Below are 72,089 nucleotides of genomic sequence, written 5' to 3' on the forward strand. Positions count from 1 at the left end.
GTTTAGTAATTAAATAAATTACGAAGGGTTTATGGTGTGGGAAAAAAGGCCTAAGAGTAAATTTAATTCAAGGCAATTCCTGAATTTTAATTTTGGGAGAGAGGGTTCTGGCGATATGGGCTTTTAAAGTTGAGGTGGTAAAATAGGACACAAAAAGATCTGTGGTAAAGTGGCATGTGACGCCACCTAGGTGTTTGGGGAGTGCCGTGTGGATGTTTAGGGGGAGCCAGAGTTCAAGTCACAAGGTAAGCGTATTGTTACTTTTATTTTTTTGTGTGCATGTGCCGGGCATGTGATAGAGCGTAAGTGGAAATTCAGTTAAGGCTTTAGGAAGATTGGGCCGTGGGTCTGAATGGCCATTAGGGCAAGCTTTATTTTCTTTTTGTTTTGCCAAATTAGGGTTAGCCACCTAGAGCCTTCCCTTTCATTCTATTCTCTTCTCAGTATCTCAAAAAGCTGAAAAATACAAAGTTAGATCTCCTGAGTGCCGAATTCTTCCTTCTCTTCTCCTCTCTTCTTCTATTTTCTTTTTCTCCTTCTTTCCTTCTCTAGCCAAAACATTCCTACCATTCTACTCATCTCCTCTTTCATTCCTATTCTTTTCTAAACCTCTATAGTCGATTGCCATAAAAGCTGAAATCCCAAAAGTTGTTTCTTGTGCCGATTTCTTCTAGCCAAAATCCTCCTATTTTCTTCATCTCTTTTGGTTGATTTTCACATCCTCTAAACCTCAACCCCTATCAGAAATACCAGGGCAAAAACCACCATACCAAATCATCTTCTTCTTCACAGTTCTAAAAGCCGAAAACACCATAGTTTTTAGGGACATATAGCTGAATCTTTAGATCTCTAAGATTCAATTTCTGCAAGTGTTTAAGAATTTGGATCTCAGATCGATCCGAGTAGAAACTGAAGTGGAATCGTTTTGGTTGAAAGAACCTGTGGTAAGTATTCAGATCTATTCTTTATTTCGAGTTTTAGAAAAGCCGAAATCCCTAAAGGCATAGGGAGGCTGTCGAATGGAGCTTAAGGCTCTAAGGGTTGTAACAATTGATCTGTTTTGGTTTTAGTGTGATCTAGAGGCTGCTGATCGAAGGCTTGGACAAGTGGAACGACTAGATTGAGATCTAGTCACTAGTTTTGGCAAAGGTAGGATCTCAAGGGCCATATGTATTGATGGCCGATTATGGTAAGTAAGTTTATGATGTTTGCCATTATACTTTGGATCTGATATGTCTAGTGACCGATTGTAGGATATTGTGGGAGATTTCGATAGCAGTTTTTGCAAATCAGGTGTGTAAATGATACCCACTAGTAGACTAGATTGGCAAAAGCTGAAAAGCTGAAATACCGAAAAGCTGGCATTTCGAGAACTTGCAAGCGTGTGAGCGCTCGTGGGATTGTTTGTATTGATAATTTTGGTAACTTCAACAGTAAGATTGCAGAATGTGCAATTTCATGCACTTCAGTATATTTGGACTTAATGGGCCAAAATCAGGTTAATGGGCCAACGGGCCCAATTCGGTAAAAACGCTCGGTAAGTGTTTCTGTTAATACATTAATAACTATAATAAGCATGAAACCCTAAAAAGAATGATAAAATTACTGAAATACCTCTGTAAGGTAGAATTACCGTAATAACCCTAAAGGGGTAAGTTTACGATTACGCCCCTTGAGGGTAAATAACTGTTCTTACGCTATAATCTGACTTTCTTTCTGAAGCATGCCTTGTTAATTATAAATATTCTACATACATATCATACTGCATGGGGTTGGGTTTTGTTATGGAGGAAGAACCCGTTCTGGTGGATGTGCCACATATTCTGATATAAGCAGCTTTGCTGTGGATTATAGTTAGTGCCGCAACAGGTGCTAACACTGTAAGTGTAGGGATGGTGTGGGTGATTTATTACCTACAAGAAGTGTAGGGATGGATGGAGGCAAGTGCAAGGTTGGATGGGGTTATCATGCATTAATCGTATAAGACTGTTTTGTTATGGGCCAACTGTATTGAAATGGGCCCAACTGTGTTAATATAGGCATGGCCCAATATATCTCGACTTGTAAGGGGCTATGGCCCAGATTAATATTGATATGGACTAAGGCCCAGTTAACTCTGATTTCTGAATAGAGCTTAGGCCCAGTAAAGCTTGAACTGATTTGGGCTCTGGTTGGGGTACTTTACACACTGAGTTTTCCAAACTCACCTCTTTTTTCCCATCTTTACAGGTGAGCCTTAGATCGGTGGACTTGGAGCTGGAGGGATTCAGAGTGGCCATGTGGACTGTTTAAAATAAGTGTTTATGCCTTCACTTTTATTCTAGATTATTTCCTTTATGTTTTCGGGTTTTAATTTGTAATAAGGCCGCTTTAATTATTTTTAATTGTTTTTAGTATGTTTTGTTAGCTTAGATATGATATTGTTTTAATTGTTTGAAATTGAATAGCTCTAGGGCGCGTTTTAAAAAGGTTACTTGATTTCAAAATATCGCGATAACAAAGCAAAGATTCCGCAACGAAAATGTTTTCAAAATTAATAACCTTTCCAAATGGTTTTAAACGAAATGGTTTTCCCTGAACAATCACTCAGTTAAAGTGTGGCAATGGTTGTGTGTATGTCTAGGAGTGGATCCGTGGAGATCTTGGTACTTAAGAAGTCTAATAGACTCACCTCTTCTTTTTTGGCATCCTACCTAGTGCACAGCTTCCATTCACTTTAATCTATAACGAGGATATTCTTTAAACACTAAGAAAGACTTTAGATAAAACATGACTTTTCTAGTAACACTTCAATGTGATATGCCGGATTCGGTCGTAACGTCTGGGCCGAGTTTGGGGTGTTACACTAAATTTATCATTTCTATCCATTTCTATTCATTTGGTTTTATATGCAACTCATTTTTGGTTTTATATGCAACTCATTTTTGGTTTCAACTAGCTAGCGGAGGGACCAATTGGACATATGTAATTAGGGCTCACATGATTTATAATTAAGTTTAAGTTTTTTTCCTATTAAATATAAACTCATTTAGTCATGAAATCAATCCACTATAGTATTATGACCAAGCTCTTCCTAACATTACAAAAGCTAATCGATCAGTGCTCGTCCAATGACCTTGTCATAAATTTGTTATTCTCATAGGATATCCTTAATCTCTTTGGGATAAATCTATTCCCTCAGTATGATCGTATTTTATCTCATAGTAACCATTACTTCTTCCTTCATGAGAAGTCAGTCACTATTAAAATAAAGTCATTTATCATACAGACAAACAACTCATAGCTGCATTTACTTTTCATCTATCATGTAATGCAAATGAGAGGATATCATTTACCCATTTCTTGGGTTATGAACTCCAATGTTGTGAATAATGCTACATATTACAAAATTTGTATACCTAACACACCAAATTTTGGTTCCTTATATATTTGAACTCAGGTTTTTACTGACATCAAAGTATATGAGTCACGCATACATAGTCCGCCATCCACTCAGTATTAAGGTATGCCCCACTGTGAACATCACAAGTGAATAAACCCATAAACATATTCAACATTTATTCAACTTGTCTCATGTTCGATGTACTCTCAATCTAGTTAGTCACATCTATATCTCTATCTTTTGGGAGTCATCCGCTTCAATGTTTAAGACAAAGAATCTCCTCAATTGGACTTGATAGATGACATATTAGTCTTTTAATTAATGTGTTAATTTCTGATTAGACTAAGTACATGTTTAGGTCATATACTTGTATAAGTTGTCTTTCTATATTATGATCTGACCACGTAATATTGCTTAGTATTATTTAAACATTAGATAACTTCTGAGTCAATATTTGACTCTTTTTTTCTTTGTTTGAAAAAACCATTGAGGACAATATGAAAGGATAACTTTATTAGACCAATCTATTCTGAAAAATATACAAGTACACAAACGAATATACTACACTTAGGACACCAAACCCAACAGTCTCCCACTTGCCCTAGTGAAGTAGATGATTCATATTTTGCATTCTCTTGCTCTCTACATGTTTCTCAAAACTCCTAGCTATTAGAGTCTTGGTGAACGTGTCCGCAAGTTTTTCCTCTAATGCACTTTGATTACATCTACTATTTCTTCTGTTATTGCCTCCATTATAATGTGATACTTTCTATTCATGTGTTTTGTCCTCTTGTGGTTTATAGTTTTCTTAATGTTAGCTATTACTATTGTCACAAAATAGTGTCATAGCTTTTTCTATACGAAGGATGACTTCAAGATCCGTAAGGTACTTTCAAAGTCATATTGCTTCTTTTGTAGCTTCAGAAGCATCCACATATTCGGCCTCCATTGTGGAGTCAGCAGTACATATTTAGTTGACACCTCTCCACATTATGGACCTACCACTTAGGAAAAAGATATAGCCTGATGTCCATTTCCTCGAATCTTAACACTTTTGGAAGTCTGAATTGGTATAGTTGATAGTAGTAAGATCTCCTCTAGAATACACAAGTTTATAATTCCTCATTATTCATAAATACTTGATGATATGTTTAATAGCTTGTCAAAGTCTTGGAGCTAGATTCGCTTGATATAAACTATAGAGCCAAGGCAGCTTGGCCTCCGAACATGTCTTCTAGTTTGTCAAGAATCGCTTTGGCAGTCTTATAGCTCTCCAGTTGCTTATAAAGGGTCCTAGTCACACTTGCCAGCATACAGGAACGAGCTATCTCATCAAACTCCTCCTAGCATTTTTTATCCTTAGCTTGAGTGGCTAAAAGGCATTTATTAACAAGGATTGTCTTTGGTTTCTTACAGCTTAAGACAGTCATTAGGTTACTTTCCATTCATTATAGTTATTTTCGTTCAGTTTGTTCTCAGTGAGTATATTTAATAAATGAGTAGGTGTTATTTTTGAATTGAAAATAAAATATTCATTCATTAATACCTTTGTATTAAGAAAATATTTGAAATTATTTTGCAACTTACGATATGCATTAAGACGATGCATGCGTCTTACATTAAACCTTTAAAACATTTGTAAACCCTTGCAATAATAATTCCTACACCCATTAAATCAAGTCATCTTGTGGAAATCTTGACCAACTAGTAAGAACATTGATTTCCATCCAATTAGTACATGAACTAAATTCCTTAGGCATTCACACATATTAATAATCGTTTAATGTTTAGCCATCATTCTAACTTAAGCATAGCTTCTTGGGAAGTTATTTAACTAGAAGATCTTGAGTGTATAACCATCAAATCACCACCCATCACATCATGTACCAAAAATGAGTCATCTTGGGAAAATCTCACCGTGGGTTAGTTAAATTTTCATGTCATCACAATAGACCATTGTTAAAGGTCGTAAGTCTTATTTAGGGACCTTCTTCCACTCAATATTTTAAAAGCATACAAGGTTTTTAATGTCTGATTTCAATCATGCATGATTGATATATATATGACAAGTACATGTGCCATTCTTCCCTATGCATGAATATATATTCACAATCAAATAAATATCATCACATTATCACATATAAAAGCATAAAAATTAAATGACCTTGAACAGCCAAAGTATCCATGATTCCATCCTAGAAAAAAATAAAATTACAAAATTCAACCGAAAGTATACTTTGGGTCTTCTATTTTGCCACCACAAACTTCCATTGTGATTCTGGTTCACGTCACTATCATCATCGCTGGGCTACTGTCAGCCGTCGAACCATCTTGGGTCATTACCAGACCATCGCCGACCACCACTGACCACCGTCATCGACCACCGCCATCGACTGTAGCCAATGATCATCACTATCGAACCATCGACAACCTCCTGTTGTTGAAAAACTGTTGATCTTTTGTCGATTTGGTTGGGTTAGATTTGCGTAGTCTTGATCAGCCTAGATGCTTCTCGATTCCTCGAGTTCCACCAAAAATATAGGTTACATAGGTCATATGCCCTTTTTTTTCTCACATAATTTATTCTAAAATAATAATTTTAAATCATCCGTAAAGATGATTGTCCACGATCTAATTTATACATACCTGAGAAATTAATAATAATTACATTGAATTTTATAGGAATCACAACTTTGACAAAATTACTTTATCATATATAATAATAAAAATAATAACATAAATTCATTTGCATACATTCCCCTAAACATACAGATAATTACAAGAATGTCACATCTTATCAAAATTAATCACACATGAATAAGAGAGAAAAATTTCGGTATCAGTTTGTACTATAGACATAGCACAACTTGGCTTTGATACCAATTATTGGAAAAAATATGGTTTGAAAATAGTTTTCTTACATAGCGAAAAATTAAAATTTTGAAAACGAAGCCGGTTTTTATATTTATAGCAATAAAATTTACCCGAAACTGCACCTATGTTTTCAGCTAAACGGATCCTTATTGTTCTTGACTTTCAACTGAATGACCTTCTCTGCTATTCTCGGTGCCATGAACTACTTCGAGTGTGGGCTCGAACGAATTCGAATCAAACACAGAACAAAAAATTATTTACTTTACTTTTAGTAGGAAAACAAAAATATCTCTTTAATAAAAGCTAGTAGAATTATTATTGTAGAAAGTATAATTTATACTTAGAAAATAAATTCTCACTATTTTCGAGTAGAATAACAATATCTCAAAGTTGTGTAAAACTTCTTCTGTATTTAGCCCTACCAGTGTCATCTATTTATAAAGAGGAGAAGTGAGACCCTCGTTGGATTAGGAGAAATATATTTCAATAGAAAAATAAAATTTTAGTCCAACTAGGAGAGAGGGGTGGTAACCCTAGTTCAATATGCTAGGGTTTGTCATCCCATGTATTACCATGATGGGCTTTTGGACCTCTCCCGTATCACATCTAATTATAAGTACTTCTTGAAATTTTAACCCAGTACTTTATAATTCAATATAATCCAATACATTTTTTCTATTTTCCAAAATAAACTTTATAAATTATTTTAAATTAATTAATTAACTTCCTAATTAAATAATTTTCACAACTTTGATTCTGTTTCCGTTAAAATCATGACAACTCTACCATAAAAGAATCTATGAGAAAATATATTTAATATTTCTACATTCAACTAATTCACTATGACCAATTAATTTAATTTAATTTTTAATTTTAATTAAATAAATAATGATTCGAAAAACCATAGATTAATTTTCCATGTCATTTCCATAAAGTGAGAAAACCACATTCATTTCCAAATATTTCTCATTTCTCCAAATTTATCATCTTTATCCATTTATGTTCATTTGATTCAACATGCAATTCATAGTTGATTTCAACGAGCTAGCAGAAGGACCAATTAGACATATGCAATTAGGGCTCACACGATTTATAACTAAATTCTAGCTTTTCTCCTATTAGTTATAAACATATTTAGTCATGAAGTCATTCCACTATAGTATTCTGACTAAGCTCTCCCTAATGGCATACTGTTACGAAATCAACTCAACTAGTGCTCGTCCAATGACATTGTCATAATTGCGTTACCCTCATAGGATATACTTAATCTTTTTTGGATAAATCGACTCCCCTAATATAATCCTATTTTATCTCATGGTAATTATTACATCTTCCTCTATGAAAAGTCAATTACTATCAACTAGTAATCAAGTCATTCATCATAAAAATGAACGACATGCAACACCTCTTATCTGACCCGATTGTCGATTCCGAGCAACAAGGTGTCACATTTGTTGCTAAATAAAATAATAAAAAAATCACAATAAAATCATCATTCCACATCACCAATAATGTAATCAACAATAATACAACATAAATTGAACTAGAATGCTGTAAACTCAACTCAGGATCAAATAAAGACCTTTTTGTAACATTTTTAAAATTTCTAATCAAGTATACCATAAACAAATCATTCAAATGTTCAATCATGTCATAAATACCTAGATATTAAGATACACAATTAAATTCTAGCCTTGATTGAGCTTACAAAAGCTCTTTTGTAGACCCAAGCATGAGTTAGGACCAAATTGCAATGTTCTCAAAATATCCAGATCAGTTATCAGTACCCCATATAAGTACCAATATCAATCTGAGCTTCAATGTTTTAGAAAAATCGATTTAAATCATAAGGAATCAATACTCAACTCATGGTACCGGTACTTCTTTCTAGGTACTTATACTTTACCATAGTATTGATATTGTTTTAGCATTTTGTTTTACAAAAGTTTAAAACAATATTTCAATTGTATCAATACCCTTGTAAAGTATTGGAACTCTGATATTAAGTATCGATACTTTAGTCTGGTATGAATAACATTTTGGCATTCAATGTTTGAAAATTGATTGAAAAACATAATGTACCGCTACCTTATTTAAGGTACCAATACCTTATTGCCAAATATGTCAAAATCTTGAATTTTTTTTTCCTCTTTCATGCCTAAAATCCATTCAACCACAATTGGCGCTTAAAAGCACCCTACAAAGCTACACAAATTATGCCAAAACACGCCGAACATCTCACCATATCATCACCATTCAACTAATTCAAGATATCATCAATTGAACATCAAAACATACCAATTTACTTTATTCAATTCAACTTCATCTCTCATACCTCAAATTTTGCACCAAAATATATCAATTCAATCTATTGAATCATAATTCATTCAAATATGCATATAAACCTTTAGTATAATCACTTTAACCATGTCAATCCATACTCAATTATGCCATTTTTAATGTCAGACATATAACATAACATATTACCAAAATATACACACATAAATAAGAACATAGCCTTTTCCAAAATCAAATCTTAGCTAAGATTCAACCAAATCTATTAATACCAAATTAATATAACAACACATATATAACATTCCAAATCACTTATAAACAACATTTATTCAATTCAATATCATTTTCATATCATTTTCCATCTACTATTAACAATACATCCAATTTCAATATTATGTCATTCACTATTTCGTTTCATTATTCAAATTCTGAATCGAATTTATAGATTCACCATATTTCCATATCTGTCCTCCAGGCTCGTATATTTGGTTTGCATCATCTTTCATAAATCACAATATGTATTTGGATCATCAAATCATATTATCAACTTAATTCCTATATCATTTATCCCATTTACATTTTATACCCCTATTAACCTGACTCAGATTGGAACGAATACACGGATCCAACCAACACACTAATATAAACCAATACACCAAATTTCGCACCCAATGCCTCACCGAACAGGTCTGAAGTAAAAAAGTTGCAACCTGTTCTCATCAGTACAACCAAAGTACAAATGTGTCTTGCACTCATAGACCTGTAGTCAAAATAACCCATTCTTGATCTATCCTATGACATGCCTATTATATCTAACTTTTCCCGAACAGTTAATAGGTTAATAACCATTAAATTTTCAATTATATTTCATCATATTCAATTCATCAATCAAATAATCATTTCATTCATATAATAGCATGAATCATTTTAATTTCAAGCCAATTTCACAATTTCATTAAGTTACATTATTTTCAATTTTATTCAATTTAATCCTTTATCTAAAAAAAAAAGCCAAATCCATACCAATATGATTCAATCAATCATAATCAACTATCAATTCATCTAATATCTCAAAATTACAGTTCATCACATTCAGTTTATCAGTACTGTACGATTTAGTCCATATCTCACCTTTTGTACCAAATTGTAAACATTTCAAACTACTACTAAACACATACAAATTCATAAATCAAATTTACAAAAAATTAAATAAAATCATACTTAGTCTAAATAGAAAACAACCAAATCTTCAAGGACTAATCAGTAATTTCACCTTTTTCCCAATTATCCCCGGTTTGGTTTAATTTTCGATCTATACAATAATTTAGTTCAATTTATCAATTCCAACCCTCTTATTTCATTCTATTATAACCATATACCAATTAAATTTAAATATTCAAATTCCCCCTATTTTTTTATTTTATTTAATTTAGTCCCTAAAATCGAAATTACCATAGCTTTCAAATTTGAGCTTCAATTTCAAAATGGATCTATACTAGATCCTTATAAGACCCTATACTATCCATAGTTATAGAAATTTCATACCAATTTGAAATTATTTACATTTTAGTCTATATGTTCAAAACTAACAATTTTACTTTACAAATTAATCATTTTTCATATCTAAGCTTAAAATATAACAAATTAATACTAATTTCTTCAAGCATTAATCAATGGAAAATTTTAGAGACTTTAATAGTTTTACAAACTGGTACTTAGGCTAGCTAAATCAAGCTTCTAGGACCTCAAAAACATAAAAATTAAGCTTAACATGCAAGGGTCATATGGTTGAAGCTTCAAAAATGGCTTTCTTAAGTTTTTTTTAATGGTTTTGGGGGAGAGGATAAGAGAAACAAAAGATGATGGCTTTTAATTTTTGGTTTATATAGTATAATTAGTTTATTAATTAACTAACATTAACTTAATTGACCTTAATCAATTAACACTAAACATAATTAGCTAATTTGGTGGATGGAAACTAGTCTTCACCACGGGTCCAGTTTGATGTATTGTTACTCTAGTCAGTCACATATATGTCTCTATCTTCTGGGAATCATCCGCTTCAATGCCCAAGATAAGGCATCTCCCCAATTGGACTTGATAAATGACATATTAGTCTTTCAATCAATTTGCTCATTTTCGATTAGGCTAAGGATATGTTAGGTTCATCTATTAATATAATATGTCTTTCCATGTTATGATCTAACCACATAATACCACTTAGCAATAGTTAAACATTAGAAAATTAGTGAGCTAATATTTGCTTCTATTTTTCTTTGCATGCAAAAAACCACATAAGGACATTATGCAAAGTATATTAATGTAATCCATGAATTATTTTATTAACCAATCTGTTCAAAAAATTACAAGTTTACAAATGAATATACTAAACTTAGGGCATAAAATCCAACAGTTTCTCACTTGCCTTAATGAAGTAGATGAGTCATTTATCATATTCTCGTACTTTCCATGTGTTTTTCAAAACTCCTAGATAGTAGAGTCTTGGTAAACATGTCCAAAATTTTTTCCTCAAACACAAATTTAATTACATCTACGATTCTTTCTACAACTGCCTCCCTTATATTGTGATACTTTCTATCAATGTGTTTCCTCCTTTTATGGTTTCTGATCTCTATAATGCCCTTAACTCAACTCGATTCACCTAGTCCAGATCTCGGGTTTCACTTCACAAATACTTGGCAAAATTTTCAAAAAAAAATAGTCAATGTGTTATCTTAACTTAAGACATATTTCTTATTAACTTATCTAAGGTCCCATTATTAAAAAAACAAAGAAAAGTGTTTAAAAATAATGTAATACATTAGACTTTTCATAACTTATTACAACACATAAGTTTACTAAATACAAGCTCTTTAAGGCATAATACCATTATACGCCACTTTTCCAAATAGTTTACTATATGAGTAAAAAACCGGATAGCCACTTCCTTGGCGTATTCTCAGTGTCATCCATCTTAGTGTACTCACTTTTCAACAATACCTAAAATATAAACATAACACCTATAAATTACATGAACTTAGTGAGCTTTAATACATAATACCTTGGCGAATATGCGATGATATTGTTTATGTGCTTGTACACCAATTTCCATACTTAATTGATCATTTCTGTTTTGGGCAGATAATTTCATAATATGTGGACTTGCACTTATACGCCACCAATCAAACTTAACATATTAGCTTCCACTTCACTACCTGGCTGGTTTAAGATCTTACTAGACAATGTTCCTCTATCTTTTCCTCAATAACCCCGAAGATACTTATCAAATGAAATACCTCTACAAGGTCCATTTCTTCTGGTTTTTCTCTTTAACCAACACTTAAGATTTTCCTAGAATGGTTGTTCATAGATATTGTTCAAAGATCGATACTTACAATATAGATTCACATTTGATGGATTCCCATACTGAGTTTGATAGTATCAGTGTACCAAATAGGTCTTATCCTAGTTCAAAGCCCAACATATGTTTAAACTGATTCTTAACTATTCAAATAATTTAAAAAGGATTCCAAAAACCTCTATTACAAAACATAAGAACACACCAGATGACACATAACTTAGGTTCCATAAAATCCCATAACAAGACATGATTCATAGCAAATAACTTAGATTTCAACTTTACATAGCATAATGAACTCAGACCAACATACACTTATATTTTTCATAACCATGAATATGCTCATATTCTAAACTGATAGAGTAGCATGGCGGATACCTTCTTTTAACATATAGATACACACTTCTTTTCAGGAAACTTCCTTTAAGACTTATTCAATTACATCACAAAACTAATCCAATCAAGTCAATTTCAGATGTATCATACCCTTATCAAGGACTTATCTATCAAAAAAATCCCAGAACTTATCCAGAACTTACCATGAGGGAGGATAACAAGATTCTACAACACAAACATCACCGAATAGGCCAATGAGATGAAACAGAATTTGCCACAAAGGCCAAACATAAAATGCCACAAAGGCTTAGTAGATCACACTACATAGGCAAAATACAAATTCATGTATTTACTATCTCGATGGACTTTCATAAAAGGTACCATGGGTTCTGCAAGTCTAGTTTACATATTACCGTAGGCATCACCATGAATATTCATTTGGTTAAATATTTCCATGGGTCTCAGCCACATGGACTTGCAAATTTTCATGTCTTGATCTTCTATTCCAGCCTTCATCTTACTGGAGGCATCACCATGAGTGTTTTCACATCATACATTGCCATAAGTCTTAACCACTTGGTCTTGCACTTATTTTTATATCATGATCTACCAGTCAGGTTAGCAATATAACTGCGCTACTAGAGGCATCACAAAGAGACGTTTTACTTAGAATTCACTTACCAGGATTCATTCACACTTTCTTAATTTGTACTCTTCCATATCATTCTTTACCTACATACTTACCACTAAACTCTCTATCCAGTCAGTACTTTATACATATCTCCGTCACACATATAGCATATTTTCTTTACTTCATACACTTACCATTTATACGAGATATCATTAGCATTTATATAATTCTACTTGAACAGTTTACATGCAAGAGTTAGTATAGAGACTTACCTGATACTCACTTAAACTATAGCTTGCAGCTCTAAATCCGAACATCCATCTCGAACCAACAGAAACAACTACTTACATAACATGTAACCATCATTACAAGCCTATTTAAAGGTAAATTTTTAACATTCCATTTATAAATGACCTCCATGCTAGGTCTCTTATTTAAAACCTATTGTTCATAAACTTCTTAACAGCCTTATTCTTTTAAAATCTTAACATCCAAGGTTATTAGACTTGCCAAGATGTAACACCCCTAACCCGTGTCCGTCGCCGGAGTAGGGTTACGAGGTATTGCTGATCAATACACATCACTTAACATATATAACTCATACATTTATGCATGCATAATCAAATACCATTCAACATAATCATGTTGTCCCTTATAAGGATTTATGAGCCCTTAAACATGCTTTAAAAATGATTCGGGACTAAACCGATAACATATGAAAATTTTGGAAACTTAGAAAAATTTCAAACATATAAAGACCACACGCCCGTGTGAACAGGCCGTGTGCCTCACACAGCTAGTAGACACGCCCGTGTCTTAGGCCGTGTGGAAATAGGGCATACATACTGACTTGCATCACATGGCCGAAGACATGCCCGTGTGCCAGACCGTGTGAAAACTGAAGAGTATACTGACTTATGCAACACGATTAAGTCACACGCCCGTGTGCTAGGCTTTGTGCCAATTAAAGGACATATTGACTTGTACCACACGGCCAGTCACACGCCCGTGTGTGAGACCGTGTGGAGTATACTGACGTTAATTCAATTTCAATACTAGGGGACACACGGCCATGAAACAAAATCGTGTGTCACACCCGGCTGAGACATACGCTCGTGTCTCTGCCCGTGTGGACAAAATAGGCTATTTGCAAAGTCATTATGCCACCCTATTTTCACATGTATGCACAAGCATAAATTGCAACATTTTTACAACCCAGAAAGGCAGCCATTCCATAACATTTCATACACATATGATACCAATTCTATAACAACCCAGTTTTAGCTGAACTAGAATAGTGATTTTAGAACCACAAATCCAATGTTAAAAAATTATTTTAATACTATTTTTAGTGTTTAAAGCATGATAGTATATATGTATGAAAATTTCGTGAGTTAATTTTATCGTTTAATAGCTTAATTTAAGAAAAAGGACTAAATCGCGTAAAATGCAAAAGTTGCATTCTACTTGTTAAACTTGTCTAATTATTATGATTTATTAAATGAAAGGTCCTTATGATGTTATTAGACCATTTATAGTGGAATTTGACATAGATGGCCTTATATTAGATGATTTAAATGTTTTATTATTATGGGTTAATATGGAAATTTGGTTATTAAGTAAAATAAATGAAACAAACACCATTTTCATCTTTATTTTCTTCATCTATAATCAAAAATCAAAATAAAAGAATCCAAAGGTGTTGTTTTAGGATTCGGCCCTTATTGTTCTTGATTAAGGTATGTTCTTTGCTCGGTTTTTGATTATTTCTACGTTTTTGAAATTGTTGCTTCGTATTCTAGCTAGCCCATGCCTTAATTCTTGAATTTTTTAATGATTTTATGAAGTGCCATTGTTGAATTCTTGAGATTTTAAATTTTTGATAATGGAAAATGATTAATTGTTGATAGACTTAAATGTTTTGTAAAGTGATTTTATGTAAAAATGCAATTTAGGGATTAATTTATGAAAGGTGTAATATATGTGGTTAAATGTGTGAATAAATGAAAAGAATAGGATGTTAAGGACTTATAGAGAATTCATCTAGGTTTGGGTTTAATGAAATTTCATGAATTTTGTGTATTTTTGAATTAGGGACTGAATTGTAAAAATATGGAACTTTAGGGGCTAAAGTGTAAAAATTTATAAATATGTGTTTGTGGACTGAATTGAATGAATTTTTGAATAAATGAGTTAATTTTGAATGTATATAGATCAAGAAAGAAAGAAATAAGATTTAGATCGGGGAAAATAAAAGGTTATCGAATAGCCGATCCGGTCCGTCTATCTTGAATACGAGGTAAGTTCATATACAAATAAATGTCTTTAAATTGAGTTATATATGTTTATTTGTCATTGAACTGCATTGAATATTGAATGATCAAATACGAGCAAGAATCGACAAGGTTACAATATCTGAAAGTCCCGTACAAACCTCAGGAATAGTATAAGATACAAATGTCGTGACATTAGGATTATCATTATGTGATTACGTATAAGACCATAGCTAGGCTATTGGCATCGATATTGATAACATGTAAGACCATATCCAGAATATGGCATTGTATGAGCTATATGTGATTTTCGAGTATCCTTAACGATTCTAAAAGGTTCGACGAGCAATCTCAAGACGAGAAAGAATGTGTGATTGAATTAAGTGATACAGGTACGTATGAGATTCATATGAGTATTGAAAAGAGAAGTATTTATTGAATTTACATGTGTTTCTTGAATAGATATACAATGAGAAAGGTTTGTGAATTTATTTGTGCTTATTCATAATTTGTCTATATGATAGGAATGATGATGTTTCATAAGATAATTTATTTTTTTATGGCTTACTAAGCTTTTTAAGCTTACTTTGTGTGCTCCTTCCCTGTTTTATAGATAATCGAAGCTAGCTCAGACTCGGGGATCATTAGGAAACATCATCACAGTATCGATCAACTTGTTGGTACTTTTGATGCTTTGTAATTATGGTATATGACATGTATAGGCTAGTGTTGTGATGATATGTTTTGAGTTATGATATTAGCCATGAGAGTTGGCTTGTAAATGATGTAAATGTTGGTGTGTATTTTGCCAATAGGTTGACTTAATTTATGAGTTTGGTAACTGATAGGTGATGTATAAATTGCCTTGTGTTTTGGCATGATTGGTATGGTTGTTGTGATGGTTATATAATTGCTCAATTAGCTAGTTGTCAATTAGTGTATTATTTTTTGAAAAATGGCATGTTGTGGCTTGGTTTTAAGATGATGATTTGGCAAGTTTTTGGTTATGAATTGGTTGTTGAATGGATAGATTATAAATGACATGAAATGTATATGAAATAGCATGCTTTGGCTGCCTATAAATGTATTGAATTGGTACAAAATGATGTGATTTAGGTATGCTTGAGAAAGGGTGAGAAATGTAGTTTAAACCAAGCCTAATTTCACCCCACATGGTTGAACACACGGACATGTGACTCGACCATGTGCCTACTATAACTTAGTTAAAATAGGTCAGTGAGTTACATGAATTAGACACACGGGCGTGTCTACTAGCCGTGTGTGGCACACAGGCTGGCACATGGGCTTGTGGTCAGCTGTGTGACCTAAGTCAGCAAACCCTCCTGATTTCACACAACCATGGCACATGGGATTGTCTTCAGACGTGTGATACAAGTTAGTATGTATGCCCTATTTCCACACGGCCTGTGACATGCGCGTGTCCGTGGTCGTGTGAGGCACATGGCCTGTTCACACGAGCGTGTGATCCCTGTATGCATGAAAGTTTTTTAAGTCTTTCCAAAGTTTACAAATGTTATCAATTTAGTCTCAAACCTCTTCCAAGCATGCTTTAAGGTCTCGTAAAGCCTTATAAGGGACAATGTAATTATGTTTGAACGATGTTTATGTGATAATGGATTCATGTATGAGAAACGTATGTTGTGTGCTGTAAGTTGTTCGATAATTCCTCATAACCTTATTCCTATGATGGATACTGTGAGGGGTGTTACAAGTTCCACATAGTATTCAAATACTTAACTAAGATCATACATTTTCCAATCATATTCCAACCACATATCAAGATAACATTTGCATAATTCCATTCCATCTATTACTTCAAAGATACCATAATTGAACATTATACCAAATTTAGCCAAATCACATGGCTTAAACTTATCACAAAATGTATCAAAAATTCATTTTCTCAAGTAACCATACTTATCATCTTTAATACTAGCCTACACATGCCATATTTACTTATATCTATAAGTTCAAAAGTACTAATCAACAACTGGATAGTGTGATGTGTAACTCTGACTTGTCCGAAACAAGCGAGCTATCGAACCTCTATAAAACATGAAAAAAGGAAATAGAGTAAGCTTTATAGCTTAGTAAGTCCGTATAATTTAGAATTAAACTTACCATTTATACATAATCAATGCAATTAATCAATGTGTAATCAATTCAACTACCAAATGCCTAACACAAACATTAATCACAAGTTAGTCACCTAAATTCACGAAACCATCCATTAACTTAATGTAATTACTCAATACATTGTATCATATTAAACTCACATACATCATATACATCATTTATAACATTTTACCTTCAATCTTATAAACAGTAATTCGTTCGTATACACTGTACTTTACCATATCACAGAATTTATGCCCTTTGAACCTATTAGAATCTCAAGGGATACTCAGGTGATATACTGTACATATAAATCGATAATCCGTCAATTCCTTATCATTTTCAGCTCTTTCGAGCTATTAACAGTAAGATCCTCCTGAACTGATGGACAGTAAGCTCTATTGAGTTGAAACGGTAAGCTCTGACGAACTAAATCAGTAAGCTCATACGAGTTGAGAATAGTAAGCTTTTACGAGCTGATATATCAGTAAGCTCTTACAAGCTGCAGTGAGTCCACAACACATGCAGGATCTCAACCAAACCCTAGTGACATGTCACTCATGTCCTACGACTTCATATGGTTCAAACGGGGCTCGATAATAAATAAACTATATCGATAAGGCATCCACAATCCAATTATATCAACTACTCAATTATTCATATTCATTACAATTATTTCAAGTATGTAAGAGTTCGATTCTAATTATATGAACTTACCTCGTATCGCTCAGATAACAACTAACGGCTATTCGTCAATCTTTCCTTTTTCCCGCTCTAAACTCGATCTTAACTTATCTTGATCTATATATTATCAAAATTAGCTTATTTAATCAACTATTTATGCAATTTAGTCCAAAACACATTTTAGGGCTATTTTATACATTTACCCCTAAACTTTCACATTTTTACAATTTAGTCCTTTTCACATAAAATTGCAAATTCATGCAATTTAATACAATTATAAGCTAGCCAACTTTCATAAGGACTCCTAACTGCCCATAAATTTCATTATTTCTTGCTTTTAACCACCACATTTTACAATTTCACAATTTAATCCCTATTTTGCATTTTCGTCAAAAATCAATTTACAAAACTAGTTTAACTATTAACACATATTCAAAATCCATCATCAAACATCCAATTACTCAAACATTCAACAATGGCAACATGACAAATCTTTAAAAATTTCAAAATCTAAGGTACAGGCTAGCTAGAATACGAAGTAACGATCTTAAAAACGTAGAAATCATTAAAAATGAATTAAAAACCGTACCTTTATGAGCAATTTAACCAAGGCCGAATAGGAAACCTAGAATTTCTTCTTTTCTTCTTGTCCAATTTGGCTAAAGAAGATGATGATAATATAAAATGAATTTTGATTTTGTTTATTATATCATTTATTAACCATTTACCATTTTAACCTTAAAATAAATTCAGATTTTCATTTATGCCAAACCATTAACATCCACTAACATAGAAATGGTATGTTTATCACTTAAGGACCTTTACTCTAATTTCCTATAGCTATTTGACACTTTTAGCTAATAGAACAACACTTTTACGCTTTACGCGATTTAGTCCTTTTTACCGAATTAAACATTCAAACAGTAAAATTTCTTTAGGAAACTTTCACACAATAATTCTATCATGCTTTAAAATTTAATAAAATAATAAAATAAATATTTTGACCTCAGATTTGTGGTCCTGAAATCACTATTCTGATTTGACTCAAAAACGGGCTGTTACACAAAAGTTGGGACATCTATTGATTAACTCAAAAACCTTAACTTTTAGCTTAATGAAGAAGACATAATATTTAAACTTAAGAAAAAGAACCAGAAATCAATATTGAAGGAAGAAGAAACTTCCTAACGAACCCTTCTAACATATATATACTCTCAAACCCCTTTATTGTAACTTGACATGTGTAATTATTATATGGAATTTTTCATTCTTGATGGCCTACAAATTCTGAGGGAAATATAAATGAGAATCTTGTAAAACTAATATTTGACTAGTCAATCTAGTTGGCTCCTAGCTAGATCACTTTACAGAACCCATTCAGCACAGTGCTCTAATAACTGGGCGAACCCTACTTTTGGCGGTAACTTCCACCCGACTTATACTTCACTTGATATATCTTTAACTTAGATAATAGAATAACCTCAAACCTTTATTTAACTCTGCAATAGTTACTATATGCCACATTCTAACTCTCCAAAAGACTACACATGGTGAATTACAATACGCTAAATAGGTAACTTCACAACTCTATGCCTAAATCTAGGATCCACCTGACTTGGGATGTGACAACTCTCCCCCCTTAAAAACATTTTGTCCTCAAAATTTTTACAATTTATAAATTCCACTACAACAACTGCAAACTAACTGTTCACGCCAAGCACATATCATTAATTGGAAAACTATCCTTCTTACACATAACAACTTCTTTTCAAAGGCATATATCTTAGAGATCCCCTGCTGGTGAGAATGTCAATAGTTTCATCTAATTGGAGACTTCAGAAGTTGGCGATTACTCACGTGATTTCAATCATTACTTAACTTACTCGTTGACTGATGTCAAATTTATATTAGAGAACCTAAATAGTTACCACAAATTAAACTTCTTGCACATGTTTGTTTCTCTATAAAACAGATACTCAAACACCCCTTCAAAAACTTTGCTGAAACAACTGGAACCCTAATTTCTTTTCTGTTTAATTCTTCTACTCTCTTCATTTTCATCCTCATCTTTCTCAGAGGTAACATTTGCTTTCCTTCTTTTTCTTTTCCTTTCACTTTCTTTCAGACAAAATGGTTAGAATAATTACAAGAGGGAGGGGTCGAGACCAAGTTAACTGAAGCGTCAACCTAGAAGTCCAAACTCATTCAGACCCCAAGGTCCCAATGATACTCCGCAGCGTGTGGTGACTCCTATGTATGAATTTAGTACCACCAAAGACAAAATACATTGATACTTAGTATCCCAAGGTATTCTCCACCCAAAATTTGCTTACAATTTCAGATGGCCACAAAAGTATTACCTAAGTGATAATACCCTAGACTTTATCCTTGAAACACCCCGCCCGACGAAGCCTTAGTGCCTAGATGCTATTCAGGGAAATAAGACAGATGAGATAAGTTTCAAATGTAACACCCTTTACCCGGTCCGGTCGCCAGACCCGAGTAATAAAATGTTACAGCAAAAATTCAACAATTGATAAATACTTTACTAACCAAAAGGTCAATTATTTATCATCAAATCATATACAATCAAACATAATAAAAATTTGAAATATATATGGACTTAACTAAGAAATTCAAACTTGAAAAAGAATTGAAATGAAAAGTTTCAAATTTTAAAAGTTAATTTCGAAAATCCATAGTTAGTATCGATACCAAATCAATACCTTCTTGAAAATCGATACCAAAATTTAATTATGTTTTCTTTGCAAAATAAGGGTTTCGATATTTATTTCATGGTATCGATATTTTATGAAAAAGTATTGATACTCAAATAAAAATCGATACCATTTCTATCTATTTGTTTTAAAATTGTTCATATGGTTAAGTATCGATATAAGAAACAAAAATATCGATACTTAAGTTCAAAAATGTTAATAGCCTTTCTTAAAATGGTCCACTTATACCCAAAACTTACCTAAACTCAAATGATAAACCTACACATAAATAAAGGTATGCAAATCATCATCTAAACACACCTGTTCTTGTACAACTCAAGTCACCATACCTATATACCACATCACAACCATTGAAAAAACATCAAAATCTAAACCAATTGCATCCCTTAAGTCAACCAACTAATTACTCAACCATTATGTCATCAACTACTTCAATATGAACAACTAAACACTTAACTTCATTTATAAACATATACCAAGGCATTATCATCCACTGCAAAATTCAAATCATCTATCATCCATCATTCTCATAATTACGCATTAATCAAAAGCTCACCTAGCATATTAACTTTTCAACCATTTGATCAATATGCATATAATCCAACTACTTGAACAAGACATTTTCAATATGACCAATCCTACCAACCACACACATACATATACGTAATACTTATAACATAGGAACCCAAATACCAACAAGATGCAAAATGACCATTAACATACAAAATGAACTTTATAACTCAAAACACTTCCTAGGTACATGCCAAAACCAAAATAAGAACATAACCAACACTTGAGTTTGGGATTGCCTCTAGATACTAAGTCAACTTATGAATTGAATAATACCTAACCTGTGAACAAAAAATGATAACGTTTGCTGAGTATAACTCAGTGGTATTTCTATATCCAATATAAATTATGTAATGCATAACTTAACAAAAATATCTAAGACAAATTATTATTGGAAAGCTACATGTCATAATGTATCATTTAACATTACAATTTTGTTTATTTATAATAATTCAATCCAACATAATTGTAACACATATATATATATATATTTCTCCTATAACAATCAAAATAATTTTATCACATCAATATTATATACACATTTAGGACTTAACTTGGTACCCTCTATTCAATTTCATTATAATCAATGTCCAAATCCATATCATTATTTCATCCATCATACTTATATACATATAGGAAATTATATTTATATATATCACATCTCAAAACAGATTCAATTTCATATTTATATTATTATACGATATTTCCAAAACTATTCACTTTAATCCTTATCACAAATAATAAATTTGAATTGGATCAATTCAGCTCTTTTTATCATTTATAGCATATCTTATGATCTTCTCATGCAATACAGTTCATAAATGCAACAATTGAAGTTGTTCGGTTTATAGAAACACAAATCGTAAACTCCGAGCTATTTGTCAGACCTTGTCTTTTCCTTTCTTTCTAAAGGATTTCGGGTCAACATTAGCTATGTATTAAAATATATATAATAAATTAACATTACACATCCCAATTTGAATTCAATTGTTAAAATATACAAATTTGGCATATTATTCAATTTAGTCCCCAAAATTGGGACTATAAAAATTTTCACATTTAATCCCCAAACCTAATGCCAAAATTTTTAGAGTCCCTATAGGACTTCCTATTTCTCAATTACAACCCTAATTTCAAAATTTTACACAATTTAGTCTTTATTGTAAAAATTCATCAATTGACTTTATAAATTAGTCCTATTTCACATCTAACCTTAAAATCTATCAAAATAACACCTTAAACTTCAACCATTCAACTAAGGTAACATACTCCAATTTTAACAATAACAAAAATTACAACATAGGTCGACTAGCTTGTAGTACTGGGATTCCAAAAACATGAAAATTACAAGAAAATGGACTAAATTGACTAGCCAATTAAAACTTGAAACCTTAAAACCCCTATCGTCTTTCATCCTTCTCCCCTCTTCTTTGTTTTGAAAATAAAAATGGCTTTTCTTTCTATCCACTAACTAATATTTGTTCTTTATTTTATTAATATGATATTATTTAACATGTATTAGTACTAATATAACTTATATAAAAATTATATATGTCTTGACCGTCCAATACAATTAAAAACAAAGGTATAATTGCCTTTTAGGCCCCTTAGCTATATTTTACCTTATGATTAAATAATAAATCTCACTTTTATACTAACGCAATTTAATCCTTATACTTCAATTATATACTAATTTGACGAAATTACCTAACCGAAATTCAATTCGCTAATAAAATAACCAAAATTAATAAATATTTACGAGTCCAATGCACAAAAGCGGGGTCGTGAAACCACACTTCCCAACAACACTAACTTCTGGTACCTTATCTAACTTTTCAAATAACCAAAATTATTAGACCAAACTTCAATATAGTACTGTAATACCCTCGTAAATATTAATAAATAATATTCATTGAATCTATTGTCGGAAAACAACATTCTGAAACCACCATTTTTGACTCCACTGACTTTCAGGTCATTACATCGAATCTGTATAGTGTCAGAAGTAGACTAAGTATAAGAACCCTTTAAGTACACTTGTGATGCCTTGATGTTGGCAAACACTAGGTTGGCACATAGTGATCAAAAAGTGTGTCTGGTAAGGAAGAATTTGCCCAAAAGCTTTGACAGCACGTAGAGTGAGCGGGCTCCCTTATGGATAAGGGAAACGATCTTTATGATGCGTGTTTAGGTCAACAATGTAGAGTATTTGTAAACTGAAAAATATATAGGATTTTTCCTATATAATTCGTCACCTTTTTACTTAAATTTGTTGTTAAAACCAAGTAATTGCTTAATAAATTAATGAAGTATATGAAAATATGAAATTGGGACATAGAAATTATTAAAATGTGATTTTATGCTTTATTATATAGTTTTCATGCAGAAAATGGCTTTTTATATTAATTTGAGCATATTATATTTTCAGGCTATAAAGTGGGCCAATTAAATAATAAAATATAAATTTATATTTAATAATTTATTTTAATATGTTTCATTAATAAATTGGGTTTAATTAATTAAGTAAATTGATTAATTAAAGTGGTTAAATTTCATTCTTTTGTCCTCTAAATTATCTACTATTTTTGGATAGGTCTGAGAGTTTTATTTTGGTTACAAAACCATCCAAATGGAGGACTAAGTCAACCAAAAATTCGTCTGCATGTGGATGTTCATAAATCAAATTTTGGTTTAATTAGTAAGCTCCAAAACCAGCCCAAGTTGAAACATTAAATAGTTTGGAGAACTTGTTGAAACCATACATAGCAAAGAATGACCCTTTGATCCAGAGCCAAGCAACAACACTAAAAAATTTGGAAAACCAAATGGGTCAGTTAGCTACTGAGCTTCGTCATAGACCACAAGGAACATTGCCGAGCAATACTGAGAATTCAAGAAATTTTGGTAAAGAACATATCAAGGCAATGGCATTGCAAAGTGGTAAAATTCTGGAACCCTGGTTGATTGATGTCGAGGACGAGCCTGTTGAAAAGGACGAAAGTCAACCAGATGTTGAAATTCCTACACCAAAGGAATCAGAATCTGCAAAGACTAGCAAGGTAAATCCTAACTTAGTGAATTCAGATACTTTAACATCTTCTGTTGATGCAGATCTACCTACTCAGAAGAGTTTTCTGGTTCAACCGAAAGTTCCATCACCTCTATATCCGCAAGGATTGTAGCAACACAAGCAGAAACAGGAGGTACAATTCAAGAAGTGTTTGGATGTTCTAAAGCAATTACACATTAATATTTCATTGGTGGAGCCTTTAGAACAAATGCCGAATTATGTGAAGTTTATGAAGGATGTACTATCCAAGAAGAAATGACTGAGTGAGTATGAGATTGTGGCCTTGACAAAGGAGTGCAGTGCGTTCCTGCAGAACAAGCTGCCACCGAAATTGAAGGATCCAGGAAGCTTTATGATACCCTGTAACATTGGTGAATCTTACTGTGGTAAAGCTTTGTGTGACTTAGAAGCAAGTATCAACTTGATGCCTAAGTCTATTTTCAAGATGCTAGGGATAGGAGAAGTAAGACCTACAACTGTGACGCTCTAACTAGCGGATCGATCTTTAGCATACCCCGAAGGAAAGATCGAGGATGTTTTTGTAAGAGTCGATAAATTTATTTTTCCTGCTGATTTCATTATTCTAGATTTTGAAGCAGATAAAGAAGTGACAATTATCCTTGGGAGACCTTTCCTAGCCACGGGAAGAACGTTAATTGATGTACAGAAAGGAAAACTCACCATGAGAGTTCAAGATGATCAGGTAACTTTTAACATTCTTAAAGCGATGAAATTTCTCGATCTGACAGAAGAATGTTCAATTATGGAAGAGTTAGAAACCTTGATTTCTATGGAAAGCAATTTTGAAGAAGATCCATTGGAGAAAGTCTTAGGGTTTGACCTGTTGGAGGATGAAGAAAGTGAAGAAAACATGGTTCTAATGGAAGCCAATCCGAGAAATTTTATTCAATCTACACAGTTTGAACCATTGGAGTTGGAAGTCAGAAAATTTGTACAACCCAAATTGTCAATCAAAGAACCACCTACACTCGAACTAAAGGTACTTCCTTCCCATTTGAAATATGTTTATTTAAGTGACTGTTCCACTTTTCCTGTGATTATTTCAGTAGAACTGAAAAAAGATTAAGAGAAGCAACTAATTTCTGTTCTAAAGAAATTTAAGAAAGCAATTGGTTGGACCATAACTAATATTCGAGGTATAAGCCCTTTATTTTGGTTACACAAAATTATTCTAGAGGAAGGTGAAAAAGCAAGAATTGATAGGAAAAGGAGGCTCATTCCTGTTATGAAAAAAGTTGTGAGAAAGGAAGTGATCAAATGGTTAGATGCAGGAATCATCTATCCTATTTTAGATAGTTCGTGGGTAAGTTCGATGCAGTGTGTACCGAAGAAAGGTGGAATTATGATTGTTGAGAATGAGCGTAACGAATTGATCCCAATAAGAACTGTTACTGGTTGGAGAATTTGTGTTGACTACAAAAAGCTAAATAAAGCCACACGGAATGATCATTTTCCATTTCCTTTTATGGATCAGATGTTAGATTGACTGGTAGGTAATGAATTCTATTATTTTTTAGATGGTTATTCGGGATATAACCAAATAGTTGTAGCCCCAGAAGACCAACATAAAATAACCTTTACTTGTTTGTACGATACGTTTGCTTTTAGGCGAATACCTTTTGGTTTATGCAATGTACCTGCAACATTCCAACGATGCATGATGGCAATATTCACTAATATGGTTGAAAGTTTTGTTGAAGTTTTCATTAATGATTTTTCTATTTTTGGTAACACTTATGATTTTTTTTTAGTAATTTGGATAAGGTACTGAAAAGATGTGAGGAGACGAATCCTATCCTTAACTGGAAGAATTGACATTTTATGGTTAAAGAAGGGATTGTCTTAGGGCATAGAATTTCAAAGAAAGGAATTGAAGTCAATAAAGCAAAGGTGGATGTAATTGGAAGATTATCAACCCCAATGAATGTGAAAGGAGTCAGAAGTTTCTTAAGCCATGCTAGTGTTTACTGAAGGTTTATCAAAGATATTTCAAAAATTTCTAAACCATTGTGTTTGTTGTTAGAGAAAGATGTAGTGTTTGATTTTAGCAAAGCATGTTTAGAAGCTTTTGAAGAGTTGAAAAATGGTTAATCTCAACTCCAATAATCATTACACCCGATTGGAGCACACCTTTTGAGTTGATGTACGATGCAAGTGATTATGTTGTTGGAGCTGTGATGGGTCAAAGAAAAAATAAAGTGTTCCACCCCATTTACTATGCAAATAGAACCTTGACGGGAGCCCAACTCAATTATACGGTAATTGAAAAGGAACTATTTGCTATAGTCTTTACTTTTGACAAATTCCACTCATATCTTATAGGTACCAAAGTTATAGTGTTTACTAACCATGCGGCCATTCAATACTTGCTCATGAAGAAAGATGCAAAATCGAGGCTAATTCGTTGGATACTTTTACTCTAAAAATTTGACCTTGAGATCTAAAACAGAAAAGGTGTTGAAAATCAAGTAACCGATCATCTGTCGAGGTTGGAGCAAGAAAAGGTAACTCGATCACATGTGCCTATCAATGAGAATTTCCCAGATGAACACTTATTTAAGGTGATCCGAATTCATGAAACACCTTGGTTTGCTGATTTTGCTAATTATCTTTCATGTGGAATAATTCCTCAAGAAATGACATACCAACAAAGGAAGAAATTCCTTCATGATAGTCGGTATTAATTCTGGGAAGACCCGTTCTTATTTAAACAATGTGCAGATAATATAATCTGAAAGTGTGTAGCTGAAAGTGAGATTGCTAAAATCTTATATCATTGCTATTCATCTCCAAATGGGGGACACTTTGGTGGTGCATGTACTGCAGCTAAGGTTTTGCAAGCAAGTTTCTTTTGGCCTACACTATTTAAAAATGCTTATGTTTATGTGAAGAACGGTGATAGATGCCAAAGGAGCGGAAACATATCAAGGAGGAATGAAATGCCCTTAACAAATATTTGGAGATTGAATTATTCAATGTATGGGCCATTGACTTTTTAAGCCCGTTTCCTTCTTCGTATGGGAACAAATACATCTCAGTTACTGTGGACTATGTATCCAAGTGGGTTGAAGCTGAAGCTTACCCTACAAATGATGCTAAGGTAGTCATGCTATTCCTACATAAGCATGTGTTTACAAAATTTGGGACACCAAGAGCTATTATTAGTGATGAAGGTTCTCATTTTGTGAACAAGTTGCTTAAGTGGTTGCTTGACAAATATGATGTGAAGCACAATATTGCTACTGCTTATCACCTCCAGTCCAATGGGCAAGTTGAAAGAGTGAACCATGAAATCAAAGGTATCCTTAAAAAGGTAGTACGCCCCAGCAAAAACGATTGGTCTCGAAGGCTCGATGATGCATTATGGGCCTATCGAACAACATTTAAGACACCGTTAGGAATGACTCCCTTTCGATTGGTTTTTGGGAAGGCGTGTCATTTTCCATTAACATTGGAGAATAGATCTCATTAGGCTTTGAAGAAGTTGAATTTTGATCTTAAGCAAGCCGGTGAGAGTAGGGGTGAGCGTTCGATCGAATCGAATATAATCGAAAGAAAAAATTTTGAGTTAATCGAGTTGACGAATCATATTTTATCATCCTAATTTGATTTGAAATTTTCTCGAATCAAGTCGAGTGAGATGGAATTCGAATCGAATCGAATCGAATATATTTCTTCGAGTTAAATTTTAAAAAATAATTTTGGGTCCTTGTAACCACTATCACCTATCATAATAAAATTTGTCCACCTTAATCAAATTTTTTTATTAACGTTCATCACCTCATAATTTATTTATTAATCTTTTATATACGGCTTAGCTTCTTTGCTTGCTTAGTTGTTTCAATTATCTTCAAATTCTTGTCACTATGTATTTTGGAATTGAAAAATATATTAAATGTAAAATGTGATTTTTAATAAAAGTTATTTTAAATATAAAATGTGAAATTGATACCAATATAAAATTTTATACGAATATTTTATGGCATAATTAATAAATCAATTTTAATATAAATATTCAATATGACTAAACAATTCAATAATATAAATAATATAAAATGTGAAATTTAATTTAATTATATAAATAGTATTTATAAATAAAATTATTACTATTTATGTTTAGTGATATTTTTTGGATAATGTTGATTTTTATTTGAGAGTAAAGGGTGAGAAGTAAAAGTTTAGGAGGAAAATAAAAAGTTTTGGGGAATAAAACTTTGAGGGAAAGTAAATGGGGGAGTAAAATTTTGGAGGAAAAATATTAAAAAAAATTTGGGGAGGGGAGATGGGTTTGGGGTAGATGGGAGGTGGGATGGGAAGGGAGTAAAAGTTTTAGGGGGAAAGTGGGAGGGAGTAAACATTTTGGGGAAAAATAAAAAGTCTTAAGGGTTTTTAGGAGTAAAATTTTGAGAAAAAGTAAATGGGAGAGTAAGATTTTGGTAGGAAATGAATTTTGGGTAGATTTGGGGGTTGGGATGGGAGGGGAGGAGAGTAAAAGTTTTGGGGAAAAAGTTGGAAGGAGTAAAAGTTTTGAAAGAAAAGTAAAAAGGTTTGAGAGTTTGGAGTAAAAATGTAAAATATTATAGTTTGATATTCAAATTATTCGAGTTATTCAAATTCGAAAACTCAACTCGATTCAAACTCGAAATTCGAAAAAAAATTGAGTTGACTCGAAATAACTCTATTCGTTTAACTCGAAATTCGAGTTTTTTTTCAATTTTTTCGAGTCGAATCAAATTTTGCTCACCCCTAGGTGAGAGAAGGATGTTACAATTGGATGAATTGGAAGAGCTGAGGTTGTTTTCCTATGAGAATGCCAAAATGTATAAAGAAAGATAAAAAAGATGGCATGATAGTCATATACGACCTCACGAGTTTAAAGGAGGTCAGAAGGTTTTGTTGTTTAATTCAAGGCTAAAGTTATTTCCTGGGAAGCTGAAATCCCGATGGAAAGGACCCTATACCATCTATCGAGTTTATCCTTATGAAGCTGTTGAATTATATGACAATTATGGAGGTGCGTTTAAAGTCAATGGTCAACGTCTCAAACATTATTGGGATGGTAACGTTGAGCGAGTTGAATCCTCGTTCAAATTAATAGACCCTTAATTTTTCATAAACTTGTTTTATAAAAAAATAAATAATTAGGATTTATTTTCTTAATTTTGGACATTTAATTAATTCTGTCTAAGGAGATTGGAACTTAAGCGGGACCACTGGGACCCCTCCAACCTTTCCTGGGAATTAATTTAATGTAATTTTTTGAGAAGAAATTTTCCTTTCCTGGGAATTAATTTAATGTAATTTATTGAGAACAAATTTTCTAATTAAGATTTAAATTTTAATTTAGTTTCATTTGTTTTGTTTAAATTTTAAATTTTTATGTTAATAAAGGGGGTCAAATTTGGCCCAAGTACTAATCAGCTTTTTTTAGTAAGATACAGTCTGAATATGAGGCCCAAGGCAGCAAAAAGAGGGAAAACTCCATACCTATTGCCGCCACTTCCATTGCTTGCCACCCAAGTAACCCTAATATAGCTAAGTTTTTGCTACATGTTGCCCTAATTGTTCCCTATATTAACTCCTCTTCATTTTACTATTTTTCATATCCCTCAAAGCTATTTGCTTAAATCCCAAAAATCCTTAAACTTTTCTCTTGTGCTGTCAACCTCAAATCTCGAAAGAAACCCTAGTTCTCCTGCCCTTTTGTCGAAATCTCCTATAACCGTCACAGAGAGATCGCCGGAGCATCAACATCGCTACCACACATAGCCGCTATCGCTACTGCACACCACCATTGCTGCCTCACACTGCCTTTGCTGCTGCAATCTCTTCGCCGTCGCAAGGTTCGCCGAAGCAGATTCTACCCACCTTGCCAATTTCTCTTTTTCCCCTATAAGCAGAACTTTGCCTAATTTTCGAGAAAATACAATGTCTCGCAAAAGAACTAGATCGTCGAAGACTACTCCTGAAAACCCGATTGTGATTGATAAAGAAGTGAAAGAGAGATTTGATTCAATTTTCAAGCATCAACCTATGATGCCGGAAAAAGGTTTTAACTTGAAGAACAATGATTTGATGGTTGTCCCTGTGCCAATTAGAAAGACAATCAATGCTCTCAAGTGGAAAAGATTTTGTGATGCTCGTTCACTTCCCGATGATGAACTAGTTTGAGAGTTCTATGCAAGTTTGACCACACAAGATACTACTGAGGTCATCGTTTGGAAGAAAAAGGTACCTCTTACTTCTAAGTCCATCAATGATTTGTTTAGCTTACCTGATGTTGAAGAAGATGAGTACTACCCTATGATGAACAACATAAATTGGGATTTTCTTCAACAAGTACTTAATGTTGTGACAAACCTGGGATCCCAATGGATTAAAAGAAAGTATGGAAGCCATTCTTGTCGAAGGGAATACCTAAAACCAGTAGCGAAGGTATGGTTTTATTTTGTTCGCTATAGTTTTATGCCTATTTCACATAGTTCCACCATCTTGATGGAACGAATGCTCTTGTTATATGCAATCTTGACAGAAAAGTCCATTAATGTTGGGAAAATTATTCTCAAGGAGATTTATGACTATGCTAAAAAGAAGACAGGAAGTGCTTATTCCCCATCATGAATCACTTCACTTTGCTTAAGGGCCTGTGTTAAAACATAAGCGAATTTGAAGGGGCAATATGTCCAAGGGTGTATTACAAGTCATGATCTTGAAAGGTTAGTAAAGAAGGTGAATGAGTTGAATCAAGGTGAGCAAGAAAAACCAACTGAGCCAGATACTGAAGAGTCAAAAATGAAACTGAAATTGAATTAGTTATAGCCACTAAAGAAGAAGAATTTAATAAGAAACCAAACAGTCCAAAACCAGTTGAAAGATCTGAAAACCCTGAACCAAGGGCTGAGCCAGAAGAAGAACCAGTCAAGCTAAGTGTTGAACCTAGATATACAACTCCCATGCCAACTTTTGCAAATACTTCAAGAAAATTAGAGTTGTTAATATTGATGGATATGTGCAAGTTCATGCACAATCAACAACAAACCTACTGGAAATATGAAAAAATTAGAGATGATTCGATTCGAAGTACTTTTAAGAATATCTCTAACTCTTTTGTTCCTGAGTTCCCAAATGCCATCTTTGAGACATGGTCAGAAGATACTGATTATACAAGCGGAGATGGAGTTGAAAAAGACAAGGGGAATGAGTTAGAAGAATAAAATGGCGGAGTCTTGTCTTTTTATTTATTTATTTTAGGCCTTTAGGAATTTATTTCTTTAGTAATTAGGATTTAATTTCTGCATAATAAAACATAGCAAGCATGAATAAATGCTTCTTTAAAAAGAAAAATACTAAGTGATGTGGTAATAGGAATGAACATGTCTAGGATTGGATTATGAGGAAAAACTTGGTATTTAAGAAGTCTTAATGACTCACCTCTCTTTCTTTTTAACGCTACCTGGTGTTTAGTTTTCATTCATTACTTTGTTCTTGCAATGAGGACATTGCTTCTTTTTAAAGGGAGGGAAAGGCAAATAATTGCTCAAAATTTCTAAATTTTTCAAGTATGTTTCAATCATTTCTTCCATGAGTATGTTTTAATAAATGAATGTTTAGAGAAATTCTTTGTTAATGAGATAGCTTGTATGCAAGCATGAATGATAATTTTATCTGAGTGATTGTATGTTATCATGAAGAATGGAATGATTGTATGATCTTAGTCTGAGGTAATATTTTCCATGAAAACTTAGTTTCTTTAGAGATTAGACATGCATGAAGGTTTATATCTTTAGAATTGACTTAGTCACTTTCTTGAGGTGAAATCCTAGGAGACATAAAAATTTGAAATGATATAGGCACCATTTCTTTGGATCATTTGAGCCTTTTCAAGCCAACCCTATGATATTAGACCCTTGAAACTATAATTTTGAGCTTAAAAGCTTGTTTATCGCAATAAACCTATATTATAAGCCACATTACCATATTTTAAAGCAATCCTAATTTTTTGCACCTATCTTAACTAAAGTTGTCTTGGTAATCAACATTTAAGGAAATTTTCATGTATGTGCTCCTTTGAGTAAATTTTCATAAAGATGAATGTGCTCATGCTTAAAAAAAAAAAAAGAGCAAAGAAAAGTTTGCTCAAGCGAAGAAAAGTTTGCTCAGTTCCACAAAGAAAAAAAATGTATGAGCATGAGTTCAAAATAAGTTCGGGGGTATTCCAAAGGATCACTTAAAGAAAAAGGTTGAATTTCGAGCAATCCAAGACAAAATTAAAGGTTAAGATTTTGAAACCGAAATGTCTCATTTCTTAAAATCCCTACCTTTAACCGAGCCCCATTACAACCTTATAAAAGACCTATTAATTTGATGATTATTGTAGACACTCAATTTTGCCCGGGCCTAGAAATAAGTTCAAAAAAAAAAGTCCAAGTCCAGTACAAAATTACAAACATATAATTTGGCCCAATCAAAATGGCCCATTACTTGAAAAGATTTAAGGTCCATCTATAAGCTTGACTCATATGGAAATATAATCTTTAAGGATATGCAATCTTAGATATGATATGCAATCTTGAAGATATGATCTTGTAATCTTGGAGATTTAATTTGTAGATATCCTTTAATCTTAACCGTTGATGTATTTGATCTGTACCGTTGGATTTGGAGAGGCTCAGCTATAAATAGAGGCCTCTCCCTTCATTGTAAATCACTTGAGTTTTGGGAAGCAATAAGAATTCTTGAGAGCATTCACTCAAATTTCTCTCCCTCTTACGTTCTTACTCTCTGTGGTTTGTTCTTATTTTATTCTTCGTCTATCTTAGTTTTTCAACCCTTTTTTATTTTAATTTCTTTATTTTTCAAATATGTATATTTATTCCTATCTTTTATACATTTTATTATGTATTTTATATATTATAATATTTAACCTTTTATATAGTTTATTTTCAAATATATATTTTCTATGCATGTATATATATTATATTATCATTTCATGTATTTTGAACTATTGCATTATATTTTTATAATTTGTAAATGTTCTATTTATTCATTTTTAGTGTATGTCATTTATCTTATTTGTGCATAGTTTCATTTTTTTTTATATGCTATGTTTAATTATTTCTTTTATGTGCTATTTTATGATATATATTGTTGTATAATTTTTGTATGTATTATGTTTTTCTTTTAGTTTACTCATGTTTTTATTTGTTTATTATCTTATATTTACCCTAGTATGATTTTTTCATTAAACGTATGTTCATGTTATTTAGTTTTGTCTTAATGATATTATTTATGTTTGTATGGAAATGTTAGAATATTTTGTACATCTATGCTTCATGATGCGATAATATGTCATCCTAAACGTCATTTAAAATAATAGTCCAAAGTTTTTTTTTTAAAAAAAATAAAAGGCAATGCTTGATGTTTGGAAACTTCGAGAAAGGTAGTGCCCTAACTTACTAGGTTGCGACTTTTCTCGTTGAATTCGAATAGTCAAGCACCCTTCTAAGCGATTTTGAGTTTTCAAAACTTAAACAATTATTTCGAGATTTCAAAACATAGTGTTCTAACTTACTAGATATGGCGTTTTGTTGTTTTGAGATAGAAACTTTCGAAAGACGAGCTTAATTTCGAAGGTTTTAAAATGTTGCGTCCTAACTTACTGGATGTGATGTTTTGACTCGTTTAAAATAAGTGAGCCTTAATTTTCAAAATTGAGACATTCTAATTAAAAGAGGTTTGCATCTTAAAACTTTCAAATTTCCGACATTAAAGACACTTGATAATCAATTAGGTACCAATTTTTGGGCGTTACGAGGGTGCTAACCCTTCCTCGTACGTAACCGACTCCCGAATCCGTTTTCTCGACTTTCGTAGACCAAAATTAATGTTTTAAAACAAAACATTTTATAAGGTGATCCAATCACACCTAAAAAGATTGGTGGCGACTCCCATTTTCATTTTTCTTAAAGTCGATTCCCATTTTCCAAAACTCGATTTAAAAATGGTTTCGACAATTATGTCGCCTACATTAGTGGAGAGGGAGTTCTAAGTTCAACATATGAAGTTATAAATAAGCCTTATGATTGTTTTGCTTGATTGATGAGAAATTATGTTGCATGAAAGAATATTATCTATGGCTGTGACATATATACATACTATGATTCATGTTAGCATATCTTGAAACTTAGTATAAAATTTTCAAAATGTTTGCGTATGATTTACTTGTTCATAAAGAAGATATATGAGCATGAATTTATTAATACATGATTATGGGGCAAGGATTGATGCTGCTTACACTTTTAGCAATTTTGCTTTAGCAAGACCTTGTGTTGTGCATGAACATTACTCGGGACGAGCAATGATTTAAGTTTGGGGGTGTGTAAACTGAAAAATATATAGGATTTTTCTATATAATTAGTCACATTTTTACTTAAATTTTTGTTAAAACCAAGTAATTGCTTAATAAATTAATGAAATATATGAAAATATGAAATTGGAACATAGAAATTATTAAAATGTGATTTTATGCTTTATTATATAGTTTTCATGCGAAAATGTCTTCTTTTATATTTAATTTGAGGTTATTATATTTTCAAGCTATAAAGTAGGCCATGCATGATTAAATTAAATAATAAATATAAATTTATATTTAATAATTTATTTTAATATGTTTCATTAATATATTGGGTTTTAATTAATTAAGTAAATTGATTAATTAAAATGGTTAAATTATATTCTTTTGTCCTCTAAATTATCTACTATTTTTGGACAGGTCTGAGAACTTTGGAGGACTAAGTCAACCCAAAATTTGGCTGCATGTGGATGTTCATAAATCAAATTTTAGTTTAATTACATAAGGTCCTTGAAGAGTTGAAGAAATCGGAGATTTACCCGGAGATTTGCAATTGACGGAGTCTTGATCCTCATGATGTTGTGGCACTTAAATCAAGCAAAAATTAGCCACATTTCCACAAATCATGGCCGGCCATCCTTGGATGAATTTGCAAAAGATGGACACTCCTATTTTTAGCAGACTAGCTCCCTTGCCTCACCTATAAATAAGACCCCATTTCTCACTTTTCTAATCATCCCTCACTCATTCATCACTCTCTTCTCTCTCAACTCTCTTAGCTCTCACACCTATCATCATCTTTGCATAAAGATTTTTATCAAGTTAGCCTCTTAAAGAGCCCTTGGTCGGCCACCTCGAAGAGCCATCAGCAAAGGAGCAAAGCAAAGGAACAAAGGTGTGACAGCCCTAATTTGGCCCTAGTCGGAAAGTGGTTTCGGGATCACAAAACCGAGTCACAGAAATAATTAGATGTTATATTTTGTGTTTAATATATGTGAAAGTGCATGCGTGAAAATTTCATGCTTTGATTTTTTCAATTATATGTGAAAGTTATTAGAAAGGACTTATGTGTGAAATTTTGGAAATGTGATAGATTAAATTGTAGTGGGCAAATAATGCATGGTGGAAAAAAATGTGGACTTGCATGTCAAATTCCCCACTTTAGAGGAAGTGGCCGGCCATGATGGTATGGGATACAAAACATATGCATTTTGTATTAATATTATAATGACTACATGGTTTTATAATAGGAAATAAGTATTAAAAAAAAAAGAAGAAGAAAAGGGTGAAAAGAACAAGGTTGTCCATCCTTGTTCTTGATAACCGAAAGTTAGAAAAAAAAAAAAAGGGAGGAGAGAATTTTTCAGATGGAATTTCTTTGTTCATTGGAAGGGTGAGGTGAGGGGATAGCTTATTGCATGTTTGCTTTAGGGGCTGATTTCCTCAAGAAACTTGCTAAGGGAAAGGGAGAATGTAGTAGGAAGAAAGGGAAGGAGCTTGCACAAGGCTAGGCTCGGAATGGGATTCGACTGGTACGTTGCTATTCTTTTGGCTGGTAAGTGAAATGAAATAAATTTTGACGATTTTGGATTATTGAGTAAGTTGTTATAGCATGCAAACCCCATGCATGATTCTCGGTTTTCGGCTTGAGTTTATGAGATGAATAGTTGGGTTGTTGATGACCAAAATCATGTGTTTTGTGGTGAGCAAATATGAATTTTTGTTGCTGCCTTAATGTCCAAAATTCTGGGTTTTTATATTGTTCAAACAAGAATTATAGCTGCTGATTTATTGTTCCAATGTAAGCAAATTTATGCTGTTCAAATATGAATTTCTATTGTTGTTTTACGACCTAAATTGATTATTTCCATGCTGTTGTCGTAAGGTACTTAAACCTTTACACTTTCGGTTTTATCTTTAAATTTACTAGCAAACATAATAAATTTCTGCATGAAGGAAATGGTTGTTGTTTCATGTTCTTTTGATGAAAAATGGAAGATAGATAAAGTTATAGGTATGTGATGATTGATTTGTGATATGCATGTTTAAATAACATGCATGCAAGGTATGTGTGAAAGAGTGATTTGGAAATAAATCTGCTTGGGACAGTAGCAGTAACGTGATTTTGGAAAATCACCATAAATTGTGGGAGATGAGTTATAAGCATAATAAATTATGTAATTAAATCTTAATGAGTCTAGTTTCTTATAAAAGAAACTATGTAAGCAAAAGAATTGCCGATAATGAGATATTTGAAGTGATGTGGGACAGGGTCAGAATGACTTCTAGATCCTCTGTTCTGTCTTTATAAAATCATTATAAATTGTACAAAAATGTTCATAAGATGAAATTTATATTCTTAGACTCCTTAATGAGTCTAGTTTAAAATGAAATAAACGAGAACATATTTTAAATTCTGTACAATGAGAAATTTGATTCGTAGTGAGGAGTAGTCAGATTAGTCAAACAATGAAATAGGGAAATTTTAAGAAAAATCTGGTATTGATTGACCAAACCAAAAATTATGAAAATTTTATGAATGGAAGATATATGAGTCTATTTTCAAGGAAAATTAACGGAACTTGATTTGGAGTTTCATAGCTCCAGTTATAAATGATTTAGTGACTGTTGCTCAGGAAGACAGCTTGCAGTGAAATTTTGATTATGTGGTAGACATTGACAAAAAATTGTTAATGAGTTGCTTATTGATTTCTTATAAGCTTACTATGATTAGTAGGTGTGAAATTCGAATATTATATATATATATATATATATATTGAAAGTGATGCTCGAATAGTCGAATAATGACTAGTTTAAAATCTTTGAATTGAAGCTCAAGGGCATAGAGGGGCAAAATTCGGATAAGGGAAAAGAGAAAGTAATCGAATAGCCGTTGTAATCGTTTGGCAACATTGAAGGTAAGTTCTTAAGTGTTTAAGCTTGATTCCTTTTTATATGCCTAAGAGTTAAATTAATATGGTAAAGGGAATGTAAATTTTATTTAGTTAATGTGCCGAATATGTAATGATTTAAGGCTATAAGCCGATTATGGCTATTATGCCTAAGTTGAATTGGATTTGGAAATTTGATGCACTAAATGAGTGTTACAATGAATAAACTATGCCGTATATGTGCTGGTGGAGATATCATGATTTGTGATTATTGAATATCTAAAGGAAACCATGATGTGTATAAAATTATTATATTTAGTCCGTTGTGGTAGCCGAAGGTGGCTTGGTACTAAAGTGATTAAATGTGAACTTCGATGAGGTAAACTATTAAAAGTGTAGTGCTATAAGACTATGGGCTAATACGATATGTGGATTTCTTCCGTATAGTAAATTATTCAGGTACGAACAACCTAATAAATTACATGTGAATTAAATGAATTTGATGATTGATGTGAATCGAACGTATAAGAAATGGTTTCATGTTTATGTTCAACTATGAGACCTTGTGTTAAATCGACAATCGAATTTGTTCAAATACATTAAGTTGGTCAGGTATGCAATAGGTACTTATGCATGTTAAATCGATTGGAATTGAATTACGAATGTGAATTGAGAAGCATAGGTAAAAATGCCTATATGTGAGTAAGGGTAAAACCATCGTAAATTATCGATAAGGACGGACTATGTGTGGAACCATCTTATAATTGCTAATTTGAAAGGTTGTGTACAAATCAGTGAGCAATATGAACATATTAGATGAATTGTGACCTTTTGGTTCTACTGGAATTAAGTTGTGCGATAAATAATTTATGTATATGACTTATAGTCGAATGGTCACTATGGGTTAAGTTTGAATGGTGAAATGGATGTGTGATATTTATGTATGACTTTTGAACCGAAATGTAAATGATGGTGTTCATATGGAGCTTATATCCGAATGTAGCAAATGACTACTAATGTGATATATTGAATGAGATGTGTTAATATATGATTTAATATGCATGATATTTGATGTGTATCCGGGCTTAAAGACCCGCAGGCTATATGCTGGAATTATATCCGAGATAAATCCCACAGGCCTAGTGCTGGAATTATATTCGGGCCTTCGTGCCTAGCATGCTTTGTGCCGGTGATGTGTATTCGGGCCTTCGTGCCCAGCAGGCTTCGTGCCGGTGATGTGTATTTGGGCCTTTGAGCCTAGCATCCTATAATGCTGGTGAGATACTATTCGGGCTTTCGATATCGGGCCTCGAGCCTAACAGGCGAAATGCCAGTTAATGAATAAAAGTCTAAGGTTAAGGCACCTCGTATTAGATTGACAAATGAATACATTCAATACATTATGTGAGCTAGGCACGCACTATGTACTCATATGTGAGTTCGATTTGAATGAAATCACAAGTGTATAATGTGATACATATGTGAATAAATGTTATAATTATATCTATGACCATGATACATTCGGTCAAGGTGTGAAAGTAAGTGAGAGCATTTGATTTATTTATGTTATATGAATTCAGATTAAATTTAATAAGAATGCTGAATGTGCAGTATGTGCTTGTGTATATTCGGCCAAATGGTAATATATCTAGAAAATGGCCTTTTGAGAAATTGAATAATCGAAGTATAATTACGTTTGTTTGTTCGCATTGCTTAAAACTTACTAAGCTTATGAAAGCTTACTCCGTTGTTACAGTCCTCTGTTTTATAGATTGTTGGCTCCAATTACTTGCTCGGGTTGGAGTTCGCCGGAGATATTATCACGCTGTCGAGCTCACGCTAATGGTGTAAGTAAATCCTAGTATTTCAAGTCTATGGCATGTATAGGGTTTTAATATTTTGGACCTCGTAAGCCCATATATGGGACAGATTACATGTGAAAAGAAAAATTTTAAATTGATTGAAATTTTTCAACACGGTTTTTGTGTGATTGACTGAGTTTAAGTCGGGTAACACCTCGAACCCTGTTCCGGCGAGGGATATGGGCGAGGGGTGTTACAGAAGGAGCCTTCATCAGTCAGAGTCTTGGGTGACAGCCACTTTGATTTAGGTTTAATCTTTCTTTTCTTTAACTTAATTTGAGAATGTTTGCTATGTGTTTACTATTCTTGTTTACAAAAATCATTACTTAATTTTATTTAAGCTAAGATGATTATTTTGATTGAATAATATTTATTTGATTCATGCTTATAATGTTTGTTCCTCAATCGATCATGTTTTCAATTAAAATCAAGTCTGTATTTCGTTCATACGTGATTGAAATGCACCTGAATTAGCTGAGCGATCCTAACCAGACGACAGCTAATGGACACATAATTGAAATGTGCATGCTCAAATTAGATCCTAACCTGATTAAATTGCAGGTTGCATAACAACCCTAACCAGGCTCTGTTATCTGCATAGTTTTTAGATTTGAGTGATTAAACTATTTCAAACCTAACATGTCCCTGTTACCTCGCACAAATACTAAGAAACCCTTAGTAAATAAGGATCAGTAAAATGCATATTTACTAAGTAAAGGATTCCGAAAGGACCTAATGTGGTTTCCAAACTCATCAAAGATTGAGTTGCCATGGAATGTTTTTCCAAATATTAATAAGCATGTTGATAATAATTTGAGTTTAATTAAAGTAATTGTCCTAGCATATTTATGTTATAATTTTTGCTTATTGTGTTAATTTTGCTAAAACCTATTTCATTCATATAGTTTGCATACTTAGGATAAATTTCATTAGAGATCATTGCATTTAGTTTCATATACTTAATTTTTCATCACTTCTCAATTATATTGTTTTTATTTATCAAATTGTTAATATAATTTTACAAATTAATTGACTTAGCACAAATACAATCCTTGTGGAGACGATAAATCGATACTTACTTATTACATGATAACGACTATGTACACTTACACAAACCCGAGCGTTACAGTATCCTATAAGGTTGGCTTTGAGCTACTCAAGATGGAAGGAACAATAGTCAAGGACCAATCAAACGAGAACCAAGATGGTTAAGGACCAAACATAAGTACTCGATTAGTTTTCTTGGCAATTGTATATTTGGATAAGACCACCCAATGATAGATGTGATGTTTAGAAAGTTTCAATAAAGACTTGGGTTGAGTTACGTACTTAAGATAGGTTAAGAAGAAAATATCATCTCTTTTTTTTCTGAAGATAATAGGACTAGAAGAAAGGTGAGGTACTCCTCTAAGCTAATTCTAAGACCACAATGCTTGAACAAGATTTCCTTAAAAGTAGGGTAATGCCCTGTATTTGGGCGAGCTCTGAACTTAATAAGTAAACTAAGTGTTACTTCAAATGGTGAAGTGTTGTCTGTCCCCACTAATGCTCTTAGCGTGTTAAGTGGGTGCGTAAACAATATTGGACTATGCTAAGAAACTGTTTAGAAAGAAATAAATTATTAGGAAATATAATTCTAGTAAGGTGTTAAGGAAACTTAGATAATAGGGTCGTCACCAAAAAGGCATGACGCGCCAAGTGTGATTAGTTAAGATACTAACTAGTCTTAACATAATGACTAAGGACAAAGATGGATTAAGGCCTAAGGGTATGTTATGTAAATATTTGTATTCTGGTACACGTCTCTTTAGAACTGTTAAGCATTTATTTGGTGGATTGTAAGTAATGAGACTCATGTCAAATATCAATAGGGACAAAGGTAAAATATCAAGGTAACTCAGGTAAGAAATGGGGGACCTTTCTCCTTCTTCTTCAAGAAGTGATCTCTGTTTATAAAAGAAAGAGAAATAGAGAGAATTCCTTTAATCCTTCAATCTGAGTTGAAAATATGGATCTAGGCTCTGAGATGCCTCTAGTTAAGATAAGATCTATAGCCTTACATACTAAGTTGTTAAGGAGTAGCTTAGTTTAACTTGGTAAAGTAAGTATGGTAAAGTCTTATTTAGAGATTTCTGATGTTCAAAGTGAAAAAAAAATGAGTTAAGTATACAGATCTTGATGAGTTCCCATGTTTTGTTAATTAAAGGCTGTCGATCTACTCGATAGGAGCCCAGGTCTGGTGTTTAGAGCTGTTAAAGATTCAAGTTAGGTGAGTCTCTAGGACTAACTCTTACATGTATGTTTGTAGTCTAGATATTTTTATACCAAGTGATTAAACCGTGAAACTTAAACTAACAAAACATGATACTATGCCTCTAATAAGAAAAGAAGTATATGCATGTATAATATGTCTAAAAGCCTAATTGTGTCCATCATGGGTAAGTTACTACATGAAGGATCTCAGCATAAAGTTTAAGCGGATGTGTTACATGTCTAGAAGCATGAATGCATCTGTTATGAAGAATTCTGAAAGGAATAAGTTTGTCAAGTATGAGTTTGCTTGAAGTATTTGTGTTTGTCTCCAGAGTCAGCTAAAGGGGTCTGTTGGGGCTAAAAACATGAATCTCATAAAGGAAAAGTCCATGGCACTCTGAAGACCTTATAGTGTAATACCATGGCTAGGCTATGGCTTCATATGGAAAAAAATTTAAAGAATGCTTGGGCGAGTACCAACGATGAGGGGAAAACCTCAAGACGATGAGTTTAGTTGAATCCCTACCGTTAAAAACAACAATTTTTGTATAAGTGAGCCTTTGTGGTTGTTTCTATTAAAGGAATAAATTTGTCACAAATCTCTGACAAGGAATACCTTTGTGGAAATCTATAAGGAGACGTCTTTATGGCGTAACCTAAAGAAGTGCCTTTGTGGTAGTTTCTGTAAGTAAGCCTTTGTGGCAATCTATGTTAAAACGGAAGCCTTTGTGGTGATCTCTATTATAAGGAAGCCTTTACAGTGATCTCTATTAAAAGAAATCCTTTGTGGCTAATCTCTATTAAAGGAGCCTTTGTAGCTATCTTTGTTAAAAGGACACCTTTATGGCTGTCTTTATTAAAAGGATACCCTTGTGGCTATCTTAGTTAAGTGAATGTCTTGTGGCATTCTTTGCCAAAGGACGCTTACATGGCAAGACTCTAAAAGGAAATCCTCTGTGGCTATCTTTGGAAAGGAACGCCTTCATAGCATAATATGAAGAACGGAACTTGTGATGACCATCTGAAGACAATGCTTTTGGGCAGACAACGAATGAATGATAAAACCCGTATAGTTACAAGGGATGAACAGAAAGGCTACTATGCACTAGAACATGTGGGAAAGCAAGGTTATGTGTTGAAAGTATTTATAGAAAGTGCATTGAAGTAAGAAAAATCTAAACGAATTCTGAGTTAAGTATTGGGCGTAGTCTACTCCGCCCAAAGATAATGATAAGACTAGTAAGTATGGAATAAGATATTGTCTGATAATAAGGTAAATGAAAAGGTTAAGGACTATGTACAGATAAGATTTAAGAAAGGATATATAAGGTAAAGAGATGTTAAGTATAGTACGTTCAAGAGAGAGGAAATGGTTCTGAAGAAAGAAAGATGTTAGCCTTAGTAATGTACTCAACAAAGAAGAAAGAAAGATCAAGAAATACCCAAGGATGTGCAAAATAACATATGCAACATAGAATCAATGAAAAAGGTTTTCTAAGGTTTAGCTCACTAAGTTTTTACGAAATTACAAAAGTTGTTTCTTTTTGAAGGTCTGTAAAGGAATATGCAAGAGAGAGAATATAATTCAATATGTACTCATCAACGCAAGAGAGAGAATATAATTCGATAGAATATTATTATTCTAGAATTTAAATGAAATCATACAATGTACGCCATGAGAACTTTTATTACACTCATAGAGAGACAATTACAGCAATGAAAAAGAAAGAAAAATTTTAAGTTACAATTGTAAGAAGGATGTAAAACCTAAGATTTGGTCCTGATAGATAGGGTCGAGTCAAAAGTGTTACAATCCTCCCCTTAATATTATTAGAGGTCGGCTTTTATCTGTCACTTCTTCCTTTCTTTTGTGAAATGTTGAATGAATATGGCATCACACTTGAACAACTATCAGCCTTGTCATGGTAGACCTTGATAGCTTAATTCATAGATTGTTGCATGCACAATGAGCCACAACTATTGGACATATCCAAAAATTTTATCAACTGAAGGAAAAAAGTCAAGGAACTTTTGCTGGAAATGCCCATTTCAGTGTATGCCTAGATTGCGAGCCTATAATTCAAAATAGTATTTCAAACCTACATTTAAGGAAGGATAAATTCATAATTTTCATTTGCAAGCTCGAGAATGGATTTGGCTTTCCCACTTGTTGGTACCTTCCTTGAGAAAATATTTGTGACCAATGCTAGCTAGTTGATTCTCAGGTTGTTGGAAGCAATACAAACGACTAAGAAGATTTGGAAGAATTTGTCTCAATCATAAATGTCTTTCTATATTGCCTACAAGACCTTAGTCCATACAATTGTTGGGAAAATAACCCCTTAAATTGGTTTGTAACACCTCTAACCTGTATTTGTCATCGAAATAGGGTTATGGAGCATTATCATACACTTTGAACATTAAATCATGCATTTCATACATTGACATAACATGATATAAAACACTCATTTGTCTATTAATCAAGACCTTGATGCCCTAAAAATACTTTAGAAACAATCTGGGACTAAATTGGAAACAATTGGAAGGTTTAGGAAAAAGTTAGAAAATTTGAACTGCAGGGGTCACACTGTCGTGTGACTCTCGAAATAAGGACACACGGTTATGTCCCAGCCCGTGTCCTCACCCGTGTAACTCTCTAAGTTGGATCACACGGCTAAGCCATACGCCCTTGTCTTAGGTTATGTTCTAGGTCGTGTAACAGCTTAGGTCATGTTCTAGGTTGTGTAACAACCTGACTTGTATGCGTTAAAACCTATAGGGGATACACGGCCATGTCACCTGGTCATATGTCACACACGAATGAGTCACACACCCGTGTCTCAGGTTGTGTGGACACGAATTTGGTCAAAATCAAGCCATTTCCATCACCAAATCAAGCATGTACCTAAAAGCATTTTTAAGCACATAATCAAAGCATTAAAACCTTAACAAAACATGCATATAATGACCAATTCAACAGTCCTAAACCAATCAACCAATATGTCATTCAAGGCACCTCAATTGTAAACATTCAAACTTACCTAAACATGTATACTTGACCATATTGAAACCAATTCATTACATATCATTTTAGTCATTCAAACATGCATCAAAACTTAATCATATGAACACATACTAATAAGGCATCAAAAGTATCAAACCAAGTAACTTATACAAACCAAAATATCAAACAAACATTTAACTAAGCATCATTATAAGCCCACCTATACATGCCATTATAACCCTTGCCAAAAATGCTCAAAAACTACTGAATTAACTACTGGATAGTGTGATAGGTCTCCAATGAGCTTCCAACCAAAATCGAACCTTCTGATGATCTACAAGAAAAAAAACCAACTAACGTAAGTAATAATGCTTAGTAAGTTCATAAAAAGGCAACTTAACTGCTAACATATTAGAATAAACAACTAAGCATAATTTTTATTATACTTTAAGCTAACTTTTTTTTTTATTCACTACACATCTCATGGATAATTGTTGTAGCCTTGCATATGTATATATATTTTTCCTTACAAGTATTTCATATAACCATTTTGCTTAAACATTTCTTGTTACCAAAACACTTACACATTTAATATACAATCATTCTATAATTCATCATCTGTTTCAAACTTTCCTATAAACATATCATCCGTAATCACTTACTTTCACTAAACAATGTGAAAGCTAAATAAATAAATTAATCATACATGTTATTCATTTACAAAGCACTTATAGGATTAGTATGGAAAATGATTCATCATATGATTCTGTACTATAATAATTCAATCCAAACTCACATATATATCTTTAACCGAATAATCATCAATATAACGATAGTCATATATGATCAAGTAATTTATTGAACATTTAACATTTACTAATATCTTGACTATACATTAGCCTTTAACATTAAAATAATTTTTTAAATTCCATTTACATTTAGTCCTATGAAATAGTAACTTGACTCGGATACTCAGGTAACTAAATCACACCAGAGGCATCATAGATGCATACAGGGGCACCGTAGTGCGAACAAGGACACCGAAGTGTAAACAAGGGCACCGAATCGTACAAGCGCGCATTCTAACCCTATTGGCATACCAATCGTATCCTAATCCTTTACTATGTCTAAACAGGAATTTTAACAAAATTATAACTTTCATGAATTAGAGGCACTTCCATATTTCTCAATACACATGTTGTAACAATTTATAATCATTTTGAAATTACATATATCATATTCCATAAATATCAATAGTTTTCTAATAAATCCTCACCTTATATTCATTTATAATATTTCAATTTCCAAGTCACTTTATATATATATATATATATATATATATATATTCATAAATCTATAGTAACAATATATATATATAGGTATGTACAATTTTATACCTACGAACTTACTTGGCTAAATTGCAGCAATGACTAAGTACATGAGCTATTTGGTAATTTTCTCCTCTCATCGATTTTCCACTCATTCTTGATCTAAATTAATAATTTCATTCAATTCATTAATTCAGACAGTAAAATGAATTCATTTTATGCAATTTAGTCCTTTTTGATATTTTTACAAAATTACCCTTAACTTTTCATTTTTATTCAATTTAGCCCCTATGTCCTAACCATGCAAATAAACCAATTTTACTGCAAGCACATACCACCCGAATGTTAATAGCTTCCAATAGAGACCACATTTGTAATAAATTCATATCAAGTCCTTGAATTATTATTACTTTAGCAATTTAATCCCTAAACATTTAAATCATTAAAAATTACTTAACAAAATACTTATAAATAACAACTAATACTTCAAATTCATCATTTAACCTCTAAAATCACAAAGATTCATCAATGGAAACATTCAAAATCTTTAACAGTTTAAAAAATGAAGGTACGGGCTTGTTGGACCTAGTTGCAACGATCTCATAAACATAAAAATTACAAGAAATGGGTTCAAAATAGACTTACATTCATGAACTATAGCATGACTAAAGCTGCAAGCTCCCAACCATGGCTTTCGGTTGAATAAAAAGAAACTAAATTAAGAATATAACTTTTGTTTCTTATTTTTTTAACCTTTTTCTTTATTTTAATAATAAAACTAACATATAAAACATATAAAGTTAAAAGAAATGAAAGCTCAAACCGTGCCACATCCTAAAAATGGGTAATTTATCCATTAAGGCCATCCAATTATGTTTCTTTAATAAATTAACACCTTTAAACTAATAGTGATTGACTTTTTCAACTATTACAATTTAGTCATTTTTGTTTAATTAACCATTTAAACTTTAAAATTTCTTAACGAAATTTAATACAACCTTAATAACGCTCCATAAATATTTAATATAATATTTATGGCCCAATTTATAGAAATGAGGTCCAAATACCTCATTTTCTACAACCACTTGACTTTAAAGGCTTACCACTTAAACCTAGTTGTTCTCTCAAATAGCATAAATTATGAAATCAACATTTAATTTAATATCATATTTGACTCATAAATATTAAATAATAATATTTACAAACTCGCTCATCAGATTTTATGGGCCCGAAGCCATTGTTTCTGAAACCACTGAAAAACAGGCTATTACATGGTTGGACGATTTTAATATCCCTTCTGCTTTAGAGGCCTGGCCTTTCAATGCAGATAGTGATTTGACATAGGTTTTGACAAGGTGTATAAGGGAACCTCCCTTTTTTTTTCTATGATATTTGTGGACTGCATCCACATAATTGAATTATCACACATCCTAGTACTTTTTATTCTTCCTCTACAATTCGGGCTAATTCCCATGTTGATGGTGCAAGATCTTCTTTGATTTCTCATACGATGTCTGATCAAGCACCAAACATCGATATCACAACTCTGTTGGGTGAGGCTCGAGAAAAAGAGAAGGTTGTTGTTGCTCCAACCAATAAAATAGTAGCAAATAAAACTTAGAAGAGGCCAAGGGTGGAAGAAATCACCCAATGGACCGAGGAGAGTGAATGCCCCCAACTAAAATGGCGTAGACTTAGAAAAGGATCCCCTACATTACCAATGGAGCCAGCCCACATTGTAGACTCACCAGTTCACATCTTTGATCCCCCTCTGGTTGAGGTTCCAATAGAAATAATACGCCCAAAACAACCAGTGGTTCCACCCAGTACTTAACCTCCCAATGTTTCTTCTAGCAAAACCAAATGATTTTTTCTTTAGTATGATCTGATAAAGTCAGGGCCATCTTTTGTCTCTCCGAGCTCTATATTTTAACAGTAAATTAATTCAGTGCCTCAATAGATAAAGGAAACCACTACATATATTACAGATTGTCATTAATTTCCATATTCAAAATGGTCATTTATAATGACTTATATATAGGGCTTATCATATAGCAAAAACATACATTTATGCAAAGTAGACATTAACATCCCAAATCAACTTTAATCGAAGTTTAGACCAAAATCATCCATTCAAATAATGTCTATAAATAACCACTTCTGTACGTACCACAATACCAAGCTTAATTGAGCGTAGTCTACTAAGTTGATAAAGGGATAGTGTGTACTCTGACATGATCCAATCAACATGCTCCACAAGTCAACTATCTATAAGAGAAGGAAAACTTAGGTAAGCATTTTGAATGCTTATGTAATATACCGAATTAGGGCCTAATCGGAATAGTGGTTTCATGACCACAAATTTAAGATAGAAATAATTATTTTATAATTATTTTGAGGTCTATGATATGATTGCATGATTGTGTGAAAATTTCGTGAAGAAATTCTATGCAAAAAGTGCTTAATTTGAAGTTAGGGACTAAATTGAATAAGTTGCAAAACTTGCATTCTAGAAGTTTCTAGTATGAAATTGCTTTGAAATATTAATTAGGTCTTAAATAGCAATTTGACCAATTTCTAAGTTTATGGACAAAAACTTGGACATGGATGGAATTTTTGAAAGTTTAGTAAGGAAGGGTATTTTGGTCATTTTGATATTAAATGAAATAAAATGGGAAAAATAACACAAAAATGGTCATCTTCTCCATATGTTGCTGCCGAATTTTTCTCTCTCCATAGCTAAGGTTTCTTCAACTTTTAAGCTTCATAATGAAGGAAATCGAGATTCGGGCTTAAATCGGGAAAATACAAGGTTATGGACTAAAATGGTAAATTGCCGTTTCTGGATCGAGGTAAGTTCGTGTGTTAATAATAATGCAATACCATGCATGAATTGTAATTCTCTATTGATATGGCATAAATTGTATGATTTAATATGTTTAAGAGAAGTTGATGGATGGTATGTATGATATGGAAAAAAAAATGTAATGTTTGTTGTGTCATGTGAAATTGAATGGAAATTTTTTGTTACATGAATTGAGTGTTAAATTACTATTACCTGGGTTGTATGAATTGCTGCACGGTTGTACCTGATGAGATTTCGACAAGTTTGTACGTAAATAATTTATCGATTCTTTTTATTTTATTATATTTTGCTATCATATGTAATGTGGCTACCTATAGATTGACTATTTGTTGTAAATTGAAAATTGAAAAAAAAGACTATGAATAAATTTGTAACATGTTGGAAAGTGAGGAATTTCTCAGTTGAGTCTTCGGAATAAAAACGATACGAATGATCTATTGGGAGGTCGCATGTGTAGTACTAAGTGCAGCTACTATGCGTACCCAATAATTTCAATCACGTGTGTAGTACTAAGTGCAGGCTACTACGTGTATCAGATGGTTAGGTCACGTGTGTAGTACTAAGTGTAGGCTACTACGTGTACCAGATAATTGGTCACATGTGTAGTAGTATGTGCAAGCTACTATGCGTACCTGATAACCTTGTCTACAGGTGTGAAAATATGTGCAGGCAACTGAGTATCAGTTATTATTCCAAAGAGTTCAACGGGAAAATCGATTAAGTAAAAATACATGTGAACATGATTATATGATGAATAAGTGCAGGTATATGTTTATGAAAATTTTGAGCAATGTGCTCGATATTTGGGTGAACTTCGATAAGACAAAATGGATTAAGTGAAATTATGTAAGAGTGAATTTTAGTAGTAAAACAGTGTTGGACAGCAGCAGTTGTGTGACTTTGAAAATTCACTAAAAATTGTGTAAGTTGAATTAAATTTCAAAAAAATTATGAAATTAAATATTAGCGAGTCTATTTTCATATAAAAGAAACAAAGGGAGCAAAAGAGTTATATATTATGTGATATTATAATTTTTTTGAGACAGTGTCAGAATGAATTCAAGATCCCCTATTCTGACTTGGAAAAATTGCTAAAAATTTTACAAAAATAATTATGAGTTATAATTTACATGACTAGAATCGTCAATGAGTCTACTTTCAAGAGAAATGGACAGGAACATCATCTGAGTCCGAAATATGAGATAAATAATTTTTACTGAAGAGAGGTCAAAACTGTTGGACAGCAAAATAGAGGAAACTTTAATGAATAAACTGTACTAATTTGCTAAACCAAAAATTCTGGAAATTTTATGGGACAAAGATATATGAATCTAGTTTCAAGTAAAATTAATGAAACTAAATTTGGAGTTTTGTAACTTCAGATATGAATGATTTAGTAACTGTATCTCGATAACACAGCTTAACCTGAACATGTGTAATTGTACAATTATAGTGTTTTATCTTGAAAAGCGTGGTAGTAATTGCTTATTATTTTCATATGAACTTACTAAGCGTAAAGCTTACCTATCCTCTCCATTTCTTTAGTATTGGCAGGTCGGCTCGGGGTTGGAGATCGTCGGAGGCAAAATCACACTATCAAACTATCATTTTTGGGAGAATTAATTCAAATATTAGAAATATCAAGTGAGTGACATGTATAGGAAGTTGGTTTGTGATATGTATTTTTATTATGATTTTGACCATACGTATCAGGCTGCATTGAGTTATTGTATATGATCATGAGATGTGGTCCTTATCCATTATGGTTTATAAGTTTAATTAATCATACCATGTCCTATGTTTTGATGTAATGATATAGTTAGCTTTGTTTGTTATGCATGTGTTCGAAAAGTTTTGAATTAAATGAAATTTTATGGCCCGGTTTTCGTCTATGTGTATTGTTAAGTCTAGTAATGCCTTGTACTCTGTTCCGGCCTTGGATACGGGTAAGGGGTGTTACAGCTTAGTAAGCCCATATGTAATTTTACTTAAATTAATTTGATCAATAAAAAATTTAAACAATTATGGCATACTGAGACTAACATGGAAATCCTTTAGCATCCTATTACTTTCACATGTACGTCAACAAGTACATTTAGAGGTTAGTTCATTTACGTTACATGAATTTATAATATAATCAAATACATGTTTAACAAATTATTTCATAACATATAATAGCCATTTCATAACTCATTTGCAAACACTGGTACAAAGCACAAGTAACCCTATTTGCATGACAATTGTATCCTATCCTTTCTTGTGTTCATACGAGAGCATTTAACACATCAGATCAATTCTTTACAACTCAGTTTATTTCTCACCCTTTTGTACCAATTTGTACACAATTCAAAGTACAAAATATACCCTATGAATTTATCAGACCAAAACGAAAATAAGTGCAATGCCAGGGACTACTCCGCAATTTTATCTTTTCCTCTATTAAGTTATGGTTGATTCAAATATTGATCTATACAATAATTCATTTCAATTCATAAGTTTCAGACACCTTATACCATCTTATTTCATGCATATGACAATTTAATTTTCATTTTACAAAGTATCCCTAAAGCTTTGCATCTTATTCAATTTAGTCCCTAAAACTGAAATTCCTATAACTTTCTAATTTGAGATTTGATTTTGAAACTAATTTCAATCTCATCCTTTTAAAACCTTATAGAATCTATAATTACATAAATTTTGAACTAACTTTCACTTTACAAATTAGTCATTTTTCTTAACTAAGCTCAAAATCTATCAATTTAGTTCCAAAAGCTTCAATATTCAACAATGAAACCTTTTATAAACTTTAACATTTTTACAAATTAGTACCTGAGTTAGCTAAATCAAGCTCCCGAGATCTCAAAAATATAAAAATTACAAGAAACGAGCTTGAATTAGCTTACCATGCATGGTTGAAAGCTTGAACGAATGTCCGAGCTCTCTTAACAATAAAGAAACAATGGAAAGAAAGAAAAAAGATGAATATGGCATTATGTTGTTTTCATTTTCATGTTTTAATGTTTTAATAATAATTTAAACACATTTTCACTAAAACAAAATAGTTATCAACCATCCATTATTATAGAAAAGTGGCTAATCACCCTTTTAAACCTTGTTCAATTATTAATTAAGCCTTTTATCAAATAAAATCTATAGTGATTAATTTTTACAATTTTTATGATTTAGTCCTTGTACCTTAATTAATTATCAATTCAATAAAATTCCTAGACCAAAATTCAATATATTACTATAATAGACTCGTAAATATTATATAATAATATTTCTAAACTCGATCATTGAAAAAAGGGTTTCGAAACCACTATTTCCTGCATCACTAAAAAAAGGGTTGTTACACTCACAAAATAAGTTATTCAATGAATAATAAAGTGCTCTCTATACTATGTTACAAAACCTATACAAGTCTCTCAATATATAGAAGTTTTCAAGACTTGCTAACATAGTAGAAATCAATTTCAATTCAACCCTTTAATAATAGCCGTTACAAAATAGCAAAAGCAATATACTAATAAAGACCAAAGTCAAGTAAATTGTTGGAGATTCACTCTTCAATAGTACCTTTAATGCGATTTGATTCATTCTCCACAATCCAACGTATTCAATTATTTGATTTGATCCAATCTAATCTCCAAAGATAATAGCTTTAAGAGGATTAATCTTTTAAGTTGTGCTTGCATATATCCAAAATATCATCATAATTTAAAGCTCAAAGATTTTGTTTTAATGAATTTTTAACACCAAAAAAAGGCAAAAAGTAAGTTGTTACAGAAACTATGAATATAGCTACTTGTAATTGACACTTAACAGGCCACTTAAAAAGTATGCTTCAACAATATTAAAATAAAAATTTGAATGGATGAACTTCGATAAATATTAAAAATACACCTTATATTCATTCTGATTTAAATTTTTATTGTAATTTATACTGTTATGTTTCTTATCATATTAAAGCTTTTTTTTTTTTTGGATAGATAAAGTCTGAGAAAATTGAATTACATTTTATATTAATTAAAATTTAAACTATTAAAATTCATACATAACAATATATTATTATAAAATATTTTAATTTGTTTATACTGCATGAAATAAAAGTAGATTATTAAAAATAAAAATTAACATTTTATTTTTAAATAATAATTTTTATATAGATCAAATCAAACAAAAAGATGCATTTGATTAAATTAAAATAATTGAACTTGTATAATTCACGTGACCAAATAATAATTTTTATAAATAATAAGCGCACCATATTCATATACGATTAAGCAAAGGGTGTAACTGAAATATTAACTTTTACTTTCCTTTCATTCGTTATGAGAATTATTTAAAATTCTTTATTTTGATAAAAGAACTATCATATATATTAATTACACTAATTTTCAATCGGTGTAGCATTTTATCTTCAAATAGATTCTTTTGGTGAAATAGTAAACATAAGCAATTAAGTTAGTCTAACAATAACAAATACACCATTAGATTTATCCCTAACAATCTCCTCCAATAGTCTCATAGGAGTTGTTTTCATCACATTAACTCCCACTACATCAGCACAGACCATCTTGGCAATCCTGTCAGCAACACGATTAGCTTCCCTTAGAATGTGTTTGACCACCCAAAACTCTTTATGTTGTAGCAATTTTTGGATTCGTCTAGCCAAAGCAGTGATTGTACTAATTGGGGAGTCCCTTTGTAGAACATGAGCTAGTTCGATATTATCTGTTTGAATTAAAATTCTTTCCATCCCTCAATCCTTTAACAAGGAAAGACCATCCAAAATACCCCATATCTCAACATTAAAGACAGATCAGTTACCCAAGAAATGATTAAAGCCCATAATCCAATCACTGAGGTAGTTTCTCACCACACCCTAGTGGAAGCAAGTCCTATAAAAACATTAACAATAACATCAGTGTGTAAGTGAACCCAATTATCAAATAAAGGATACCTTTGAACATGAATGTTTCGTTGGATCTGATCTACCTTGTGCATCACCAAAAATTGTTTCACCTAAGTAATAGAAACTTTAATGATCTCAAGAGCTTTCCACGTAAGACCTTGGAAGATGAAAATATTCTTGTTCTTCCAAATGTGTCACAAAATCATTCCAAATAAACTCGCCCAATTGACTCCCACAGAGTCCAACAATTCATAAGATTGGAGGTTGCTAAGCATCCATTCAGACAGATTAGAGGAAAAGAAACTATAATTATGTCTCAAAGGCACAACCTGTCCCCAAACCTCTCTTGCTACAAAACAAGCTCTAAGCACATGAATAATGTCCTCTGTAACATATCCACAAAAAGAACAAGACGCATCATGTCTGGTACCCCGCCTTACCCATTCTAGATTGGTAAGTAAACGTTGTTTAAAAATGAGTCAAAGGAAGAAGCGAACTCTCTTAGCGCCCTTAAAATTCCAAGGAGATTTCCAAATTGCCTCCTTAGTATTCCAATTATTTTCCTTAATCGACCGATAAGTACTCCTAATTGAGAAAGTCCTTGTCGAATTAAGTAACCAAGAAATCTTGTCAATACCTCCATCCGAATGTGGTGGTGCAATACTCACAATACACCTAATGATATTTTCTGAGACCCAATTGCAAAAGAAATCAATATTCTAATTACCGTCAGAAGTAACCATGTCTTTGAGGAAACAATCCACATCTAAATTCCCATGGGAAGATATACAATTAATTAAAGGACCTAAATGTGGGATCCAAGGGTCACACCAACATCGAATGATCTTTCCATCCCCTATTGACCAAACAAGATTATCTTTAAGCAGAGGTCAAATCTTTGGCAAACCTCTCCAAAGGAAAGAGCTATTTTTTTTTCTAAATACTGTCTGTTACCATATCCTTCATCCCATATTTCGACTGAAGGATTCTCACCCACAAAGCATTACCATTGGAAACAAGATTGAAACCTAACTAGCCAAAGTCGTTTTCCTCCTTCCATTCAAAGAACCCCAATTAAACTGTTTGGCTAAACATTCAATCTCCCAATAGATTCCTTTAGGTATCCTCATTGACTGCATGAAATAATTTGGGATTGACAGTAGCACATATTGGGCCAAAGTAGCCCTCCTTGCAAGCGATACTTGTCTAGCATCCCACCTAAAGAGTCTACTACATACCTTGTCAACCACAAAATGAAAGGTGCTTTTAGTGACTCTCTCATGAAATAAAGGAACCCCAAATAGTGGCCAAGATCACGAAACTTTCGAAAAACCCAAAACACTGCTGACTGGGAGACCCAAATCTTCATTGACACAACGTGAAAAGTAGACATTAGTCTTTTGTGCGTTAACTTTATGTCCGGAATAAGCACAAAGCTACTCCAAAACTTCCTTGATAATTTTGGCATGACCCACATCTGCTTTACTAAAAATAATTAGATCATCAACAAAAAATAAGTGAGATAATTTTAGACTTGATCTGGATAGCCGAATTAGACTCCATTGGCCGTGTAAGATAGTTGTCTTAGTATCATGCCCAAGCCACTCCATGCATAACACAAATAAGTATGGGGACAAAGGACATCCTTGGTGAATCCCCTTTCTAGGGCTTAAATTTATGAGTTGGAGCCCTATTCAAGAGTAAATGCATAGTGGAGTTAGAAATGGCATACCTGATAACTTTCCTCAAGAAATCCGGAATGCCAACCGCCTTTAAAGATGCATCAATTACCTGCCATCTCACTCTATCATAAGCTGATATAATAACACATTTAGTCCTCAATACTTACATATTTTATCAATTTGATCCTAATTCTATATACATGGACTAGATTGAAGCAATTAAGGCAAGGATGTCACCATTTGAAAAAAAAAGTGTAAATTTTTAGTATATATTTTAATGTAAAATTTGACACATTATATTTGGATTCTTTCAAATTTCTTCCTTTGTAAATTATTATTTTTAAATTTTATCACATTATATGTAAAATTTAGGCTTTAAAATGTTTTTTTTTCATTAATAATTGAAACTCAAAATTGTGTTATCCATTAAGAAAATGATAGAATTTGTATTTAATTATATGTGTTTGAGGATCAAATTGGTAGAATATATAAATATGAAGAGTTAAATTTATTGAACTATTTAGAATTAGAATCAATTAATACTATATGTAAATATTAAGGGCTAAATATATTGTTATCTTGGTTAGAAAAAGGTCACATAATTATTTTTATTATCAATTTAATAAGTGGATGACCAAAATAGGAATGAATATTAACATTAGTGTATAAATTAAAATTTTAAAATTAAGTAACTGAAATAAAAACACAAGCATAATTGAGTGAATATGTATAGTTTACCCCACAGCATTTCACTACTTTTCTTTTTTTATTTTTTTTATTTTGATAGAATTACGGTATCACTATTAAATATTATTATTAAAATATTTTATTTTTAATTTTAATTTAGATTAGGAACAATATTTTACTATTTTTTTCTTTTGATAGAATTATGTATCACTATTAAAATTTTATAATTAAAATATTTTATATTTAATTTTAATGTAAATCAGAAACAATAACATTTCACTATTTTCTCTTTTGACAAAAGTACCCTGTTCTATTATTTAACCAATAATTCTTAATTATCTCTACTCTCATTTTTTCTCATTTTAAAAATAGAATTAAATTTTAATATTTTTAAATATTAATTTAATAATATGATAAAAATAAATGGTGTTCGATCATTTTTAAAAAATTTAAACTCTTACATAATATAAGAGATGATTCATTTACACTAGTGTAAAACTTAAATTATTTTATATTTTTTATATAATTTTGTATAGGGTAAAATACAAAATGGTCACTAAACTTTGGTGAAATTTCATTTTTTCCACTAAACTATGAAAAGTTATGTTTTGGTTACCAAAGTTATCGACTTGTATGTTTTGGTCACTCGTCCATTAATGATCGTTACAACCTTAACAGAAAAGGAAGGTGACACATTAATTCAAGGGTTAGTATCCAGTTTGATCCCTAAACTATAGCTAAAACATTTAATTTAGTAAATTTACAACATTTTAACAATAATTTTAAAAATTTATTTAAAAATTCTGAAAATTCATTATTTATTTTTAAAATTATAAAATATTTTTAAAATTATAATTATGTAAAATTTAAAAATTCTAAAAGAATTCTAAAATTACTTTTTGATGATGGGTTTTGATTTTTAAATTGTGGGTCTTTTAAAAGGGATAAAGTACACTAATGATCAATCTAAAATAGTAAATGTCCTATTTTGGTCACTCTATTTTTTTAAATTTAGTCATTCTAAATAAGATAATCATGCAAATTAGTCACTACCGTTAAAATTTCTATTTTCTTTTAATGGTTTGCCGATGTGTCACATTTTAATATTGAGTGATTGACACATGGTATTTCTTGTTGACTTTTGACAAAAGTTTAGGGACCTACCTATAATTAGTCCAAAAATTTTTCACCCCTAAACTTTTGTCAAAAGTCAACAAAAAAAAATGACACCAATTAGTCACTCAATGAGCTAATATTCCACGACAATAATCCGATAAAAGAAAACAAATATTTTGATGGTAATAACTAATTCACACAATTATTTTATTTAGTGTGACTAAAGTCAAAAATAAAATTATGGAATAACCAAAATTATACATACCCTATTACCCTTTTAAATGTGTGAATAATTGTGGATTATAGGTGACAAAGGGAGCAGCATTAGGGAACTGACCTCTGTGGTTCAAAAGCAATTCAAGTTCCCTGAAAAAAGTGTCGAGCTTTACGCCGAGAAGGTTAATAACAGAGGCTATTGTGGCATTGCTCAGTCTGAATTCATTGGCAGTAAGCTACTCGGAGGTCTCGCTGTCCGTAGGTATATATTCAAAATCATTTCATTTTGACAGATTTGAAGGCTGTTAAGCAAATCTTATTTGTTTCATGTGTAATATATGAAATGAATTTTAAGAATGAAGGCTTGTTATTTAATACAATTACGAAGCAGATCTGTATTTCACCACTAATTTTTGTGTCAGGAGGTGACCAAAGTAATTAGAATCATATTTCCTCTGCCTTCTCAAATGCATTTTATGTTCAATGTTAAATTTATCTTATTTTTTATTATCCATTGTGATATGTGTTTTATTTCGCATACCAATGTGATGTGCTTTGAGATGATAAATGGACTGATCTTGCATATGTGTTTTGTATTTGAATAGGGATGTGATGTTGAGAAAGTTTAATGATTATTTTTGTAGTTATTTTTTTAAATTATTAGTATTTATTAAAATATTAAAATACTATCTATATTAATATATATTTAACGGTTGGAAGTTGGAAGTTTTTTTTTTAATATTGTTAAAAATACAACATCGATAATGGCAATGTATCGCAAAGGAAAGAAAGAAAAATAGAATACATAATTTTTACATGGAAACTCTTTCGGGAAAAAACCACGGGTAGAGGAGAAGAAATTCACTATGTCGAATTCGAATGATATAAAAAGAGAGACAATTACGTCTATTTATAGGTTTGTAGAACCATATTCTAGTTAAAGTCAAATAGAAATAATGCAATAAGGTTAAAACACTCTATTCTAATCAACATCAAATAGAGGTAGTATACTTCTATACGGATTTTACTTGTGCAGCCTGTTCCATACTGCAAAGGCCTCGGCCTTTGCCCTCGTAGATCCCCCTATCTTGCCAGTTGTATTTTATTTTAACAAGAATTTAGGTCACATATCTTTAACAAACATAAAAAAAATAGTTGGAAATTTTTAATTTATGTTACACTTGACATGCATGATCTATAAGAATGGGGGCATGAAATATGATAGTTGAATTATTAAAATATTAATAATATAAAAAGTTGTGAAAGGGTGTAAAACTTAAATTGGATCCCTCCACATATATAAATATATATTTTTGGTACAACGATAATTTGAACTTAAGTTTTACACTAGTATAAGTGGATCCCCTCCATATATATAAATATATTTTTTGGTACCACAATAATTCGAACCCAAACTATTCCTGAAGAAAATGTGTACCCTACCAATAAGGCACAACTTGAAATTCAATATATATATATATATATATATTAAAACTACAATATACAATAATATCAATATTTATTATATTAATCAATGATAAATGTCGAATTAAATAATTAATTTAATAAACTAATTCGTCCACACATTATTTATTCAAGTAAAACTCAAAACTAAAACTCAAAAATTTCAAAACCTAACTTTACCATTCAATCAAGCTCATTGACAACAAATCTTTTATTATCCTGAGAATCTACTTAATATTTTTATTATTGGTTGATTGAGTTTTAATTTGATTGGCATTGACATTGTTATCAGTGCAAGAGGATGTAAGTTCGAGTGCGCTGAAGTGCATTATCCTCATATTTAAGGGTTGGGAGGGGCTATGTGTAGTTTTAAACATTATATAAAAAAACAAACATGATAAGAAACTATCATGAGATGTTGCGATGTCTATGAATTGGAGATCCATGCCGTTCGTGATTGCTTTTTTTCCTAAGTTTGTCTGGTGATCAATTGTGCCATCTCATACATGGGTAAGTTTTTTCGCTATGCCTATGAATGATTGGATATTATAGAATTTAGAGAATGTTTGGGATTGTGGTAGTCAAGTTGTTGAATGGTGTGGTGAACCTTTTTTCCTCTAATGTGTTGGTTGTTACGGAAGAACCGCAATACGCTTGTGTTTTCAAATGGCCACAGTAGCTCCTAGGAAATTATCGATAAGGGCATCAACTGGGCAAGGAATTATGCAAGGGCATCTTATCATGTGCTTTAGTATAGTCCTATGGTTGTTGTTGCACATTGGTCAGCGTCATCTAGAGGCTGGATTAAACTGAACACAGATGGAGCAATTTCACCAAATGGATCTTATCTGGGAATTGGGGGAATGTTTAGAGATGCTGATACTAATTGGCTCTGAGGATTCTCAAGGTTGCTAGGTAAGGAAGCAATTTTTAAGATTAAAGCGAGAGCTATTTTGGAGGGGCTTTGTTTAACATGGGAAAAGGGGATTCGTTAGTTAGAAATTGAAAGTGATAATGCTCTTTTGATAGAGACGATTGTTGAGGGAGGTGTAGCTGATAGTCAGATAATGGAATTACGTGGGATTCATCAAATGGTGTGTCAAGGGTGGAAGGTTTGTTTTCATCATGTTCCAAGAAATCACAATGTTGTCATTGATCATATGTCAAAGATTATGGTAGCTAGAGTCACTGAGATCCAAGTTTTTGAGGTCCCACCCCACTCTGTGCAGGACTTAGTTCAAGCAGATTGTTTTAGATTTACAAGGGCGGATGAGCCTATTCATTAGTTTTGCTTAATGCTGTTTTATTTTACCAAAAAAAATATTTTCATTATTGTTGCAACTCAAGGAAAAAATTAGCGCATAATACTTTATAAATATCAAAGGTTGATAATATTAACTGTTGGAAAAAAATGGATATTTTGGAAACTTTGAGGCATATTCTCGATTAGTAAAGGTGAAGACTTTAGTCATAAAACTATGGTTTTATATTCTACTCCATGAGATCTTTACAACGGTATATCATATGCTCAAAACGGTTGAGTGATGAATGAGAAATTGATGCTCAAAGTAAGCCACTCGTGAATTATGTTGAGGAAAATGGAAAGCTTAGTCCCACATTGGTTAGATATCAAGAATGGAATATGTTTATATATGTGAACCAACTTAATGGTTATTAAATGAGTAAACTAATATTCTCCCTTGTGTGTAGAGGGGTCCAAATCCAAACCTATTGGGTTGGGGGCAAACGATGTGGGCAACGTGAAATGTTTGGATCAATTAGGCTTTCAAGGCCTACGGATTAGCCTAATATGTATCTTGTGACACTTATTTTTTATTCTAAACGATGGAATAGGCCTTTGCGATATATAAAAAAATTACCGGATTGAAAATGCTATAAAAAATGAAATGTCACAATATTTTTTTTATACATGTCAAAGTGATGGAAAAGAAAAAAAAAATATCTTTTACGTATCCACCTAGTTTAGCAACTTTTGGGAAAATGATACAAAAAAAAAATATTCACACTAGAGAAATTGTTTTATGATGAATTGTATAATGATTGGAGTTTTATCAATGAACTGAAGAAATTTTAGTAAGGAGTTTATAAAAAGAGTCAAATCTTTAAATAAGGAATCTTTTTTATTCTAAACGATGGAATCGACCTTTGCGATAAATAAAAAATGACAGGGTTGAAAATGCTATAAGAAATGAAATGTCACAATATTTTTTTTTATACATGTCAAAGTGATGGAAAAGAAAAAAATATCTTTTACGTATCCACCTAGTTTAGCAACTTTTGGGAAAATGATACAAAAAAAAAACATTCACACCAGAGAAATTGTTTTATGATGAATTGTATAATGATTGGAGTTTTATCAATGAACTGAATAAATTTTAGTAAGGAGTTTATAAAATGAGTCAAATCTTTAAATAAGGAATCTTTTTTACTCTAAACGATGGAATCGACCTTTGCGATATATAAAAAAGATAGGGTTGAAAATGCTATAAAAAATGAAATGTCACAATTTTTTTTTATACATGTCAAAGTGATGGAAAAGAAAAAAATATCTTTTATGTATCCACCTAGTTTAGCAACTTTGGGGGAAATAATACAAAAAAAAAATTCACACCAGAAAAATTGTTTTATGATGAATTGTATACTGATTGGAGTTTTATCAATGAACTGAAGAAATTTTAGTAAGGAGTTTATAAAAAGAGTCAAATCTTTAGATAAGGAATCTTTTCATGTAGGCATAATTAAAGAAAGGACCCGATTCTCTAATAATGAAACTAAAAGAGAATACTTGCCTAAACTATATGATCCTTTCTTGCATGGACCCTACCGTGGAAAAATCAAAAAATCGGGTTCTCCTTTAAGCATAAATCAAATTTATAAATAAAAAAAAAAACACGGATCCATTTTGAATAAATAAGATTCATTCTCTACTTCTTACTACTGATTATCACGAACTTGAACAAATACTAGATACACTCAATATAAAATCATTAGCAATAGAAAAAGAACTCTCTTTATTGACATTGACAGAAGATGAACAAGGAAATATCGATTCCGAAGATCTAGTCAAAATTTTGAAATTTTTATTCAATATAGTTATAACTAATCAAACAGGTTTGGCCTTAACCATGTTAATGGTCCCAAATTATTGGTTAATAAAGAATCAAAGTCGATGTATCAATGAATCACGAAATGCTATGGTCCTATAATATGATTTTAAAATTTTATTCAGAAGTAATTCGCGGGATCATGCACTCTTTTCTTTCCTAGTTATAATTAAATATAAGTACAACTGGGTGAATCCAGCCTATTCTTGAAATAAACAAGTAGCACTCAAAATTTTGAAATTTTATTCAATATAGTTATAACTAATCAAACAGGTTTGGCCTTAACCATGTTAATGGTCCCAAATTATTAGTTAATAAAGAATAAAAGTCGATGTATCAATGAATCATGAAATGTTATGGTCCTATAATATGATTTTAAAATTTTATTCAGAAGTAATTCGCGAGATCATGCACTCTTTTCTTTCCTAGTTATAATTAAATATAAGTACAACTGGGTGAATCCAGCCTATTCTTGAAATAAACAAGTCGCACACACTCCCTTTCCAGAAAAAGATCAATACACCAAGGACTACACTTAGATTTATTGCTAAAATATTGGAATTAACCCTGAAACTCCCGGTGGATGGCCAATGACCCAAAAAAACGAAAGAATCGGTTACATTTTTCATATGATCTCCTATTTTATTTTAGATAGACTAAAAAAAAAGAACTTGGTTCTTTTTCTTTCTTTTTTTTTTTGTATTATATTGCTTTGTCTCCTTTTCCATTTATTTTCTTCTATCATTTTATATTATTCAAATTATTCTAATTCTATGTATTCCTTTTTAATAAATTATTAAATTATTCATTATTATGATTATGAATTTTCATTTACCTATGTCTAAACGGAGTCAAAAATACATTCTATTTATCTAGTTAGCTAGAAATGTTTTTTTTTTCAATTGAAAATTCCCAATAATAATAATTCTTATTAGAATTAGGGGGAAGATTTCATGTCAATGGCAAAATACCTTCTTTGTTGCAACACTTATTTAAACAATAAATAAGAAATAAGGAGTTTATAAGTGATCAAGGGGTGGTAACTCATCACAGGAGAAAATTTTGCGTAGAGTTCTATTACTATTAATGGGTGGCTACGCGATTTCTTATGGGCACAAGCATCCCAGATAATTTAGTCTTATGGTTCTTCATTATCTGCATATGGCCTTCTTTTCTTAGGTGCTCATTTTGTATGGGCTTTTAGTTTAATGTTTCTATTTAGCAAACGTGGTTATTGACAAGAATTTATTGAATCCATCATTTGGGCTCATAATAAATTAAAAGTTGCTCTTGCTACTCAGCCTAGAGCCTTGAGCATTGCACAAGGTCGTGCTGTAAGGGTAACCCATTACCTTCTAGGTGGAATTGCCACAACATGGGCATTCTTCTTAGCAAGAATTATTGCAGTAGGATAATGGCTAGGAGGATTTGAAAGGCATTATGACATTAAGATTTCCAAGGTTTAGCCATGGATTATTTCAGGACCCCACTAATTCGTCGTACTTAGTTTGGTATTGCTACCGCGCATGACTTTGAGAATCATGATGATATTATTGAGGAACTTCTTTATCAGAATATTTTTGCTTCTCATTTAGGACAATTAGCAATAATTTTTCTATAGACTTCCTGAAATCTATTTCATGTAGCTTGGTAGGGAAATTTTGAGGCATGAGTATAGGATCCTTTACATGTAAGGCCCATTGCTCATGCAATTTGGGATCCTCATTTTGGCAACCAACAATGGAAGCTTTTACTAGAGGGGGCACTCCTGGTCTAGTGAATATCGCTTACTCTGATGTTTAGCCCAATATGTATTCTTAATTTTTCTCAGCAGGGCTTATCTTTTTAAATCAAAAAGAGTTAACTCCTTTAATTAAAACATTAATTTAGGTTTAAATCATATTTTGGCTCCATCCCTTGAATTTATTTTGAAAACCAAATAATCTTATAGGGAAGATACAGACTAAAATTTTTCAAGTTTTCAAGATATCTTTTCTCTACATATTTTTCAATCTGTTTTTCGATGATAGACGGAGGTAAGGCTATTGTTCGTTGATCATTGCAGCCGTGCTCATCTTGTTGTTATATCCTGGGAACAGTCAACCAACATTTCTCGAGCATCAAAGGAGTGGCCGAATCTATCTTAAGGAGACTGTCTAAACAGGCTTCAACTACTAGTATAATATTTCAATCTAATTTTACTTTTTGTTTTCCAATTTATATATATATTATTCTTGTTCGATCTTGTGATTAATATAAAACTTTTATATTACTAACGTTTGTGCAACATTAACAACTATAATTTTAATTTATCATTTATTTATTACAAATAATTTTATTTTTCAATACAATACTTAACATAATCCATAATATTTTAAAACTTTAAATATCAACCTACTTAAATTCCTGTGTGAACTCATGTTATTCTTACGATTTAGTCTGCTTACTGTTATACGGATAGCACTTCATAAATACAATAGTATTACGCGGACATTTAGCTGTCCCAAGCCGAATGATATCCACGCGTCTCATCGTAGTAAATTCCGAAAGATCATATCTCTTATTATTAAAATCTAAAACTATTTAGAAAATCTACTGAAAATGGATAAAAAAAAAATAAATTTGTATCACAAAGTAGATATTGATATGATCAACGCTTAACCCTGTTGAGATACCAAACATATACTAAATTAATTATATTCAAAAACTAGGGTTAATGACTTAAATATATTCCAACCCTAATTATAGTAATATACTTATTTTATTCACCTTTCCAATCATATATATAGTCATACTGGAAATTTATATAACTGAAATCTCTTTTTCACCTATATTAATACCAATTTAAATCATACAGTCAAAAATTACATAAAACAAAATTTTGTAATATTTTAACCACATGAAGAATGGCACAAAAATATTGTATTTTTAAAGAATTTTTACAAGTATAATATAATCATAAATAATATATATAAAACACAATCAAACTAAAATGTCCAACTAATGCCCTATACACCAAAATAAATATATTACATACAATAAATCTCGAATTTAAATATTCAAAAACCCGATGTATTTTTCCGTCCTTTTCCTCTTTATTTCCACTTTTCTTTTCCTTCTTTCCTCGGTCCCCAATCAGAACACTACAAGAAAGGAAAAATCAGGTATCAAAATAAATAAATTATATGACACATTTCTAATAACATCTTTTTAACTGCCCCCAACAGCCACTCAAATCTAAATTAAAAATTCTATTGATCAGGATAAGAAGAAAATTATTAAAAATTTTCAGTAATTGTCGAGATGAGTAATGAATTTAAATTCATGTGTCCCGGGGCCCTCTTTCCTACCATTCATACTGTACTGCTTTGAAGTGGGTTCCAACTTCATTTGAGTTGTGAAATGGATGTAGCAAGCAATCCCCCTATAATTTTCATCAAGCGTACGTACCATGTTGATGCCCATAATCGTAAAGGATAAGCATTGCTTTCAAAATATATCTAAATGCCAAAAGGGATGCTAATCAGGCAAATAAAAAAGGAAATCGGGGGGTCGTCGAAAACCTGAAGAGTGGTAGCTGTTGGGGGCGGTAGCACTGCAAGAAATAATTAATTGAAAAAGGGGGAGAAAAAACGAAAAGAAAAAGAAAAAACAAAAGTCTTGAGTTTTCAATGTCGATACTACCCTACCCTGAAATTTCCATTTATGATCTCCATTGATTAGCTTCACCAGGGCTCACTTAGCTAAGACTTTGGTCCCCATAATCAGATAATCAATGTCTTCACCAATTTCAGAATCCTATCCCCTAAACCATTTGAGATGAGATCATCCATGATAAACCCATTTAATTTGTAACTTTGTACAATCATTTTTTTAAATTAATAAATAAAAATTTAGATAGTTTGGGAAGAAAGACAAATATGTTAATTTAAATATGAAAAAAAGGGATAAATTTTTGAATGAGTGAAATATTTTAAAATGTTGTGAAAAACACCCAAAGATTCATAGCGTAATGATCATATAGCTGAATCCTATAAAGGGGCCCCTTTTGGAGGTTGACTGATAATTTAATCAAAATAAATGTTTTCACCATACTTGAGTAAATACTTGAGTATATCTTCATAAAGGTTATTGAAAGCAACACACCAACTTCCTTTATTGCCAATAGGACATCTATTTTGATGAACCAACAACTTTTATTATTTCAATATATTAGAAAAATAATATTTATTAATTTCATATAATAATAAAAATATAATTATACATTAATTAAAAATATTTTTAAATGGAATCTAATTTCAAAAGCAACAATCGTTTTTAATCTCAATGAAGACAATTTCATCATTCATCCAAATGGTCCCAAAATCAAATTTCTTCTCTACTATTTAATAAAATATAATTTTTATATATTCAATTGAGATAAAATTAAAGTTTATGAATATAATTCAATTAAATTAAAATTCTTGCTTCATATTATACATTGATTAAGTCTATATTTAATTTCAAATTAAAACTAAACTTTAAAAGTCAAATAATATATGAATTAAATAATAAGTAAAGAATTAGTGAAATAAAATATAGTAAGTGCCATTAAATAATAAATAAGTGTTAACATGAGTGAATTTAATGAATAAATTGTCAAATATATAAAATAGTGAAAGTGGCAAGTAACAAGTGAAAATAGTGAAACAAGGTTGAGTGGATTAAATGATAAATGATGTGAACTATTTATGTGAAAGTGTGTAAAATAGTGGAAGTGAATGTTTAAATGTGAAAATATAATTATGATGAGAATCAAAAGAGATAAACACATGATGGCAAGCTTTAGTAAATAAGGTAGAACTAGTGAGATATTATTGAGATGTTATAAGAATATCTTTAGCGCATCTGTGTAATAGGCACTTCGATGCTTAGTATGAATAGTATTTTGGTGCTCAAGTGATAACTTCAGTTTGATTCCACGTATCTTTCTCAATTCTCTATTATTTACTAAGGGTTATGTGAAACAAATCGAAGTAAGATAAAAAGCAAATAAAATAATTGCTAAGAGGATTAAGTGGGAGATGTTATAGTAATTAAACATTTTGATGCGAACTAGTGCTCGTGAGTGATTTGAGTTGTGTGTGTTTTCCGATTGTAAAATGAAGAAGTATCGTTCTACTTAGAGTTAAGCTGAAAATCGGCTAAGTAAAGAGTTTAAGCAAAAAGTTCGAATGTGTTTTGTTATGTGAAGGATATGATTCGGCTTAGTAAAGAAATAAGGTGATTTTAAGTTGATAATTAGGATGGAATAGATAGGCTTAAGGTCGAAGAAAAAACCAATACTATAGGAAAATATTGACCCGAATCTTACAATGACACTTAAAGAAAGATGATAAAACCTTGACCACTACCTATAGGGAGATAGGAACTAAAGGTATAGGTTTGGAACACCACACTTAAAGAGTGATAAGTTCAAAATGAAACAAGGTTGATGCCACTAGCTAGGCTAGATAAGTCAGCTTGAGTCACAAAAGAACAAAGAGAGTTGAAGTAACTCAAAAAGTTATATTGAACAGAAAGGTGTCAAAAGTCTGGCCAAATGTCCTTTTATAAGCTATATATAAACACTAAGAATGACCACTTAAATTCCGCATCCATGTGTTCACACAACAATTAAAATGTTCACACTTAAAGTATTAAAAACTGGTTCTTGAATTTGGCAAATTCATGCACTAGCTAAATTTTCACTTTCTTCCCCCTTGGTGCATGCATGCATGCTTAGCCATGAAGAATTCTTTAAGTTCCATGAATGTTCAGCCTTTAATTATACTTCAATCCCCCCTGGCTGAATGACAAATGCATGGGACTTACATCTCCTTTAATTGAAGCTTTAATGCTTTTTGAACACATGAATGGGCAACTTGAATGTGCATGGAGCTAATCAGTTTAATCAAGTGTGAAATTGTAACACCGCTAACCCGTGTCCATCGTCGGAATAGGGTTATGAGGCATTATCGGATAACACACTCATTCACAAACATTTAAGCATTCATAATCAAAATCCATTCAAAACATTCACAATGTCCCTTATAAGGCACTATGAGACCTTAAAACATGCTTAGAAAAGGTTCAGGACTAAACTGATAACATTTACAAACTTAAGGAAACTTAGAAAATTTTTAAAGATTAAAGGGTCACACGCCCGTGTGAACAGGCCGTATGAAAACAGGGCATACATATTGAATTGTACCACATGGCCGAGGACACGCCCGTGTACCAGGCCGTGTGAAATCTTAGGAAGGTTACTGAGTTGGATCACACGGCCGTTCACACACCCATGTGCTAGCCCGTGTGCTACACACGGCCAGTAGACATGCCCGTGTGTCTAGGCCGTGTCAAAACTGTAGGGTATACTGACTTTAAATCAAAGGGTATCCAAGGGGATACACGGCCGTGTAACATGACGTGTGTCGCATACGGCTGAGACACACGCCTGTGTCTCTGCTTGTGTGAACAAAAATAGGCAATTTGCCACCCTAATTACAAGAACACATATCAACCAAAATAACACTATTTCAGTACATCTTTAGGCAACCAAAAGCCTAACAATTCTTGCACATATCATGCCATCTATTCACAACCATTTCTACTACTCAATTCCACAACCAAAACATACCATTCCACTATGTCCAAATCATCAAACATATATAACTTCTAAATGCATTTTATATATCAACTCATCATCTATTTATACTTCAACATATACCATATAGTCATCTAAAATAAAACCACAATATACCAATTTCCAAGCATTAGTACATCAATTACCAACTAACCAAATTAACAACCATTTGGCAAACATACCAAAACAAGCCACACTTAGAACATTATATACATCACATAATTAACTTATCAAACACATAACTTAAGCCAACTTAAATGGCTATGTACCAACATTTACAAGCCAAATCACATGGCCAAGTTCACACTCAAAACATATCAAGATGATACAAGTCTATACATGCCATATACCATATATATAAAGCTTCCAAAAATACCAATGAGATGATCGATAGTGCGACATTTCCCGACGATCCTATAGTCAAACCTAGCTTTGATGATCTATAAAAACAAAGAATGAACACACAAAGTAAGCTTTAAAAGCTTAGTAAGCCATATACAACTAAAGCTATCATATTAATCACCACATTTCCATCACTAGGCCAAGTACAAGTAAACATACATATATATACACAAACCTTTCTCTTTGAATACATATTCATTCTATCATGTAACTCATCACTTACTTCACTTTCCAATACTCGTATAAACTTTTTAAGTACCTGAGTCGTTTAGCTCATTAATACATTATTTCTCTACTTATCTTTGCCCGTTGAACCGCTTGGAATCATTAAGGATACTTGGCAATCACATATAACTCGTACAATGCCATATCCCAGGTATGGTCTTACATGTTATCACATATCGATGCCACTGTCCCAGACAGGGTCTTACACGAAATCAATTAACGATGCCAATGTCCCAAACATGGTCTTACACGTAATCTCAATACAATGCCAATGTCCCAAACATGGTCTTACATGTAATCACATCTCGATAACCTAATGTCATGACATTCGTACCCTATACTATTCTTAAGGTTCGTACGGGTCTTTCGGATGTCGAAACTCTGTCGATTCTTGCTTGTAAGTGCTCGTTTAACATTTATAACAATTCAATTGCAAGTAAACACAAATAATTCAATTTAAATACATTTATTTGCATATGAACTTACCTCGTAGTCGGAATAAATGAACAAAACCGACTATTTGTCAACTTTCGATTTCCCCGATCTAAATTCGTTTTCTTTCGTTCTTGATCTATATACATTTAAAATTAACTCTTTTATATATCAACACATTCAATTTAGTCCACAAACACATATTTGGGCATTCTTACACTTTAGCCCCTAAAGTTACACATTTTTACAATTTAGTCCTTATTTCACAAAATCACAAATTGCACAATTTCTTTCTAATTTCATGCTAGCCGAATTTCATATAGCTTCATATCAATCCATATTTTCATTTATTTCACACATTTAACCACACAATTTACACATTTCACAAATTAGTCCTTTTTATGAAATTTCACTAAAAATCACTTTACAAAACATGATAATCTATCAACAAATACTCATTTTCCATCATCAAACATTCAAAAAATCAAGCATTCATCAATGGAAATTCACAAAATCATCAAAAAATCAAAAATTAGGGTATGGGCTAGCTAGTACTCAAAGCAATGATCATAAAAACGTAGAAATTATAAAAAAATCGAGCTCAAAACATACCTCAATCAAGCTAGAGAAGTGCCGAACCCTAAAATGAATTTTATGATTTCTTCTTCCACCATATTCGGCCAAATATGAATGAAATTAAAGCTTAATCTAGCTTTTGTTTCAATTATTTAGGCTTTAATAATTAAATACCAATTTTACCCTTAATGAAACCATTACAAAATCACCTAATATATGCCCATTTATGTCAAAATCCACTAATCATGGTCTATTTACAACATAAGGACTTCACATTTAATAAGTCATAGCAATAGACACCTTTATCATATAGAATGCAACTTTTTCATTTTACGCAATTTAGTCCTTTTTCTCAAATTAACCACTTAAACGATGAAATTAGCTCACGAAATTTTCACACATACATATTCACATGCAGTAATCACATAAAATAATATTAAAATAATTTTATGACTTTAATTTTTTGGTTCTGAAATCACTGTTCCGATTTAGCTAAAATTAGGCTGTTACAGAAACACTTGATGTCATAACTTTTCAAGAAGAGTTGCTTAGAGGAAAGCAACCAGCAGCTCCCACATGCATGAACGTCCCAATGCATGTTTCTCCATAAATGTGGTCCACGAATATTCAAGTACATGAACAATTAGCAGCTCCCTCTTACATGAACCTCCCAAATGCATGTTTCCCCTTTAATGTCGTCCATTGAATCTTCAAATACATGAACAATCAGCAGCCAATGTGAACACCTGCAAGACATAATAAAGATAGTTTAGACATAATTAATTAGTTTGAATTCAAACATGTATTAAAGATTTCTAAATTAGAACATATTTAAAACAACTAGGACATATTTAAGATACTTATTTAAAATGTTCATAATTAAACTCATATTATGAAACAATAATTAACTTAAACTAAATTAACTAAATTAACCATAGCAGGATTAATTGTTTATTCCAGAAATTAGAAATGCATAAATTAAAATGAGCTAGAGTTGAGCTCAATGAGCTAAAATCAAGCTAGATGAGCTTGGAAAAGGTTGCAAGGCACATTTGGACTGCTAGTCCAAGATCGTTTGATAAAACCCACAACGGTTTCTCCCCAAACTCAGTCGATTAAGGCTACAACAGCATCTTTGAACTTCTTAGCTCGATCTCAGGTTATCGGCCCTAATGCCAGCTCCATAGGATCCATAGCAGCTTTAGGTTGGCCTTGGGTTTTGACCGTATCATCCCCTCCTTCTTCGAAGTGATTTGTCCCCAAATCACTAATGTTATACTCACCTGGAAGGTCAAGTTTGTAAGAGTTTTCGTTAATTCTTTCCAACACTTAGAAAGGGCCATCTCCTCTTGGTAACAGTTTAGACCTCCTTTGAGCTGGAAACCTTTCTTTTCTCATATGAAACCAAACCCAATCTTCAGGTTAAAAAACAACACGTTTTATTCCTTTGTTGGGCTTGCGCATATAATATTCGGTTCTTGCTTCAATATTTGACCTCACCTTTTGATGTAGCTGCTTCACGTACTCAGCCTTTCGTTTAGCATCTAAATTCACAAGTTTATTGTTAGGCAAAGAAATCAAATCAAGTGGAGTCAAAGCGTTAAAGCCATAAACAATTTCAAAAGGTGAATATTTAGTTGTTGAATGAATAGATCTATTGTA

This window comes from Gossypium arboreum, chromosome 6 (assembly GCF_025698485.1).
Source record: "Gossypium arboreum isolate Shixiya-1 chromosome 6, ASM2569848v2, whole genome shotgun sequence".
Taxonomy (NCBI): Eukaryota; Viridiplantae; Streptophyta; class Magnoliopsida; order Malvales; family Malvaceae; genus Gossypium; species Gossypium arboreum.